The sequence below is a fragment of the Benincasa hispida genome, chromosome 9, assembly GCF_027475165.1.
Source record: "Benincasa hispida cultivar pf3 chromosome 9, pf3_genome.v1.1, whole genome shotgun sequence".
NCBI classification, from domain to species: Eukaryota; Viridiplantae; Streptophyta; class Magnoliopsida; order Cucurbitales; family Cucurbitaceae; genus Benincasa; species Benincasa hispida.
In genome coordinates, this window is record NC_143486.1 from 80,117,636 (window position 1) to 80,189,724 (window position 72,089).

The window sequence follows — 72,089 nt, forward strand, 5'->3', positions numbered from 1 at the left end:
AAGCCTAAGAAGGGATCAAAGAATGCCAAGCAAGCCATTCAATCGTTCAGACTGGAAATTGTGAAGGTTTCTTCAACTTTTTTAGTTCACAACCTTTTGTCAGGCTGAGGTGCTACAAAATCAAATGGAGCAAGATTCTGACGGTTGGGTGAGTTACACAATCCACATGTTTGCCTTCACCTAGCACACTAAATTCTTTCATCCTAATGCCTATGGCAAGATACGATTCAAGCAAGTATGAACCATTGAAGAAGAGTTGTCAATTATGAGGAGTTTTGTCGTCTTCTTCACGTACAACTAATAGAACAGCGCCGTCCATGAAATGGAATATAATTGGCCATAAGATACCATGGATCAAAATGCAAAAGTTTTATGACTTGACTGGTCACTCGTCGTCGTATCAGAAGATCATCTTACTCCGTGATTGACTATGTTGACCATCTATATTTTTGGAAGGATATGAAGAGTTGGACGTCTTTTGATATCAGGCAAGATTATCTTGCATGCTTGTGTTATCTCATGGTTTACAGGGGAGGCTATTCAGTGACGATAGCAAAGACAATGCTGATGAAAATGTAGGAAATATCGGGGGGGGGGGGGGGGGGGGGGGGGGGGGGGGGGGGGGGAAGTTACTATAATTTAGTTTTTGTTTGAATATGATGATTCAATGGTACCAAGGTTCAAATGCTAGATGGAAACGTCATGATTTCAATTTTGACAGAAATGTTGGTGTAAATATCGACAAAAGGTCAATATCCTGGGAAAAATTATACCAAAAAAATTTTGAAAACTATATTTAAATTAGCAAATAAATATTTCATTTTGTTTAAATGTTTAGTATTTACTAAAATTTGTCGCTTCTTGTTTATGTTTCATAGATTTTTTTTTATAATAAAAATGTTGATTCAGTACATTTGTTGATGATAAATTCATGGACTTAGATTACTGAATTGAAATGGTTTCTAACAGTCGCCAAGTAAATTGTACAGTTTTTTTCTTCATCTGTGTAAAATTCTAGCCACATTGTAACAACAATCTCCAATTTGTTAGTTATGACTTAAAAAATCTGCATTCTTTTGCGAAATACAGTATACTTTTGATTGGATGAATTTCCATTATTTTTATTGCAATAATCAAATCTAAACTATTCGCTTGGAACTGGTTCTAAAATTGGGAAATTTTGTAATAATAAATAACCAGAGGTTTTTATATAAAGAAGTCGTATTTGGGTCATACATTTTACAAAATATATTTTCTATTTACGAAGTTTATTTAATGTTGGAGAGATTGTGCATTTAATATTAAGAGGGAAATTGCATTTAATAGGATTTTTTTTTTTTTTAATTTTCAATTGGAGAGGAAATACATTCAAAATATTTTTTTCTCCATTTTCAATTGGAGAGAGAATGCATTAAATATGATTTTATTTTTCATTTCGCGTATTGGTGTCTTCTTCGTTTTTCATGTTTGATTTTTTATATTATGTGATATCTTCCATAGTTTATTTTGAGTATTATTTGTTTTTATATAATATATTTCATTGTTTATTTGGTATATATATCTCAGGTATTCTGATATGTATGCAGTTCTAATATATTCTCATGATGTCTGATATTTATGTCATTATAATGTAATTTTTATATGATGGTATAACTTATTTGAGTTTATCTATTATAGTTCATTTTTTCTGTTGCATTTGTTTATATTTTGTGTTATTATCTCATATATACTACAGTTTAGATTCATGGTTATTTTTAAATATACGTTATGTTAGAAGAATGCAATAGATGTTTGTATTGAGTTATATATTCTGCATACTTTTTCATATATATCCATGTTGTTAGGGTTTGTGCCCTAAAGTCTCGTGTCCTGTAGTTTGTAAACAACTTTGTAAGAACGCTTGTGATGCATAATATATATGACATTTACTTCACTTCTTGACTTTGCACATTTAGATGTTTTTATTTTACCACAAACCAATAAACTTAATATCACTGGTTGTCTTTATGTAACTTAAGCATGTATGTAGTGACGTACAAGTGGATCATGTCTTAAGTGACAACCAAAATAGTCTGTAGTATATGGATACATGAGGGAAACCTTATCCTTGTAACATTAGGGACGCGACCCACTTTATGGAATTGTTACGAGGTCTGATCCTGATCATTCGTGTAGCGGACATGCGAGCAAGGGCATCCTATACAAAGAGTTTGTATAAGACCTGACCTCGAAGTGTTAACATCTCGTCATATAACTCCGTTCATGACTGAGACTTCACTTCACTAGGATGACCATAGGTATCATGATCTCAATCCTGAGTGAGTTGGAAAATCTTGCCATTGAGAGCGGTCCTTTGATTTGCATGGGTGTGAGTGGCCAGAGAGTTGACTCAAAACTACCACTTTGGGGACTCGTCTGATTTGGGAGCTGGGAACTCAGCTTCACAAGATGAAGTTCACTCCATCCCCGAAGCAAGGGTAAATAGATAGATTGCTCTCTTAAGGGTTGATCCCGGGGCTTGAACGATATGGCGCCACACACCTTCTCATGGTCCGAGAGGTGTTCACACATAATAGGACTATATTGTATTGTTCATTAGAGGGATCAATGATACTTAAGGAGTAAGATGTAACTACAGGGGCAAAACAGTAAATTAGCCTGCTGTAATTACGAGCATCTATGAAGGGTCATCGTACTAATGATTGGTTTATATCCAATGGACATAGAAATATATCTATGGCAATAAGAGTTCAACTGTCGATCTTTAGTAGAATGTCTGGCAGTTAATGAATGGTGGATATCATAACTAAAGAGTTTAGTCAGCTATTCACGTACCGTTGGAGCTTCGAGCTACAGGTCCATAAGGTCCCCTTGGTAGCTTGGATACAAGTTGAGAAACAGTTTTTGGGTCAGTTTGAAATGTTCAAATTGACGAGAGGGAGTCCGATTATATATGATATAATTGAACGAGTTAATCATATATGATATAATTAATTTTATGTATGAGATAAATTAATTTGGAGGAAATTGGATATAAATATGATTTATATCTAGTGGAGGAAAAATACTATGATTAATATATGATATTAATTCATAAATTATGAATATGATGTGATCATATTCATTGTTTATTAATTGGACGATTAAAAGGGTAATGGGACGACGTCTCTTCTATTTTAATAATGGATGCGTAAGTTAAAAGATCACTTTGAGACGCATAAATAGCTCACGATTTGTTAAGCATGATATGTGCGGACATTGTGTTGAAGTGTGTCATCGCTTGGAAAATCTGTCTATAGATAGTGTTTGAACGATCGCTTACCTATGCGATAGTGCTAAGCAATCGCTTAACAATTATACCCGTGAGCGCTATTTACTAAACGATCATTTACTTTTTTCCTAAGCGATCGTTTAGCGTCCGATATTTACTAAACGAACATATAGACGATCGTTAGTTTTTTCTACACGATCGTTTAGACAAATCGCTTACCTTTTCCTACATGATCGTTTAGATGATTGCTTACCTTTTTCCTACATGATGGTATACTTCACCTAAACGATCAAGCGTCTTGTCTATACGATAGACGAGCCTATCTCCCACTTGCTTGATCGTTGTATACGATCTCTCTTTTCCCTTCCCTCTACCAAATCCGAACAAAATCCACCCTTTGGATTCTCACTCCAAGAATACGGAGGGCTTTGAGTGGTGGTATCATCTCCATTTCCTTCTGTTCATATGGGGACTGTTCGAGGTAGACGATTGGGTTTTGTTGAGCAATAGCTTATCGTCTCAGCAAAAGCAAGATTTGTTGTGAAGAAGAAGTCTTCAACTGGTATGATCTCTCGATCTCTTATTTACTGTTCTTTTGAGCATGTCAATAATTTACCATTATGAATGCATTTTAGTATGTTTGAATGTATATGTGGAAATTATGTCACAATGAATTGGAAAAATCCGTTTCCACTTGTAGGTACTCTTGAATAAGAGTTCCTTCACATGTATATTCAGTTATTTTACAAATATATACCTCATATTATATACTATAATTTAGATTAAATTATTAAAAAAAATAAACAAAATTCACAAAGTTCAATTTCTTAAGTCGCAGCTCTGAAATATTTTAGTAATCTTTTTCTCCTATAATATATATACATATATTCGAGTGTATTTGATATATATTGTAAGGGAGGATTGTATGAATTTACAATATGCAGTCAAATATCGCATACTAACTGTATTTAAACAGCAGTATATATTAAAACAACTATGGTAGACGATATTGTGGCCGTATCTATATATATTTGTAATTGAAATTGAAAACAAAATATACGAATACACTCAGATCCTTCGTCCATCCATTTTCAACCTCAAACTAGATCGACCATTTATATATATGAATTATTTGAAACGAACTCGTATATATATAAATTATTTGAAATAAACCCTGATATATATATATATGGATTATTTGGAATAATCTCGTACTGCCCAACCTTTACTTCAATTTCGCACACACCTCTGCCAAACGTCTCACTGGCACTAGATCCGCACCTAGCTACTACGCCGTCAACCTACTAGATATGCTTGCGTAGGCCTATTAGAACCCTACACCACTTATATCCACTACGTTGTTGTCCAGATTCGCCCATCACTGCACCGTCAATAACCTCCATCAATAATGTTGACCACCACAACACGGCTGGCAACTCATGCCGCCAGACAGAAGAAAAAGAGAGAGGAAGAAAGGAGAAAGAAGGAGAAAGAAATGGAGGTCCAAAAAAAAAAAATCACAGGTTAAGTATGAAGGAGAGATACACAAAGACCTAAGTTTATTTTATTATCATTCTTTTTTAAATTTTCGAAACCCTCGTAAATAAGGCAAGCGTCTATATGACATTTGGGCCTGTCTATTTTGAAAAATCTTAGCCGGTTAGATTATTTAAAGGAAAAAAATAGTGGGTTTATACCATTAGTGTAATTAGGCCTATTAGTGTTGGAACCCCATAACCATAATGAAAGCTGGCCGAATTAGTAATGACTGGGCCACAGGCCCATTTTAGAGCCCAGATTAGTTATGACTGGGCTACAGGCCCATGCGTTTGTGGCCCCAAATTAGGTCAATGGGCCACGACACACGTTGGAGTTGGAGATCTTGAAAGGCAAGCCGGAGAAATAGGCGAACTATCGAAGTGGTAGCCGGACGACAAATCGTGGAATTTGCAGCGGCGGCGGCGACGACGACGACGACGACGACGACGGAGGAGAATGGACGGAGAAGAAGGAGGAGGGATAAGGCTAAGCAAAAGGTTCTCTGATAAAGCTGGATCCGGCGAGGTCGATTACAAGACCAAGGCTGGCACCGCCTGGAGCCATTCCTATCTCAACCAGAAGCCATGGCATCCTCTCTCGTACCCTAATCAGCGTCGCAAATGGATCGCCGAGCAGACTCACTCACAGCGAGAGAAGCGCGCCGAGGAAGTTGCTCGCGAGGTCAATTATATGCTTCATTTATGTTGTATCGAACTCACAAGATTTTTCTTCTTCGTTTTCTCATCAATCGGTGCATTTTTTCTGTTTGCAGTATGCTCAAGAGCAGGAATTCTTTCGCCAGACTGCTCTCGTCTCCAAGAAAGAGAAGGAAAAGGTTTTTACCTAGTTCCCCCCGCTTTCTTACGTTTACACTTTGAATTGAAGCAGTTTTCATTTCGTATTTTTTGAAGTTGTATAGGTAAGTGACATGTAGTAATTATGAACTTTCAGTGATCGGTTGATATTTCCTTCATAGCTTGTCATCATCTTTTCATTCATTCTTCCACTTTCTGGTTTCTTATGAAGCAAATTGGAGAACGTTTTTTCTATGGTTCATGGTTAGGTTTTTGTGGGAGTGGCTCTCATTTTTTTAAGTTTTATATCTATATATTTTCTGGAACAAAAAAGAAAACTCCGCTGACAGTTGCTATGCCAAGCTCGATCTTAATGATGATGATGGCATACCTCAAATGTTTCTCCCAACGTAGATCTGTCTTCTCTTCGATTCCGGCGGCAGCTTTTGTAGTTTATTTATGAGAATAGATAGTAGTCTATAATTTTCCTTCCATTTATTATCTGACGAACTCACTCTGCTTATTATTTATGGATAATTTTTGGCCATGCACTCTGAAACCTTTGTTTGATGATTAGTTGGAGATGATGAAAGCGGTTAGTTTTATGTACGTACGACCACCTGGTTACAATGCTGAAAGTGCAAAAGCTGCAGAGATCGCTGATGACAGGAAGAAACAAGAGAGTGATAACCCCTCTCAGGATCTGCCCAAGGATGGCTCTGCAAATGAAAGGTACTTCATCTTTATCATGCTTATACAGTTCTTGTCTTATGGAAGTGGAAAACGAAGATTCATTGAGCATGATTTGAAGTGCTGTTTCCACTTGAAGGAAGTAAGTTTTCGATACCTCTTGCAGGCCACCAGAGTCCTCAGGCACAGTTGGTAGGGAGAATGGTAAGAAACCGAGGCCAAAAGATGTTTTTGGGCGTGCATTGCCCACTGAAGAAGAATTTGAAGTATTAAAAAATGCTCCTCGGTAAGTTGATACTGTGTGAGAATACGTTCTTTTTTTCTCTTTTTCTTGTACCACCTTGTTTTGTATGTTGCAACTCATGTTTGGATGAAATTATTTATTTAGCACCTAAGAAGCACAAACACTTTGATTTGACTAGCATGTCTGTCCGACACGTTTTGGACACTTGGACACTCCGACACTTGTTGGAGACGTATCAAACACTTGTTAGATATGTTAGACACTAGTTGTACAAATCCAAAATAGGACCAACATTTGGTAAACATGCATCAAACTCTTCTTACATATACTAAGTCAACATATATATAACAAAAATAATAAAATTTGAGAGTGAAATACATCGAATTGATTTTTTAAGCATAGAAATAAATAAACTCATTCTTTAAGTTTTCTTCTTGTTTAAAAATAATATATATGTTAAAAAATATATGTTTTAATAAAGGAGTCCTTGGTATGTCCATGTCCAAAATTTTAAAAAAAAAAATGACGTGTCGCCGTGTTAGTGTTGTGCCGTATCCGTGTCTTGTATCCGTACCCGTGCTTCTTAGTTTAACACTTAGCATGAAAGCAATAATTGTATATGGCTCATTATTTTTGCTTGAAAAGGAAAAAATGCTATTGATTGTTTATATAGCTTTCAAGAACATCTGTAATTAGATTTTCAGTTGATTTTATGCAACATCAATTTCTTCACGTTATTATTATACAGTTTGGTTGTGCCTCAGAATGAATGTCTGCCTGTTCTTTTGTACACTTGTACTTAAAACACATTGGAGCGTTCTCATAGGTAAAGAATCAGATAATGTATGCTATATTCAAGGAGTTTAAAAAGTAGTCCACGAAATGAGCTGCCAAGCAGCCAATGAACAGTTCATGTTTGTAGGGTATAATTGATGTAGTCAAATTCACGGTTAATTTTGGGTTATGTAATCTAAATTTAATGATTTAAGTCCTGTATATAAGAATTCTTGTTTTTAGAGATTTATGGGTTTATTTTATTTTATTTTATTATCTGTTCTCAGGATGGACACAGGTGTTTTTGCGAGAGTAAAACCATTTGGGGTAGAAGTACGCAATGTAAAATGTGTAAGATGTGGGATTTATGGTCATCAAAGTGGTGACCGTGAATGTCCGTTGAAGGATGCTATAATGCCAAATGAAGAAAGCCGATTGAAAAGAGATGACCCCTTAACCACCATACTTGCCCATGCAGAGATTAGTGAGGCTAGTATTTTTTGATCTGTTCTTAATCTGAAACTTACCTTCCATTATTTCCTAGTTTAATATTTTTTATTTGTACGTAACCATATTGTATTATATAATATTTCAGTGTGTATACTTTTTGCAATATGCTGACATTGGTGTTGTCATTCTTTACTTTCATTAACTGTCTCAAAAAGATCACTACTTGTTGCCTTTGCCTTTTGCTCTACAATCAATTAGCAACCTGAATATAGCATTTTTTAACATTCGTTCTCACGTGCTTTCTTTTCTGCATTATTTACAGCCTCTAAAGTGGGAGTTGAAGCAGAAACCAGGAATTAGTCCTCCTCGTGGAGGGTTTAATCCGGATGATCCAAACCAGCAAATAGTTGCCGAGGATATATTTGACGAGTACGGAGGTAGATGCTTTTTCCACTGTGACAATCCTTTAATTCTGGTTTTTTTTTTTTCTTTTTCGTTTTTAGCTGGCAACTTATTATTCCCCATGTGATTTGTAGGCTTTCTCAGTGGTGGCGGTATTGTCCCTGAATTGCTGTCAAATCTTTCAAGCAAACCCAAGAAAAAGAAGTCTTCAAGGAAAAAGCTTCAATCATCAACTAGTAGAAAAGTAAAGGACCTAGAAGACGATGAGAGAATATCAAAGAAGAAACATAAATCTAAAAGAAAGAAACAAGTCAGCAGTAGTGAATCAAGTTCAGAAACTTCAGAGTTAGATAGGCTAGATAGAAGGAACAAGCACAAGACTTTGTATTTGTCTGATGATTCCGACTTTGATACGCATCATAAGACTAAAAAGGATAGAAGGAAGCGTTTAAATACTTCTGATGTTTCCGGCTTTGAGCGGCCTCTTATTGCTGATCGATATTGCCCGGAACCAAGCGCAACAGATATTTCAGACTCCGAGAGGCATAATAAAGGGAGGAAACGCAAGGATTTTGATTCATGTAAAAAGCTGGAATCTGAATTAGAACACAGATCAGGCAGAAAAAACCGATCATACTCATCTGAAGATTCCGAATTTGAGAGACATAAAAGCAGATCCAAACATTCTTCATCCAAAGGTCTGCACTTAGGTAGACATCATTCAAGTAGCAAAATGAGACCCAGGAAGTCTTATTCGTCGGATGATTCTGAATTGAACAGGCATCATAGAAGCAAAGGCCGAAAGAATTATTACTCACCAGATGATTCTGATCGAGAGAAACATGATAGAGTTAAGAAGACAAGACATTAGTGTATCTTACCTTGTGTATATATTCAGAACCTTGGGGGACTCTGACTTCAAAATAATAATGAATATCAGTTTTTGGTTCTTCATGACTGGATTTGGTTGGTTCCATGGACGTGTAATGTACATTACAAAATGAGCAAAGAGCAAAGATGTGAAGAAGCCTTCCGAATTTCGTTGGAGCTTAGCATTTCAAAGTAAGATGACTGACTGGCGCTGGTTTCTAGCAGGTAATGTCTCAAAAATTTGAATTAATTGATATCTATTACTGGTAATATATGATGAAATTACACATGGGAATATGGTCAAACAAGCTACTGTGTGAAAATTGCACACAGGAAATTAATTTATTGAGATTTGATGAAGGAGAGTTAGTTTAAAGTAAAGTTGGTTCGTTGATTGTTATAACGTGGTAAAATATGTGACCTGAGATTCAACTTTACCCTTATTAAGTGATTTTCATTGATCATCCAATCTCAAGTATTTGATCACTATTAACCTAGAAATAGTTATGTGGGAACTTTGCTTTCTGGTTGGGAAGTGTCTCTGTCCACTTCCTATTACTCTTTTCATTCACTTTTTCTAACCTTTGTAGTACCAACTAATTTAATTCATTTGGGCGAAACATCTAGATTATGGGTGTCATGATGCGCCCATTCCTATAGCCATTCCTTCAATATTTCTGGCTCTCGGGAGTCTCTTTGTAGGATACTTGGCCAAAGTGTGACTCGTTAGCCCATAAGTCAGTACTATGACGAAGTGGCTGTTGCTTGCCCGACACGATCATACGAGGTCCCAATTCACCCAACATGATCATCAGAGGTGAACAAGAATTGGGGATCGGATGCCACCGGCGAAATTCCCGCCAATGGCTGAGATGTTCAGTCGACTCTCTTCCACTTTGTGGGGGTCCAGACCATACGAGTGAGCAGAAAAGTTAATTTAATTTTTTTTTAAATAAAAATTAAATACAATCTCAAGGAAAAACCTCCGAAGTGAGGGGTGAGTTTCTTCTGGGTCAGGAAGTCACTCGTCGTCACATTATCCGTCTTGAGAGAGAACAGTTTATGATGGTCTCTTTACTTTGGACTGTTAATAATTAAAATGTTAGGTTATGTAAATTTAATTAGTATTCAGTATTCGTTTATGAACGTAACCTGTGACATAATAGTAGAGGTTCCCCACTCTCTTTAAATTTGGAGGATTTTTCCATTCCTTATTTTGGCCATAAATTTGACATGATAACAAATCCATTGCATGAATTCCCTCATATTTATACTCTCCCTGTAGTCTCCTAAAAAAATTTGAAAATTAGTCATCAAATATGCTCATTTCTAAACATCCATTTTCATCATACTTCTATCGATTACTAGCTAGATTACTAATTTAATGTTTGGTCCATCAACTTTAAATATTTGTGGAGCTGGTTATTTTTACCAACTCATCCCAATTCATTCCAATTCAACACAACTCTCCATTCAATGCTCTAATTGGTTCCATCTATCGAGCATCGTTGGCGACTACTTTTACAACACTTTGGTGATATACTCTAACGAAGACCTTTGGATGGCTAACTTTGGTTATCACCTCACATGACATGACCAACTTTAGTGACGACTACTTATGACGACCAACATTGATATTCACCTTAGGAGGCCAACTATGGCGAAGATAAGAATGGTAAAAAAACCTGCAAGGGTGGGTCCGAGGTGAGAAATTCCCAATTTAACTAGAGATAGGGGTTAAATTGAGGATTAAAGTAGGATCTTCGATCGAGAACAGGGTGGGATGGGGAGAGTATCTATGCCCTGTCTCCAAACATGTCCCGTTTAGTTTTTTAAGATATACTTTATTTATATGAACATATAAAATGTTTAGAAAATTTGCATTTTTTAATTGTGTTTCTATTTCTTTTTTTAAGTTTTACTTACTGTATTGATACTGTTTTTGTTATTTCATTTTTTATTTTTATTATTTTTTTAATCCAAACTTTAATTTGGTGAAATAAACCTATTAATTTTTTAAAAGTAAGTTTTGTTTTTATATTCGACACACTGTAACAATTTTTTTAATAATTTTTTTTTTTTCAATTGGAGTTTCTAATATTTCGAGTAGAGATGTCCACGGGATGAGGTCGGGGATGTCATTTTCCATCCTTGTCCCGCTCCCCATTTCATTTCCCATCCTCGTGAAATTCTTCGGGGATCGGGGCGGGGATTCCCCGCAGAGAACTCACGGGGATCGGGTTCCCTGCGGGGAATTTTTTCCAGTTACCTTTTTTTTTTTTTTGTAAAAATTCAATTAATTTAAATTACTAATGTGAGTAAATTTTAATTAAATAATTAACTTTATCACTAAATTGTTTATTATAGTTAATTTTATATGACAATTTGAATTTAAAGGTAAATTACTCCAATTTTAGTTTAAAAAAACTAATTAATTTTTTTAGTAGAAAGAAATAAATATAAATAGAATTATTCACATATATAATCTAAATTTAAACATTCAATTTAAACATATTCATTATTTTTCCCAATAAATAATCAAATTTGAAATTTAAATGTAATATTTATATAATAATAATAATAATATAACATTAAATAACTATATTAAATAAATATGTAAAAGTTAATTGGGGCGGGGACGGAAAACGGGGTGGGCCGGAGGAGGGGGCGGGGACGGGGACGGGGAATGACCAAAATCACCTCGAGTGACCAACTCCAAAACAACCAACTCGTCTGATAATATATTAAAATAAAAAACAAAAATAGAAAGACTTGGTTGGCGGAAGTGTTTAAATATAAATTTGAAATTGTTCGTTTATTGTGTTTAGTAATCATCTTTTAGAGTAATTTGATATTGAGGGGTTTGTTTAAGGATGATTGGGTCATCCTTATAGACTGTTTCATAACCGTCCATTCATAGTCTAAGAATAGGTATCGTTTGCATCAACTTGGTAGGACTGAGACATATCGTTTGCATCAACTTGGTAGGACTGAGATGGACTAACTTGACTATCTCAATAAACACAATATTTTTTTTTTGCACGAAATTAGCACATAGTTGGCCATGTTTATGTAAATTTTGTGATAAAATTTAAACTGTGATTTAATCATTCTTTATCATGATATTTTGATTCAATATACATTGAGTATAATTAATAAATATTTGACATCGAAGGAAGTAATTTATAGTATCTTAAACTATGTTTTAAGTTAATTTACCATGAATATGAGATATTTTGAATGTCATTTAAAAAAATTTTAGAAATTTTTAAAAAGGAAATAAAATTTTTAAATAATACTCATATAATTGAATTTAAATTTTAAATAGTTGACATGAAATTTAAAAGTATAAAAAGAGAAAAAAATATATGAATAGAATTAAAATATAGATGATATAATTGGAATAAAAGTGATACGACCTAATAATAGGTAAGTGAATGAATAGACTTGAGAAAAAATGAAAGAAAAGAAATAAAAGCCAATTTTATTTTAAAAATGAACGTTGTAGTTTTTCAGGAAAAAAAAGGTTGTTTGTTATGTTTCTTTTATAAAACCTCTCATCAAGTTTTTTTTCATGTTTTTTATTTGAAAAGTCAATTATAATTATTTAATATATGTGCATGAAATCTCAAATAATACAATACCTATAAAAATCATAATGCTATTCAATTTTATTAATTCAATAAAAGTTAAAAAGAATTACATGTTTCTGTAAATTTATTGCGGAGAATAATTACCTGAAACAAGTAATGTGTTTTAAAAAATAAATAATTAAATAATGGCTAGCTAGTAGTTACTGCTTCAAATTAGTTTTTTAAAAAATATTTCTTTCCCTAAATTAGATTGTCCTTTCTTTTATATTTTTTATATATAAGGCAATAAATAAACAATTCTAAAAAAAATATTTAAAAAATATACAATATAAATATTTTGATATCCAATCCAATTGTTTCATTTAAGTAACAAAATCAAACTTGAAGTTTGAACATCCTTTTAAAATTTCAGTTGACGTCACCACGTGTCGTATTCACAAGAGATTTAATTATTCTTTTTTTCCCCTAAAATCCCTTGAAGAAAAAACAAAAAAAACTACAAACATGGGACAAAATATCTTAATTTTTTAATTTTGCAGATCAACCTGTATTGAATTCATTTTGAATTTATGTCTATTTTATTTCGTTCTTACTCTATATTTTAGAAAAATATTGTTAATCAAATGTATCTCCATCTAGTTAAGATTTAACAAACAAAATTTCGCATTGATGTGTTTAATTTCAATGACTATCATTGTAAACATTTTAACTTTAAAAAAAAAAAAAAAAAAGTTGGCATAAATGAAATATTCGGCAAAAAAAATCAATTTTCTTGATAAAAATCTAAAAATTAAAAAAAATTGAATCAAGAAAAACTAAAAACTTACTGCTCAATCAAGAAGGAATAGTGAGATGATTCTATAATAAATTTGTGTGAGTAATTGATACAAATGAAAGATTCAACAAAAAAAAAAAAATCAATTTTCTCTCCCTAAATCCATGCAAACCATATTTAAGTGTTTGACTCAATAAAAATTTAAACAATTAAACAAAATTGAACTAAAAGAAACTAAAAACTTACTGCTCAATCAAGATGTAATAGTGGGATGATTCCACAATTGATTTGTATGAGTAAGAAAGCAATTGAATTTTTTTTAAAAAAAAAAATAATAATAATACAAATGAAAGATTCAACAGAAAAAAGAAAAAAAAAATCTTTCCCTAAATCTATGCATGGATTTAAGTACTTTTTTTTCATACAAATCTAAACAATTAAACAAATTGAATAAAAAAAAAAAACTAAAAACTCCGCTAGATCAAGAATAATAGTGGGATGATTCCATGATTGATTTATGTGATTAAGGAAGCGATTAGGTTTCTAAAACAAAAAACAAAACAAAACAAAAACAAAAACAAAAGTTCGATTTTATTTTCCTAAATCCATGCCAATCCAAAATTTAAGTGTTTCTCTTAATAAAAATCTAAAAAATTGAACAAAATTTAATCCAGAAAAACTAACAACGGCTGAAGAAGTACTAGTGAGATGATTCTACACTTGATTTGTACGAGTAAGGAAGCAATTGAGTTTCTTCAAAAAAAAAAAAAAACACAAATGAAAGATTCAACAAACAAAACCATTTTTATCTCCATAAATCCATGCAAACCAGATTTAAGTGTTTTACTAAAAAAAAATAATAATAATAAAAACTTATCGCTAAATCAAGAAGTAATAATAGAATGATTATTACAAATACAAATACAAATACAAATTGAAAATTTTAACAACAAAAAAATAAATTTTCTTTCCCTAAGTCCATGCCAATCCAAGATTTAAGTTTTTCTCAGGATAAAAATCTAGCTAATTAACAAAAGTGAATCAATAAAAACTAAAAACTTCAAGAAGTAAGTAATAGTGGGACAATTCAATAATTGATTTATGTGAGTAAGAATGCGATTGAGTTTCTGCAACAATAAAAAATAATAATAATAATAATAATAACTAAATTTTCTTTCACTAAATCTATGTCAATCCAAGATTTTTAAATGTTTCTCTTAATAAAAATAAAAAAAATTAAATAAATTTGAATCAAGAAAAACTATAAACTTCAAGAAGTAATAGTGGGGCGATTGCACAATTGATTTGTGTAAGGAAGCGAATGGATTTTTGAAAAAAAAAACAATTTTCTTTCACTAAATCCATGTCAATTCAAGATTCAAGTGTTTCTCTTGATAAAAATCTCAAAAATTAAATAAAATTGAATTAAAAAAAAACTAAAAATTTATTACTCGATCAAGAAGTAATTGAGATGCTTCCACGATTGATTTGTATAAATAAGGAAACAGAGAGAATCTGAGAGCGAATCCTCATTTTCGTCTTCCTCCCTTCTTTGTTTATAAAACTAAGTTTCTACTTCTACAATTCTACTCTTTCAATGCCTCGCCCATGACCGATGCATTGTTTAAAAAACTAATGACAACTTAGAAAAATACATTGCAAAATGGAAAAAGTAAAAATAAAATATTCTCATTGTAGAGAATTAGAGGGTGAGAATTAAATGAGAAATTTGTAAGCATACTTCATAACAATCACAAAAGGATGACAATTAAATCAAATTGTTAACCCTTAAATATAGAATTATGAAAGGGTGAAAATTTTACGAAGGATGAGTTGAATCACAACTGATCATTAAATCTAATTCCATTTAGGAAAAAATCATAAAATTCAAGGGTATAATAAGTATATGCTGAAGAATGAAGAGCAAACACAAAGATTCTCCCATTTTAGCCCTTTTAATATAGTAGATATATATATATACATACATATATACATACATACATACATTATAACATGTAAATAAACCCTTGATAAAAACCCTATTTCCTGGGCAAATTCTACCCATACATTCTACCATTGCTAAGGTATGTTGTAAGATTATTAATTATATAAAAAAAATAGTGTTTCACCTAAGTAAGTAATAGTAAGTATAATAGTTACATTGAAAATTGTAAAATATGTTTTTATTTATTGAGTTCACATCTCATTTGAGTGTTAAGAATTTGAGAATGTATGTATATAGTTAAATAATGGAACAAGAAATTCAGCAAAAATATAAAGAAAAAACAATAACAAAAAAAAAATCATAAAAATGCATGCTTTTATTCATAATTTAACTCAACTCAACTATAACTCTACCCTCCAAATATAGAAACGCCAAACCCACCCTAACATATAACTCAATCAAGAAAAATATGGGCAAAGACCTCTTTGCTCATCAATTTTTCAATATGACATTTACTTCGTCCTTAAATTCCTAAATATTTATTTGATCCTTAAATTCCTAAAATATTACACACTTATCCTAAGTTAATTGATTTTGCACAGACTTTACTAATGCTCACTTATAAATCAATTAACTGAAAATTGACATCAATGATCATATGAAACTAAACTAAAAAACTTGAAGAAATCTAAGACCAAATAGACACTCAAAAATTCAAAAACCGAAAAATAAAAATTTAAATTTTTTTAAACCGAAAGACCAAAATAAAACCCAAATTCAAAATATATGGGTAACTTAAAAGAACCACATGGTGAATATTTTTCCAATATATACATATATAATTTATATGCTTACTTGAGAGAGAGAGAGAGAGAGGGCATACCAACCGTAGGATGTAAGAAATTTGTTAGAATTAAATATATATGAAATATATATATTTATATATTACCTAATTAACAAACTTCTACAGGAAATGAAACTGAGTAATATAAGCCACACAGACAGGCAGTCAATTGGATCTCACGCTCAAAGGAGTGTTGAATCAAACATTGGCTCTGCACCTACCAAAGTCGTTGCAGTTCCAAATCAACAGAACCTCAAAGTAGCTTCTAGTTCTGCCTCGTCAACACAATTGTACCCCAACAAGTAAGCCCGAGCTGCCATACATATTAACATGCATTCTTCAAAACAGAACTATAAACAAACAAACAAACTGAAAAAAGAAATATCAGATTTTATACCAAAACGCCCTGAACCCATGAATGGTTCGGCCTCGTCGGTTACACCGCCTTGTTGCTGTTCCTACAAGTTTGATATTAACATTACCATCACGTGAGTTTAACAGAAATCAGTCAAGGCATAAACATGTACAAAGGGATCAGATAGTAAGCAGGCATTGTGGAATAAAGAACTGGATTGGAGAGAGAGATAAAAACCCTTTGTACAATAAATAGTATCATTACATGATTTCATTTTATGAACCATTTCTTCATTACATGACTTTCTCTATCAATGGATGGTAGATATAGGATTATCACAACCGATCTTAACTTGGATAGCAAATTTCAAGTTTGGCTATATTAGTGTCTATAATTGATGACTTTTGCCCAATATTAAGCAATAAGGCCCCAATGGGTGTGTGTGTATTCAATGTTCCTAAATCAAGACGAGAATCTCTTTAATCACCTCGTGCTGAGACACAATAAATAAATAAATATGTAAATAGTATATATAGAATGTATACACACCCAAATGTCTTTAATTTATATAAAATCAAATGTATGACAAAAACTTAACATAGGGATTAAAGAGATTAACGTGAAAAAAATATTGACCAATTTCAAATGAATAAAGTATTAAAAATGACTAACTTTAAAGTTGCTAAATAAGTATTAAAAATACGAAAAATTTCTTTTCCGATTTAGTTTTGATTCATTAAACTTGGAAATAAAACCGTAGTTTTCAACTCATTATTGATTCCACACCTTCATCCAATCAGGCAAGCGCCTGATTGAAGGTGTTCACCTTGACTTACAAAGAAACGAGAGGTTTGGCTATCTAACAGGACAGTAACATCAGGTTTAATCTAATAATTTAAACATTAGTGGTGAAACAAGGTATTACAAGAGGTCTTAAGTTCCAAACTTTTGCAATGTTATTTTCGGCATCTTTTCATATATCTCGATACCGGACCTTGTGAATCATGCTAACACCGAACAGTTTAAGCTTTGGGTATCAAAACATGAAGAAGAGGTCAATAGAAGCTCAATGTAGAGGTCAGTAGAAGAAGAGGTCATAAATGAGAGGCCTTCAACTAACACTAACTAAGAAAGCAGCTACAAAATCCCTGCTATGTACCTATTTAATCTGAACAAGGAATAAAAGAGACCATTTATAGTCTCGCTCTATTTTCAGTAATCAGTAGTAAGCTCTCTAATAGGAAGTTAGAATATTGTTAGGCAGTAGAAGGAAGATCAGACAATTCAAAGTTGGTAACAATAAAAGGAGGGTTGTACTCACAGTATCTGGTTCCATAGAATCTGGCAAAAGTAGAGTATCAAAGCAGTGTCCAGATATTCTGCAGACAAGTTGTTCATCATTGGGATCCATAATGACTTCTCTGCAAGTGTCGTCACAAACTAAGAAAAAAAACATGTGACTCATCCATTACACAGGTACTAAAGTTACTGGGCAATTTCTAACAAAATTTGTTATAAAAGAGAGAATAATACCAAATAAAAATATCTTACCATGAACAAGTCCGGTCTTTTCACATACAAATGCATCCCCAATTTGGTAATATGTACATGTTTCTCCAGAACAAGTGTGATCAATGACTATCTTGTCAGTCAAGCCCCTGCTGCTTTTCCATGTAGAAACTTGATCAGCCACGGTCCTATCAAGAATTATTTGGTCATCTTGAACCTGCAAATGCTCAATGGTTTTTTTAGTCACCAGAAAAATGGAATTAGTAAAGACTCAGGAGGGAGATATCCTACAAAACCATAAAACAAGTCTATAAAAGACCATTTGTTCAACCCTATTTTATACAAGAGGATAGGGAAACAGAAACTATATTAGCGAATATTTACCAGCATTCAAAGCATGTGAGAAAATCACATACCTGAGAAGGAAGAGGAGCTTGACTTCTTTTTGCTGCTTGCATTTGGATGTAGTACTCTTTAAATTCAGAAGAGCAATCTCGAACCAGTTGAGTCATATCTTCCTCGTCACGCTGGGATGATGGCAAAAATGGGCGATGAGTAGTTCATCTCTAAGATAGGAATAAAATCAACTAACCAAATGAATATGGTGGCACAGGGAACCCCCATAGTACTACCAGATCCAAAGAATGACGTGAGATTTAAGAGAATCTGATCAAGCTCTTTCTTTCCCAGAGTGATATTAAATATTAACGGATTTTAATGTGTTAGATTTCATATAATTTTGCCGAAATCACACTTACTTAAACATATCATATATATATATATATATATATATATATATATTCGTGAACCTATTATTTTCTTTTCCTTTCTAACAAAAGAATGTAATTGCTCTCACTTCAAATCTTTTCTGTTTCAAACAGGACAAAGAATTTAAAAACATTTCTCATGTTTCAAATAACAGGAGGGTGAAAGAAGAACCTGAATGTAAAGTTTTTTCCAAGGACATTGGCGCAACTTCTTGGTCGTGGGCAACAGACCCCAACGCAGACAGTATCTGCACATGAATCGCAGGCATAAGTGTCAAATTCTAGTACTGCAGTAGTGCAGAATTTCATATCACTTCTATTCATTGCTTGGATAGTAGTAGCATTGAAGAATAGCGTACAGCTCAAACATGGATGTATATGGATATATAAGATGCCATTACTTACAATCTGTGCCATAATGATTCATCAGACGCCACAGAATTTAAAAACCGACAAACCAGTGAACAAGAAACCAGATCCTGCTTCAAAAGACAGTTAAGTGAAAGACAGAAACAGAGAGGGAGCATACAAAGTAGGGGGAAAAACCCTGTCCGCAATACCTCTGATGAGAGAAACTTGAGGATGTGACGGAAGAGCTCCGGAGGAATTTTACTGAAAATTCCAGTCTCAATCCTCCCGGGAACGACGCCCTTGGATTGAGAGGACGAATTTGTAACGGAAACTACCTCTCTTTGTTCGTTAGGGCTAATCTGTTCGATTCGAGCTCTCTTAGCTTTTGGTTCCTCCTGCGCGTTCCCCTCTTCCTACAAATACCCGCACTCAAATTCATCCGTAGTTCACCCTAAATCGGCATGAACATGATAAAATTTGAAGAAACAAACGAACATGTTTGAACGATACGCCTATAATTTTCCTAAACCCCAACCAATCCAACTCTACAAATAACATGGGAGAAATAGCGAGTGAAGAGGTAGAAACCTTGTCGGAGACCTCCGAGAGAACCTCTGATTCGAGAAATTGAGCCAAGAACTCGTCTTCTTCATCTGGAATGGCCATTTCGCATCAAGCGATGGGATTTTCGAACTCCTGCAACGATCGATTGTGATTAAGCCGATAAATGATCTCCGTCGGCCGGTAACCGGAGCTGGCAGCCGGCAGTTCCGGCCTTTAGAATGACGACCAACCCCCAATAACCCACCCGAAATCACAGGAACCATGCCAGGTGAGGATTCTCCACAACTGCACAACGCGAGCATCCTGCGGCCAGATTCTTCGAATTGGGCTGACGGCCCGGACTTTGATTTGGGCCAAATGGCCATTAACTTGATGGGCCCAGCCCGCTATAAAACATTATCAAGTTTCATAAAAGGCTGAATGGGCCTTAACTAAGAATCCAACTGATGAACTTCGAGATTGCAACGGATGTTTTATCTACTAAGCTATATTCAAATTTAATCTTCACTAACATTTGAAAGTATGGTAAATCTAAAAAAACCTTAGTTAGTTGCAATATATACCTTTGAGACTTCGACTCAAGGTTAGAATTAGAAGTTCAAAATTCCTCCGATTCACATGTTATTTAGCTAAAAATTAACCTTTAACCATATAATGGTGTGATTGAAATTAAGCTCATACCATAAAAAAAAATATTTAGATTTAACTGAAGCATATTTATTTTATTTTACTAACTAAGGACGTGTTTAGATTGACTTTCTATTTTCTAATTGTTTAAATTAGTATTTTCAAGTGTAAAAAAAATGTCACTTAAAAAGCCAATTCAAAGAAGTCTTAAAAAATATTTGGTGTTTAAAAATAATTTACTTTTTAATTTAAAAACATTTTAAAATAACTTAAATTTACCTGGAAAAAAATCATTTCACAACAATAGTTTAAAAGATGTCGGAAATTTTAACTTTATTATTGTATCTCTCTCCTCATTTAATACATACTTATTAGTTTAACTATTTCCTTTATTACAGGTTTTTCTAGGCAGCCTTTATCAAGGTTAGGTTTTCCAAATAATATAAATAATGAATTAAAAAATTCCAAAAAGATACATTATACACATATGTTTTAGTTTCATATTTTAGTTAAAATTCCCCATGTGGTTATGTATGACGTACGAATAAAATTCATGATAGCTAATTATTTGATTGTTTCCAAATTTTGTCGTCTTCAGAGGAATTCTTGCTCTCAAGTTTATCTTCTTAATTTTAAAATAATTAAAATCACTTTTATCATATTTAAAATTAATTTTAAATACGTATTTAATCATTAAAAAATAATTTAATATTTAATTTTACACTTTTAAATAAAATTTTCATATCATCAAATTTGATTATAAACGATTGAACGTGTGATTCAAAATGATCTTGAAAATGTCAAAAATAATTTTAACCATTTTAAAACAACATTTAAATATGTGATAAATAGTTTTTCTTTCCTATAATGGGAACATGCATGTTCGTTACTTTGATAATATTTTTAGTAAGCTTGGATGATTATTTTATTCTCAATACATCATGACATTTTCAATGAGGTACGTTGTCTATTAATGATTAGATACAATAATAACCATTAACGTTAAAAAATACATTAATCTTTATGCATCTATTCTTATCATTTACATTAAAAAATAAAATAAAATTTGACAATTACAAATTATGGTTAGACAGTTTAATAGATGACAAAGATAGGTGCGACTTAAAATGTACATAAATATTATTCTAACTACTATATACAAATTGAAGGCATAGAATTTTTACTCAATGTTCCACTTTTGGCCAATTTTCTCACTAATTTCAATAGAAAACAATATACAAACTTCTATAAATTCATCAATTTCAACGAAACAAAGCGTCGCACAAAAAAAAAGCCCGATGAATACTCAAATTAACTAGTGAATAATTTTATCATAACTCATATATTTTGACAAAGAAAACTCTACTACTCCCTATTTTATTAAACTCACATCTTACAAATGTTTTTTTTTAAAAAAAATCATGGACTTATCAAAGATATCATCTTAATGATAATTAGAACAAAATTTTGTTAGATAATTATAATATTTTAATGGTTAAATTACAACATCTATTTAAGTTTAAGATGTAATTTGATACAATCCATCATCAAAATTGATACAATTTTTTTAACATATTTAAAGTGAAGTGATCGAACCTCTAGCCTTAGAATAGATTAGTACCCACAATTGAATCATATTTATTTTTAGCAAAACTGATACAACTAACAAGTTTGGTGGCCAAAATTATTATTTTTTGAGTAAATTACAAAAAAACACTATTGATAGTTAAAAAATGGAGTTCTAAAAATTTTGTTGATTATAGAAATTGTAACGAAGTGTATAAGATTAAAAGTTAAATTTTTATCGTCAAATTTATTTCGATCATTGCAAGGGTTCAACGAACTTTAACTTTTGATTTTTGCAATTAGCCCCCATTTGTTTTCAAATAAATGTAAGATTGAGTATAAAAATAGTGGCGAAGGAAGACGAGATTTGGTCAATGGTGGCTATGAGTGGGAGAATAATTCATCAATTTCCGAACGAACTACGTAAAATATTTCTCTTCATTCTCTTTCTTTCTCATGGATCGTAATTCGTAAAGCCATATAGATCTGCTGTCTACTACTACCAACCTGTCCCTTGAATAAAGAAAGTTTTTGTCAATGGCAGCCTCTGTGAAGCACAAACAACAGAGAGAGTTGACTTTCCCTAGATTAAACCCACAAATGGCTCACTGATTCGACGAATACACAAACCGCACTAAATCCCCCAAAACTCCCATTTCTTTGTTCTCTCTTCTGAGAGCTGCAGCTTTTGGAGCAGGAATTGAGAGCGATGGCGACGGTTTAGGTGAAATTGGTGACTAATTTCTTGTTGGGTATTCAAGAGTTGCAGCAATTGGAAGATTGAAGGCTCTGGAGAAATGGGGTTGGGTAATGGGTGTCAAGATGGAGTCAATACAAGGCCTCTGTTCTTGGTGATCTATGCGACGGTCATTGCCGGCATAGTGTTCTCATCGTTATATGTATTTTCGGCTGTTTACTCGTCTTCAAATTCTGTCTCTGATTCCAGCTCCTCCTGGTTTTCGTCCCCTTCTTATGAATTTACCAGTACGTGTTCTGTTTCTCTCTATTTCTTGTAGTGTAATTACACTTGATTATGTTCCTGTTATGTTGTTGGGATGAATGGTAGATTGTGATTGATGATGGATAGAAATTTAACTGATTTACTTGCTCTATTTGACGGCATTTAAATGGATTGGTTGACTTTATGTACTGTAAGCTAAATCGGGTTTGAGCTGATGATCTTGTTCAATTTTATCTATAAACAACGGTGGGATTGAAATTTCCTCTCTCTGTGACATTTTTGATAAAACCTTTCTCACCATAAATCTTCAGATTTTAGTTATTGGAGCTGTTATCCAACATTGTCGCTGTTCCAACCAACTTGTAAGATAAACGTTTGGTTTTTGTTCATTCTTAAACTGACCCTTCAGTGCTTCATTTTTTCCTCTCATTGAATTGTGGCATTGGCTAATTAGTTGTTTCCCATAGAATAATGAGCTGAAGTTTCAACAGTCTCTTTTACCAAAAAAAAAGAAAAAAGGATATGAGCTGAAGTTTGATTTCCGTACCCCAAGTCTGGTTCTCTAATGAATTTTCCCTGTTTCATGTCCAAGCAGCAAACATATTATTGGTCTTGATGCAACTTTTTTTTCCTCTGTGCACCTCCCCTTTTCTTAATTTTATCATTGATTGGCATTGTCTGTGTTCATTTACGACTTAACCCTCTCTTTCTAGATTCCGATTCAACTCTTATCAAGGACCAAAGATCAAATGTATCACAACCAAGTACAGTGCCCAGTCCAGATTTCCGCAGCACAAATGTTCACATCAAGGGGGAAAGACCGATATGGGAAGCTCCAGACACCAAAGGTATGCCACTGCCGGAGACTTTTCATCTAAGCAAGGAGCTAGTTCAGGGAAGGGCAAAAGATAACATAATAATAGTGACATTTGGTAACTATGCATTTATGGACTTCATCCTCAGTTGGGTTAAGCACTTGACAGATCTTGGTCTTTCGAATCTTCTTGTCGGTAAGCTACTGAATCTTTTTTAATATCATTTTTAGTGGTAACCTGCTGTTGAAAATATGTTTAGGAAGCTTGGGTGATTATTTCAGGTGCAATGGACACCAAACTGTTGGAAGCTTTGTATTGGAAAGGTATTCCAGTTTTTGACATGGGAAGCCATATGAGCACAGTAGATGTTGGCTGGGGATCGCCTACATTTCATAAGATGGGAAGAGAAAAAGTGATTCTCATCGATTCAATTCTCCCTTATGGTGTTGAGTTGTTAATGTGTGATACAGACATGGTGTGGTTAAAGGTAACTCTTGGGATTGTTATTTGGTTGTTCCTTCACCATCAAGCTACATCTAATTTCTGGTCATACGTTTGCACTAACAATATTGGCAATCTATTGACTCATTATATTATCGCAAACTTGTTTTACTCAGTATAATCTCTCCTGCCCTTACTGATAAAAACTGCCAGATCTCAATAGTATAACAAGTATTCGACGTGTTTGGTTACTAAAGCTTCTATTATTATTAATATATGTGGTAGAAAATAATCTTGTTTTATTCTTATTCAAAGGTGGGTGGGGAGATCTTGGGATAGGAGGGAGGTTTTTTTTCCCTCCTTCAGATTTTTAAGAGTTCAAAGTTGGGTTTGTGTATTCAAATTCATTGGTCCATTCGGGTTTCTCTTAGTGCTATTATTTGAGAAAATAATCACCTCATTAGTTTTTTAATGTAACAGAATCCGCTCCCATATCTTGCTCATTATCCTGAAGCAGATATCTTAACTTCAAGTGATCAGGTTGTACCAACAGTGGTTGATGACAGGTTGGATAAATGGAACGAAGGTGAAGAATTAAATTTTCTCTGTTCTTCCATGGCATTGATTCAAAATTACTTAACTTTTCCCAGCCTAAACTAAAAACTATGTACAAGCACGTGTTTTTAATACTTTTAGGGCATGCCTCTTTGACCCATGCTTGATTATATCACGAGTTCTTAATTTCATACATTTTGACCCATGAAGACTTGCTGGTCATTGATGTTTAAATCACCGTTCATGAATGGTTGTTCAACAGAAAATTTTTGACAACTACAGAAGGAGTCTACGGCAATAGCTCCTTCTTGGAGCTGGAATAGCTGTTTCAAATTGTTTTCTTCATATGTGTTTCATGCAAGGATTATAATACTCGCCTCGCCAATATGTTGTTATATCTATAAATCGGAGGGTTTGACAAAGATATCTTTGATATCTTTTATAATCACCCATAAAATATGAAAATACCATCCATTACTCTCAATATGAATATAAATCCTTAAACTAGTTTGAAATTAAACACAAGTTAATTATTAACTAACTTTTAGTTTCATTCACAGCAATATTGTATATCCATGAAATTGAAATGGCAATATCGATACTGATTTCAATATTTTAATCCTTGGTTTCATGAATCTTCATGAAATCAAGAAAACATAAGGGACATTTCTTAGTTGAAAATGTTGAAGTTCATTTGGATACAGCTAATGCCTATAAATTTGTAAGTTTTGCCATAATTGAACTGGTTCCATCTTCATGTCTTTAAAGACGTTCAAACGCTATCAGGATATTGCCTTGTGCAACTGAAGTTTCAATCTCTATCTGAAGCACCCTATTCTTTGGAATTTTGCTCTTCGAAATATTCTTTAGTTATCTTTACTTGAATAATTAGTTTATTCTGCACTCTACGTGTCTACATTAAGTATCCTACACTTTCTGGCATATCAATATTAAAGATGCAAATGCTTTTGAAACAGTTACTGGTGCCTTGAATATTGGAATTTTCCACTGGCGGCCCACAGAAGCATCAAAAAAATTGGCAAAGGAGTGGAGGGAAATGCTCCTAGCCGATGACAAGATTTGGGATCAAACTGGTTTTAACGAACTTGTTCATAAGAAATACGGACCATCTGTAGATGAAGACAGTGGACTCGTCTATGCTTATGATGGCAATCTCAAACTAGGAGTTTTACCAGCAAGTATTTTCTGTAGTGGACACACCTACTTTGTCCAGGTAGGACTTCCACTTTTTGCCTCAACATTTTGTTTTTTAGAGTATCCATTAGTGTTTGGGTCTCAACATCCTATTAATCATAACACAAGCCATGTTAATGTATTCTCATTGATCTAATCAAATTGCAATGGCAGGCAATGTATCAACAATTTAGATTGGAGCCATATGCTGTTCATACAACATTTCAGTACGCGGGTACTGAAGGAAAGCGCCACAGACTGCGTGAGGCCATGGTTTTCTATGATCCTCCAGAGTACTTCGATGCACCAGGTAAATTTTGTATGAGATTCATGGATCATTCTTTTTTGCTGCATGATATGCATTATGCACATCATTTTCCAAATTGTCTTATTTTCTGTCCCTCGCCTTTGAGTACTTTTATGTGGTTTTGTGATTGTTCTTGTGTTCCCTTTGTATGGGTCATAACAGAATCTGCTTGGAGTTGGAGTTTCTAGGGAAGATTTACAAATTTATTTGTGGCCTCATGATCAACTGAATAGCCTTCCTCACCATTGAAGATATTGTGTGACTGATGTTTTTATGTTTAATAACGCTTCATTTCTTGGGAAATTCTACAGGAGGTTACCTATCATTTAAGCCATCAATTCCTAAGAACCTAATATTAGAAGGAGAGCATAACCTTGATACTCACTTTACTCTTATTAACTACCAGGTTGTGTGTTCTAACAATAAACCTATGTTTTCCTCATACGATGTCCTAAAATGTCCCATTTCTGAGTTTCTATTTGTTTTTTATGTTCAGTTGAAACAAATAAGGACTGCGCTTGCTATTGCTTCATTATTGAATCGTACACTGGTAAGAACACTTACTGTGGACACATTCATTCTTCAGAGCAAATACGATATTATGTAGAAAAGAGGGGAAAAACATTTTGGTGAGAACTTATAGGAGAGAAGGAAGGAGATTGTGAATATCTCTTTTTCTTTTATAAATAACCAGGCTCTCTAGAGACACTTTTACGTTATTTTCATGATCTAACCTACTAATTTCTAAGGAAATTTTGCCCACCTTGATGCTAGTTGAGCCTTTCTAGAGAGAAATTGGTTGAGAATTCTGGCGACAATGAAGTCAAAGATAAAAGGGGATGATATGTAATTTAAACATGCTCATAAACAGTGAGAAGTTCCTTTTACATGCATAAAAAATATAGGAGAAATGAGTATTTATTTTATGTGTGTATAATAGACTGAAACCACATTTCTTGATGCTCGTCTTTGCAGCTACTTATGAAATTTTGTCTCTAATTTTTTTCATTTTGTCTCACTCGTGAACTCCAGATCATGCCTCCACTGTGGTGCCGGTTAGATAGGCTTTGGTTTGGACATCCTGGAGTGCTGCAGGGTTCTGTGACTCGACAACCTTTTATTTGCCCGTTGGACCATGTTTTCGAGGTACCTCCAAAATTTTGAACTGATTGAAACAGTTAATATTGTCTTGATGAGCTTTTCACCATCATATTAGTCTAATTCCAATCCTAATTGGATAAGATTATAAGTATAGTGAGGATTTTTACTTTTGTGGGATTGGCAGACATAGTAAAATTTAGATGAGAAATATGTTCATATTCAGCTAATCTATTACTGAACCAGGCAATCAACATATGAATTAAATTGAAATTATACCACAAAGTCCAGGCTTTAACCTTTCGGGTTGACTTCAAATGTGATGCTGAAGCTTTCTTTGTTTCTGGGATTGGTTGGAAACTAGAGACTACTGATTGACCCTCTGGAACCAATAAGTTAAAAGTGATAGTATATTTATTGTAAACCATCATGGATTGACCTAGTGGTAAATAAAAGGCTTAAGAGGCAATGAGTTCAATCCATGGTGTCCACCTACTTGGGATTTAATATCCTATAGGTTTCCTTGACACCCAAATGTTATAAAGTTAGGTGGGTTGTCCCCAGAGATTAGTCGAGGTACACATAAGTTGGTCCGGACATTCGCGGATGTTAAGATTTAAAAAAAAATTATTGCATATTGGACTCTAACATTCCTATCACTAAGAACTACTAAACTTGGTATCTAGCGATTTAAGCTTAATTTCTACAGATATAGCAGAGTATATACATTTATAAGTTATTTTTTTCCCTTTTTCAATACATTCAAGGCTCTTTCTCCCATCCCTTTTGACCAATGCAAAATCAACTATACCTAGTGGTGTCCAACTTTGCACTCAGTATCATATCAATTCACGCAATTATCATAGGAATGATCAGTGTGTTATCTGTATGGTGCTCAACATAATCTTTTTCTTTTAATTTTTCGGGGCCATAATAACTTTAAGAAGCCCGATTATCTTTTATTCATTTCGACCCATAGATCCCAAATGAGGTGGAGAGGTATTCATTTATACAGTCCGCTGTACATTTTCTGTAACATATGGATTAAAGACGTGAGATTTGTTAAACAAAGAATGCACTTATATTTATATTTATTTATTTATTTCCTTCATTTTTATGCCAAGCAGGTCAATGTGATGTTAAAAGAATTACCAGAGGAAGAGTTTGGCCCAGGAATCAGCTTTAGAGAGTATTCTTTCTTGGAAAATCCATTACTCCCAAAACAGGTCAGTGTCACTTGTTAGAAACGGTCAGTTCTGCCAAAGATAGCATAGCTCAACTAGCATTTGTATGTGATAGCGACAAAGAAGTATCTTGTTCGAATCCCCCAACCCTTATTGTACGAAAAAAAGAAAAAAAAGTTTGTTTTGCTTAATTAATAGCATTTTCTGAGGAACTGTTAATATGTCTTTAGGTGAAAGAATCATGGCTTGATGTTCGACTCTGTAAACAAGAAAATGAAGATTGTCGTCCATCAAATGATACAGTACTACCAGGTGTCCTCAAATTTCCTAAAGGCAGCAATGAAGACACGGTAATTAGCTTTTTTTACATTACATTTGACCACTTTTACTGCTCAGAGTTCACCCTAATCAAGTTCACCCTAATCAAAAAGATTATTGTCATCTAGTAATACGAAGCTGTATTACACAAATTGGATAACAGGAATCTTGTACTTCCAACCATTTTCCTGGTGTTGTGAATCAATTGTACAACACTGAGACTGGAAGTTAGATTGCTGTAATTTTTAACTACTTTTGCAATTCCAGAGCAACATAACAGGAACATGTAGACTGCAGATTATAGATTTCACATTTTACTGCAGCCTTAGAATAGGTTGTTTGTGTTTGGTATATCTTTTGGGAAATTTTTGGAGCCAACAATCCCCTGGGAAAAAAAAAACAAAAAAACAAAACTAAAACTTATCTTTCTCCAAAGGTTCAGATTTGTTAATATTAATTGAAAAGGCATGAAATAGGATGCTCGCAATAGAATGTTTATCTGTTAAAATCGCTGTTTCAGTTTGTTTCATAGATGTTGATGCATTCTAGGGATCTCCTATTGCTTGTTGTAAGTTAGCTATATAAACCTTATAATAAGAAGTCCATCTCTTCATTGAACTTACTGTATTAGATTCTATGTTTTTCTTGTATAGTTCAAAGCAATATTTTCCACATTCAAGGATGTTAAAGTCATCCAGTTCTCCACAATGCAAGATGCGTTCCCTGGTTTCTCTGATAAGGTAACCAAAACCCTTTTGATTCATTTGACTAATTAGGGCATATCATGTTCACTTTTGTCATTTTCAAACTCACTCCAAAACATGTTCTTAATCATTCAAATCAATTTGATGATATAAAAATTGTATCTAAAAATATAAAATTAAACATCAAATTGATTTCGTGTGATTAAATGTATTTTGAACTGATTTTGAATATTAAAAAAATGATTTTAATGATTTCAAAATCACTCACAAACATGCACTAACAGATTTTATGTAAAGTCTCATACACATGAACTACAATTTGATTAACAGAAAAGGGAAGAGAGGTTCAGGAACCGAGTCAAGCGTTATGTCGGCATATGGTGTTGTGTGGAGAATGCAACCCCTGGCCACATATATTATGACATGTACTGGGATGAGAAACCTGATTGGAAACCACACCCGCCTCAAACACCCGAGGAGGATCGACCACCTTTATAAGGTCATTGATGCGAGCATTTATCTAAATCTAGAAGAAATGAAGACAATTTCTCGAGGATGTTTTATTTATTACTCTGTGAAGAATCCAAAGCATAGGCTTAGTCGGGATTAATGGAGGTCGAAATCGAGTATTGGTATGATTGGAGGTCGAAGTCGAGGCTACCTTTTTAATTTGTGTTCTCATGGATCACAGATTCACAGTAGAGTTAAAAGAATACAGATAGATTTAATTTAGTTCCCACTTGTTCTGATAGGTGAGCAGACTTGTTATTTATGTTAGATGGAAAAAGTTGCATCTGTAAGCTCACAAAGAAATATGATATATGCTCTCTGAATGAAGGGAAGTTTTGACTTTATACACTCCAATAAAGAGAGAGGAAGTAAAATGCACAATGTTTCACAAAGGATGAATGCTTTATTTTATTTGATAGATTTCAAGGACGTACTAATCTAACAATTGATCAGTTATGATGCTTTCAATCAATTGAAATATGGCAAAAAAAAAAATATATCAATCTTCACACATTTTTAAGTATTTGAGCAAATTAGAAAGACCACCTTTGAAATATGGTGGTGGTTACAATCATACCTTCAAATTTTCAATTGTAAAAATTGAATCCTCAAACTTATACAAGTGTTAGAATTGGACTCTCAAACTTATACAATTGTAGAAATTATAATAATGGTAAAATTTGTTGACTCAACTTTTTTCATTGAACAATTTATACAAGTGTTGGAACCGAATTCACAAACTTACATGATTATTGATTCAATCTTTATCATTTGAGAGTTCAATTCTACCAGTTTAAGAGTCCAATTTTAACATTTGTATAAATTTGAGAGTTCAAGTTTTACACTTCAAATTTTTAAGGATATAATTGTAAGTACAAGCAGTTTTTGCAACTTACCCAAAAAAAATTTAGTGAACAACAATTTATTGTGTAAAATTTTTTTCTTTTTCTTTTTCTTTTTGTAGCGGATCTAGTAATTTAGTAGTAATCATATTTAACCATATTCCTTTTCTTTTTAATATATATATTTCTATTGCAAGTATTCGTTCTCTCAAAGTTTTGAATCTCATAAACAGAAGGCCGATTCGAAATTTCCAAATATGATAAATCAAGAATGCATCTAATAGATCTTCATGCAGACGCAATACGTTTTGTTGCCTAATTCTGAATCACATCTCAAACTCCACTACATAAAATCAACAAAAACATTACAAAAAGCCATCACAACTCAATCTTTCAGAGAAAAAAATGTTAAAAAAATATCATCTGAAAAAGAGGATTGAGATGAAATAAGGAAATCAATCCAAGTCTTCTAATATAATAAAATCTATTCATTCCTCTAAAACTTGAGCGAAAGAAATTGCCGCATTACATAATCTAAAATGTGCACAATTACTATTTGTTCCTCAAAATGTCTGCAAATCTAATAATCAAATACAATTTTAGGAGCAGGACAAAAAAGTGAACGACATTCAGATGAACTTGCCTTAAGATGGCCGAGAAAACTGTCGAATTTGCAAGAGCAGGTCATAAGAGAAATATACTACATGGCAGAATCAAGAACGTGCATGCCCTGCCTGCTTTAAATTAAAGCAATAAGCCAAAAACACAGATTCCACAAAATGAAAACATCCTCCCCTTTTGCACCTCTTTCGAAGAAGCAAAGTCGATGATTCGGCTTCGAAAGTGCTCTTCATAGGTTAAAAAACCAGCATCTGCACCTGTATTTGCAAGCAAACATAAGAAAACTACCTTTTATTATGGAAAAATGGAGGGTAAGACGAGAGAATTTGTAGAGGAATGAAGAATTACACCTACAAAATTCTTAATCATCCAAGTAATAGTATGAGCCAGCTGACTTTTGCTCCCGATCCTTTGCTGAATCGACCTTGTTAATTCTTGGCCTGTAATTTGTTGGATCTCTTCTAAACGTAATATCAAGATGCTGCGATCGATCAAAAGAAGACTTGTAAAAAGACTCGTCAATGACTATCGTTAAATCTACAGCATTGCTCCAATCAGTTTTACGATTGTCAAAACCATGGTTTGGCCTCTTTAAGATATAGAATAATCCAAAAGAAAAGGATGTGAGAACCGGGGATAGAAGAAACGTGACTTACAGATAAGAAGAGATTCATTCCAGTCAACAGCGACTGAGGACAATTAGCAGTACAATCAACTGAAGGCTGACCCTCATAAACAATAACCCGATCTGCGAGATAAGTTGCCATAATAAAATCGTGTTCAACCACAAAGGCAGTCTTTTTTGCATGAAGAATAAATCTCTTGATGACTTTCGAAGCAACAATACGCTGCTCAGAGTCAAGGTAAGCACTTGGTTCATCTATCAGATAAATATCTGCAGGCTGCAAGCATTAGAATAAAACAAATATACTAATCATTTCACTGTAAATATTTTGTAACTTTCTTATAAAAAAAGGGTTAAGAACTAAAAAAATAATTGACACAGAAAAATCTATATTCTGAAGTCTCATGGATATACATACTACCAATAAGGTTCCATGAATACAGATTACTTTCTGACCCTAACCATAAATGCATAGTACCTAAACTGCTAATACAGCTTGCTGATGATATTGGATGAAAAGGTTATTATTTGACAGGACTAAAGAAACAATGTAATTGTACCTTTCCAAGGCAGAGGCACAATGCAACTCTCTGCAACTCTCCCCCAGAAAGATTCACGACTTCCTGGTCCATTAATTGTTCAATAAGCAAGGGTTTCATTACGTCTGAAACAAATTGCGGATGCATATAGGACTCCCTTATTTTCTGATGTAGCAAGTGCCTGACAGTGGATTGAAACTTAGGACTGATCTTCTGGGGCTTGTAGGAAACGTTAAACTCAGGAATCTCAATATCAGAGCCTTCGACAGAATCAGGTTTCAACAAACCAGCCTGCAAATGTCGTCAATCAGGGAATAAATGCTTAGGAAGAGAAAGATACGTACTAATTGGACATTTTCTATTTACTACTATTAAAAAGAAAAAAAAAAAGAGAAAAGAACTAGAAAATAAGTAATGGAAAGACCAAATACCAGCATACGAATAAATGTTGTCTTCCCGGTTCCATTTTCACCAAGCATCACAATAATCTGTGAATCAGTAAATTCACCTTCTATCACACGGAGCTTGAAATTTCCTTGAGTTTTGCTCATGGTTGGGTACTTATATCGCGCATATGTTTCAATTTCCTCTGCACTTTCCTGAGGAGTCTCGGCAACCTAGAAGAATAAAAGAAAAATAAGGATAAATTGTGATGGTATAAACATTCCATTCTGGTGTTGAAAGTCCGCAGAATTCTCACCTTGAATGTAAGAGATTCATCTCTAAATCGTAGATTTTCTGTGGGAACAAATCCAGCCAAGAAGATGTTGATCCCTTCTCTAACCGAGAAGGGAAGGGTCACAACTCCATAAGCACCCGGTTTCCCATAAAGACAGCAAATGAAGTCAGATAAGTAATCCAACACACTAAGATCGTGCTCCACAACAATTACATAGCTGCAAAAGGATGCATGAACTGTGTCAAACTAAGATAAGAGAAACAAAATACTAGGAATATAATAAAAAGAATGCAAAAGTACCTATTGGGCCTGAGCAAAGATCGAATAACTTGGGCAGCTTTAAGCCTCTGTTTCACATCAAGGTAACTCGAGGGTTCATCAAACATATATATCTCTGCATTCTGTATGGCAACAACAGCAATGGCAAATCTTTGAAGTTCTCCACCAGATAGATCACCAACATTGCGGTCTATAACCTGGTTAAGTTCAAGATCATGACAGAGTTCTTGCTTCATATCCCTCTCATCTTTTTGCTCTAGCACCTGGCCAACATTTCCTTGAACTGCTTTCGGAATGTGATCAACATATTGGGGCTTTATGATGGCCTGACATAAAAGTTAAAAAAAGGGTCATTATTAGTGATAAGTAAAAGTTGTGCACCTCCTGATCCTCTATATTTTTATTCTATTTTGTAATATCTTTTCCTTATATCAAATGAAAAGTTTAGTTTCTGTTTCAAAAAAAAAAAAAAAAAAAAAGTTGACAAGTAAAAGTTATCAATACATCCACCATAGAAGATTCAAGAATAAACCAAACTAGATCACCCATTCCAGGCATAGGCTAATACATGCAGCAAAGATAGGAGAAGGTTTTGGCAACCACTTTTGCTTCAGTCACCCTTGCCTAGTACATTTTCATCAATTCAGAAAAACTTTATCTGTACGAAAATAAATCTTAAAAAACCCGACAAACGCACACCCATGACAAGGCACTAACCTCACCCACCCCCAACCTCATCCAAAGACTGCTCCACCCCTCTAAAAAATTATATCGTTTCTTTTCATCCACACTCCACACAAAACAGTAAAACAACAAACCTGCCACAAGATCCTCAATTATCACAAAACGAAGAGTTCATCACGATGTACTCGAACAAAGATCAACAATCCCTAATACAAAATACAACAGCCCCAAACCAACTAAAGCACTGGCTCCAGAGAGACTAAGTAAACAGGAAAACCCCCAAGAGATTATTAAGATCCTCCTGCTATCTACAAATAACACACCACTAGGGCACATAACCAAGGTAGTGTGCCACTAGGTACGATCCTAGTAGTTTACTCTGCCATGTAAGACCTTTGCAACATGAGACTTCACTTTCTTGAGAAATTTAATCTTCCACAAAGAGGAGAAACTTGAGACCCCTGAATGGGAGTAAAGGAACAAAGGATTGAAAATAAAAATAAATAAATAAATAAACCCCCCCGGGAAGGATGAGGATACGAAACTCCCAAATCTCTTCTCCCTGGAAAAATCCATAGACAGACAACAGAACCCACCACCTAGAAAGACTCTCGTCCCATTAGAAAACAACAAAAACCCAAAGAGTGTGTGTGGGACAACTTAAGAGACAAAATAGAGGCAATATGAAGAATTCTTCAAAAACCAAGCAATTAAGACAATAGATCTAAGTTTCATTAGGGCTTGTCAGGACAAATAGTTATGCAAAGAACACAGATATTAAGTTCGACCATATTCCAACTACGTGTTGCAGATTGTCTTATTTTCACATAATGAAATAAGCGCAATATGAACGAATGATAATTTTATGTATTAGTTTAGATTATGAAGTAAAGCATTTCTAAGTTACCTTTAGATTATCTTCAAGGATACGTGTAAAATAATTCTGCAACTCAGATCCTCGAAAGTAAGTCAATATCTCCTGCCAATCTGGAGGGTTCTGCAAATATTCATGAAAAGGGTGAGCTTTATTACACAACAAAGTGAATCATAAAAGGCAATAAAGAATGTTACATTGAAACGACCAAGATTTGGTTTCAGCTTCCCAGCCAAAACTTTCAGTGCTGTGGACTTCCCGATACCATTGGTTCCAACCAAACCAAGAACTTGCCCAGGCCGAGGAACTGGCAGCCTACAACCACATTGTCCTTCAATTTTGAACCAGATGAAACAAATTTATGTATTTACAAGCTTAGTAAAGAAATAACCTGTGTAATTTGAAGGTGTTGGGGCCATATCGATGTGTTGTATCTTTATCCAAATCCTTTGGCAGATTGATGATTTGAATTGCTTCAAATGGGCATTTCTGTATCATTGTATTATTTGGTCAGAATAATTTGGCATAATAGTCCAGTATAATGACTCATTAACATATTACAAGAATACTAAAATAATTTATCCATAGACACACATAAGCCACAACTTGCACAAACCTTGACACATATACCACATCCAATACAGAGTTCTTCTGAGATAAAGGCGATCTTAGAGGCTGGGGTAACCTCAATACACAGTTTACCTGCAGAGAGATCAAAATTAATGAAGTAGCAAATAAAGAAACCCTAATCAAGAAATTTGTTGCATGAGTCGATGATGACGGTTAATATTACGTCTGTTTCTTACAATAACAAAAAGGAATGGTTCATAATTCATGTAAAATAAACATTCAAATGGATAAACTTGTTTATCATATATAAATGAAATTAAAAAATTGAACTCTCAAGAAAAGACCGAAAAATTATGCCAATAAACATAATAATTTGCCCAGGAGAGAAAAAAAATAAGTGAGCAATTATGTAATAACGGCAGAGCCACCATACCACTGACTGCTTATAAAAATAGAGACCCAATTCGAGCCAATTAAAAGTTAATTACTGGCGCAAACAAATATCAAAACATGCATGAAGATAGGTGAGCAATCAAGTAATAACGGCTGGGTGGTTGGCAACTGTCTTGCAAGGTTATTCTACATTTTTCGGCAAACGCAAATTAGGCTTCAGAATAAAGTTATATAATCGGATTACTCCAGAGAACAAACTAGTTGATTCGAACTCTCTAGCTCGGTGTTAACGGTCATCAAAGACAAACAGTAATACAGGAATCTACAACCCCACTAAGAACAACAAAGTTAGCATCCGTCTAGCGGAAAATACTACTTCCTATTTCCGTCCGACAATAGATCAGATCAACGACATCAAAAAATTTACAATCCATCACAATTAGATTCTCATTTCCAACAGAATAAGAAGAAAAAGAACATAGAATACCAGTCTTAACAACGGGACAGCTCTTCTTGCATTCCTGACGGCACTTTTTAGGCTTGCACCTATCCGAACTCACTATAGCTATACGCGTCAATCGATCCGCCATCTAACCACTGCGCAGAATTACAGAAGCAATTAGATGCATAGAATCCAGCAACAATATTCCAAAAACAGGAGAAGCAGAGAAGCAAATCAAAATCAAAGAATCGAAAAATCCTGGATTCAGCAAACATAAACAAAAAAGAACGGAAAAAAATCACCAGAATAAGGAAATCACGGTAAGGATGATTATCGGATAGGAAAACAAGGAGGAAATCAAAGAACAACGTGCACAGAGAAGCCAAGAAGAGATACGAGCAAGCGTATGGCACACGCACAGCTCCAAGTAAGCTTGCTAGGGTTTTTTCATCGGCATAAAGACCCGAATGGCGGTTATTTCGGGTCTTTTTCCTTTTTTCTTTTTTCTTTTTTCTTTTTTTTTTCCTTCCTTCCTTTTACCATCGTCGCGACCAGGTGGATGAGATGCCAAAACCCAACAAGTATTGAAAATATAAAATAATAATAGTAATAAATAAATAAAAAGTCGAATATAATATAAATATGTTAAATTAGGGGAAATGTAGATGCCTATTATAAATGTTCATTAGATATGTGTCACTTATCCATTACCCATGTGTTGTCTATGTCTATCGAAATTATACAGTGTTAGTGTCCATGTAATCCACCTCCCACATATCGGTGATCAACCAAAAAAAATTTAGAAAAAGTGGAAAAATCCATTATTTGTTGTTTTATTTATTTTATATATTATTATATTATATTTTTTTCATATTCATGTTCTCGTTGTGCGTTGTTGTGCTTCTCAAATTCACAACACGTTATCTCCTCCTATCGTTTTCCTCGCTAAAGACAAGTCCTAGAGGTATGTCAATTTTTTCCTCTTCGGTATAATTAATAATTTAACATTATTTTTCATATTTAATATCTATTAAATTTCTAATATAAATACAATATTTTATGATAGTACTACCATGACTAATCTCACAAAATTAGAATTTTCCGCCCTTGATATTAACGGTAGTAATTATTTGTCATGGATACTTGATACTAAAATCCACATTAAGGTTATGAATCTTTAAGAGACTATTAAAGAGTAAAATATGATATCCAATCATGACAAAACAAAAGCTAATGATTTTCTTTCGTCATCATCTCCACGAGGGATTGAAAATGGAGTATCTTACAATAAAAGATCCCTGTATCTTGTGGAAAAATTTGAAAGAGATGTATGATCATAAAAAAACAATTCTTCTTCCTAAAACTCGTTATGAGTCAATGCACTTGAGACTACAAAATTTCAAATCAGTAAGTGATTACAACTCCACATTATTTAAGATCCACCTCACACATATTGGTGATCAACTAAAAAAATTTGAAAAAAGTGGAAAAATCCATTCTTTATTGTTTTATTTATTTTTTGTTATTTATTTATTTTATATATTTATATATTATATTATATTTATTTTGTTATATATTATCATTATTATATTATATTTTATCCATATTCATGTTCTCGTTGTGCGCCGTTGTGCTTCTCAAATTCATAATATGTTACCAGCATGCGTTCCTCCTATTGCTTTCCTTACTAAAGGTAAGTCCTAGAGGTATGTCAATTTTTTCCTCTTCGGTATAATTAATAATTTAACGTTATTTTTCATATTCAATATCTATTAAATTTCTAATATAAATACAATATTTTATGATAGTGCTACCATGACAAATCTCACAAAATTAGAATTTTCCGCCCTTGATATTAAATTATTTGTCATGTATACTTGATACTGAAATCCACATTAATGTTATGAATCTTGGAGAGACTATTAAAAAAATAAAATATGACATCCAATCATGACAAAACAAAAGCTAATAATTTTCTTTCGTCGTCATCTCCACGAGGGATTGAAAATGAAGTATCTTACAATAAAAGATCCCCGTATCTTGTGGAAAAATTTAAAAGAGATGTACGATCATCAAAAAATAGTTATTCTTCCTAGAACTCGTTATGAGTCAATGCACTTGAGGCTACAATATTTCAAAGTAGTAAGCGATTACAACTCCGCATTATTTAAAATCAATTCGAAACTATTGTTATGCGGAGAGAAAATTATTGATGCTGATATATTAGATAGGACATTTTTTACATTTCATGTCTTGAATATGCTCCTGCAACAATATCGAGAGAAAGGTTTTAAACAATATTCTAAACTAATTTAATGTCTTCTCGTGGCCGAACAAAATAACGAGTTATTAATGAAAAAATCATGAATCTCGACCAACCGGGACAACATCATTCCCTGAAGTGAATGTTGTGAATTTTAATAATAATCGTGATCATGGTCAAGGTCGTGACCGTGGCAGATGAAGAAATAATAATTATTTTTGTGGTAGTTGTTCTAATCATTCAAATTTCAAAAGAACTACACAAAATAATGATCACAAAGGAAAAACTCCACAAGATAAAAGTTTAAAAAGTGTTGAAAATAAATGTTTCTGATGCAGAATGACTGGCATTGTTCACGTATCTGTAGTATGTCAAAACACTTAGTTGATCTTTATCAAGCATCCTTGGAAGAAAAAGAGAAAAATATGAAAGCAAATTTTGCATTCTAGGATAATGACATATTTGACCTATTCCATATGATAAATTTGGATGTGGTAGGTTTCTTTGAATCTCTTGAAGAGAAAATTGACAGAATTGATGGAGCATCAAGTGTTTCTTTTGACTTTGAAAATATCTAGACTTAATGTTGTTTTTTTATTCATCTCCATGCTTTTTTTTCTCTTCGTAGATGTTAACCTTTGTATATTCCAAATGTTGTTTTTCTTATTGTAACTATTTTCTTTTAATGAAGTAACCTGGATCATTTTCATATGTTGGGTGATTAAAAAAATGAGTAAAGAAGATCTATGTTAGGCGGACAGTGCAACTACACATACAATACTTACAAGTAGAAAATATTTTTCCAAATTGACAATTTTGAAAGCAAAAATTAATACAATATCAGATTATGCAAACCTAATTGAAGGGTTTGGAAAAACAAATATTATTTTGTCTAGAGGAACGAAATTGACAATTGACAATGCATTGTTCTCTAGCCAATTAAAGAGAAATTTACTTAGTTTTAAAGATATACATTGCAATGGTTGACTGATAAAGAATAATATGGAGTATCTTTATATTGTATCAACTGTCTCATATGAAAAATGTATACGGAAGAGTTGTCTGTTTTATCTTATGGATTATATTATACTCAACATTATAACAAATATCACATACAATAGCATTAAAAAATACGCTATCGCAGACTTTTATAGTATTTTTGAAATGTTGTCGTAGCCCATGTTATTGAAAGTCTATGACTTTCCATAGCGTTTTATCAATGCTCTAAAATGTATGTTTTGATAATACATAGATGATGTTATTAAAACTTTTCATAGCGTTAAAAAAATACTATTGAAACATTTTGATAGTGTTTTATAAATGTTTTTGTAGCTAATGTTATTAAAAGTCCTCGACTTTCCTTAGCGTTTCTATACAGAGCTATAGAAAGTTGACATATGATAGCTTTAATTCGATGTTATGAAAATGTTTCAAATTGGAAAAAGTACCAATAAAGTTTTCATAACAATAAAAAAGTTATAAAAGACATTCTATAGCGATTTTAGACAGACTATTGAAAGTCCCTTATTTTTATTAGCATTTTTTCATCGTAATGGAAAAAAGCTATAAAAACCCCATCTTCAAGCATGAATTTTAATGTTAATGAACTTTCTATAGCACTTTTTGTAGTAGTAAAAACAATGTTAATTGATATTTAATAGCACTTTTTAATAACATTTTTTAGATTTTACAATCTATTTAGCAAATATTATTTTAGAATAAATTATAAATATATAATTATAGACACATTATTTACAATCTAAATAGTAAAAACAATACTAATTGATCTTTATAGAAGTCGCGCCCATATTATTGTCTAGACAAAGAAAGATGTAATTCACATTTTATTCAAATTTATAATCATAATTATAACCAAAATCTTCAATTTTATAGCGTACAAAAGAAATAAAACACTATATTCATCCAAAAGGTTAGATATAGTCATCAAAACTATGTTCCAACAAAATTCTTGCCTAATAGAACAAGTTGTAAATTCTTAATCTAAATAAAACGACTACATATATAATCCCAAAAAGTTGATACAATCAAAAGAGATGTTAGATTATAGCAATACCAAAATTCTCTCACAAAAAATATGTAGCTCTGATGTTTGTTGTTATATCAATCACCTTATAAAAAATAAAACAAAATAGCTTTCGTAAATCATCATGGTTTAACTCTAAGAATAAATTAGCTAATGAACTAAATAAATACTTCATTCACAAAGTAGTAAATAAATTTTCTTAATTAGCTTGACTTTATTCATTGGTCATGTAATAGTAGTGCCCACAACATCGTCAATAACAATAATATCGGATCGGATGTAGCTTCATAAGAAGGAATTAGGTAATTTTACCGTATCAACCCACACACGAACTACATTCGAGCCAAGAGGTATGTGATGGACAAGGATTGATGGATCATTGGAAGACCATCTACCTTCAGCAACGACTTCTCTAAACCGACCCAATCTAGCAGCAAACACTTTTGGGGAGTGTTGGTAGTTACACTTTTTTTCACCAATAATATGGATAGAAATTTTTCAAACAATAATAATCTTGATTACTAAATGGATAGAAAATTTATAAATGAATTTACCGGTGGAGAATTCAGGATTGAAGCTGGAATATCTGATGATGTTGACACTCTAACAGAATTATTAAAATTTTGTTTGCCCATTTTTTTTTATATAAACAACATATTCAAAATGTTATATAAAACACAATCTAAATAGATAAAGAGAGTTAGGGCAAATTTATCTTGTCCTTTATATCAAATAAGCTACCACGCTTTTCAGTTCATCTACATCCGACGTTAGATTGTTGCATTTTCTTTCAAGAGATGTAATAATCTTATCTTTCTGAGTTGATGTAATCACCTTCGATATAGTCACACCGAATCTTAATCCTCGTACATGGCCATGATCGGGACTGGAAACTCTACTAATTGCATCGTCAATTATACTACTCAAATGAGACGTTCCCACATAATTTTGTTCAATACGCTCCTAACAAAAAAATAATAGTAAAACCATCCAAGAAATATGTTCACTCAACTGAGGCCATGTTGAAACACTTAATACTTTGTAGAACAAACAAACATGTAAAAGAGTTTTCAAAGGATCGTCTCCTCCAAATAAATCTTCTCCAAACAAACAAACATGTAAAAGAGTTTTAATACGTGGTATTTAATATAAATCAAATTTATATTAAATTTAATTATATGAATCCAATTCACATAATTAATATTTGAATCATATTCAAATATTTAATTCCTATCAAAATAAACTTTATATTATAATATATCAAACACATTACATTAATTATATAATATATAATTAATTTAAATTAATTATATCATATATAATTAATTCCCTTTATTAATTTGAACAATTCAAATTAATCCAAAATTAATTATCAATAACCTTGTTGGGCTACAAAGGGGACCTTATGGACCTGTAGATTGAAGCTCCAATGGTACTTAGAAAATTAATTAAACTCCTTTAATTAAATTTTCCAACATCCATTAATTGTCAGTCACTCCACTAAAGACCAACAACTACACTATACGCACTACAGATATATTTCTATGTCCATTGGATATAACCAGTCAACGGTGCATGATCCTTCACAAATTGTTCGTAAGTACAACTAAGCCAAAATTACTGTTTTGCCCCTATAATTACTTTTAACTCCTTAAGTACTATCGATCTCTCTAATGAACAATAAGTCATAGTCCAACTATGACTAAAACCCCTCTCGGGCCAAGAGAAAGTATGACGCCACATTGTTCAAGCCCCAGAATAAGCCCTTAAGGGAGCAATCTATCTACTTACCCCAACATTAGGGAAGAAGCAAATTCCATCTTATGTAGCTATGTTCCAATTCTCCAATCAGGTGAATCCCCAAAATAGTAGGCTTATTGAGTCAACGATCTGGCCACTTTCACCCATACAAATCAAATGATCGCCTTCAAAAGTAGATTCACAACTACTCAGGATTCAGGTCATGTGATCTATGGTCATCCTAGTGAAATGTAAGTCTCTATTATTAACTGTATTATATAATGAGACTATTCATTTCGTGGTCCGATCTTATACAAACTCCTTTATATAGAACACCTCCGCTCACATTTCTCTACATGAATGATCAAGATTAGATCATTTGTAGCACTTTACAACAATTGTAACATTTATAAAGCGAGTCGTATTCGTAGTGTCACCAAGATAAGGTACCCAACCTTATCTATCTACTACAGACTATTTAGGTTATCACTTAAACATGATCCACCTGTATGCCTCTACATACATATTTAAACTACAAAAGATAACTTTGGATATTAGTTTATTGGTTTTGTGGGTTAATGCTACTAAATATCAAATAAAATACCTCAAATTTTATTAAATAAATAAATTGTTTGTAGATTACAATTACAAACTACAGAACCCACTAGATTTAGGGTATCAACCCCAACAATCTCCACTTGTTCTAAAGCTAGTGGGGTGTACATCATAAAAGTCACCCTAATACAAAAGTACACAAAACAATAAACTATGCCATAAAACGAACCCAATATAAAATCTCCCACTTGCCCTAGACCAGATGTGGTATGTCCCGTAGACCTTGTTAGGAACGTCCTAAAATTCGCAGTTTGTAATCATGGAAACATATTCTAATTATCAATAAAAGTATTATTGAAGGATTTATTCAATTAAGGTGTTATTGAAATTGAAATTACATTATGTTATAAAATCCAATAAACGAATCCATGACTATAATATGAATACTGTGACTTTATGTAGAGACATAAAAGAGGATCAAGTTATAGTATATAGCCAAAAAGGTCTATAAGTATATGGATGAGATTGAGTACCTCATTCTAGGGACATTATGGATGCGGCCTACTTTGTATATTGATACAAACGATGTGATCCCGAAATCGTTTATGTGTAGACATGCGAGCTGGGGCATCCCATGCAAAAGAGTTTTACATAAGATCGAATCACGAAATAGTCACTTTTTCTTTATAACAACCGTTTACTATTATAACTAACTATTTAAATTTGATGACCTAGGGTAACTCGATCTTAATCCTGAGCTAAATATGAACTCCTATTTGTTTGGGATTATCCTTTGATCTGCATAGGTGAGAGTATTTCAATAGCACTGCTCAACAAGCCTTCCATTTTGGGGATAAGATCGAATAAATAGCTGGAGATGTAGTCCTGCAAGATGAAAATCACTCCTACCTGTTTTAAGGTCAGTAGATAAGTTGTTCCTTTAAGTACTGATTCATGGTCTTGAACAAAGGGCCACGTCCTCTCGTGGCCGAGAGGGACATGGTTTATTAGTTGGACTATAAACCAATTGTTCAATAGATGATCAAATGGGAGCTTAAAGAGCAAGATGTATTTACAAGGATAAAATGATAATTTTGACCTAATTGTAAATACGAACGACCTGTGAAGGATCGACTTACTGATTATGTTAAATCAAGTAGATAGGAATATATCTACAGTGAGGATAGTGCAACCATCGAGCTATAGTGGTAACGAATATTGGTTAGTTCGATTTAAAGAGTTTAACCAATTAATCTCATATTGTTGGAGTTCATGATCTATAGGTCCATCTAGCTCGTAAAACATTACACCTTAGATTAGAAAATTGAGCAAATTTGAAGTGTATAAATGAATTAGAATTTGCATTTAAAATGTTCAAACTCAAATTAGAGTTTGGATAATTATATTCAATATAATTAAATGTTTAAATTTATTGAAATTAAACGTAATTGGAGAGTTTAAAATATTTAAATATTTTATTTAAATATTGATTACATGAATAGGGATTCATCTTTAAATTAGGTATTTTATTAATTTAATATTTGATATTAAATTATTAATTAATTAACTAATTAAATTTGTTTAATTAATTAATTTAAATTAAATCATTTTTCATTTTTTAAATTCAATTTATGGAAATTGAATTAAGTTTTAAATTATTCTTAAACTGAATCAATTTAAAATGGAAAATGAAATTGCTAGTGGATTTATCTCAGTTTTGGGATTTTTAGTGAAATTTTCCACAAATCAACACCATGCTCACTCACTTAGTGTTGATTGAAGTGTCAATTAGCTAAAAATCTAAGTGCTTGCATGTTTAAACTTGTTAAATACTTCAATTTTAGATATTGGAGCAGATGGCATGCTGAATCATTGAAAAATCATGAGAATTTTTTTAATTCTCTCAAACCCCCTTCAAACCAACTTCTATACCTCTCAATTTAGAGTTTCCACCACTCAATCCAAGACTGAGAATAGTAGAGTGAAGAAAAACCATCGAATGTTTCACAGCGAAAGCAGGGATCGTTCCCATTAATTTTCGCAGAATTCATAAAAATTACATAACATAAAAATATGCATTAAGGAACATAAAATTACAGCATGCTTTTATATATGAATTAAGGAAGAAATTGACACGTAGCCTTGAAGAATACCTTCTTCGCGCAATTCCCTCGATCCAGATCACGAACCCTTCGTTCTGGATCTCGATCTCCAAAATACGGAATCCCAATTGGGCACCACCACTTGAGAACCCCTCTGTATTCTTTTAGGAATGAAAATGTGCATGAATGGTGGGTTCTACACAAACTTTTGGAAGAGGGAAAGAGGATGAGAGGAAGAAAAAAAAGGAGAGTTTTTCCAGAGAGAGTCCTCTTCTCTGTGAAACTTGTAGGAAGAATTAGAGATGCCCACTCATATTCTAAAGTATAGGTTGAGAAAGATCAGGGAACTCCCTCCCATTAATTAAATTAAAAATTTTAATAAAATTTATGTAACAACCCGAGTTCAGGAGGGGTACATGAATGAATTGGTATCACATCCGAACGAGAGGGATCCTGAGGATATGAAAGTATGGTTAAGAAATGCTTAAAAGAATTGAAAGTTACTACCTATACCAACAAGGTGCACTTTCCTTTTCGATGGCTCAATCATAAGAACTCTAAAATTAAGGATGCTTAGCTTGGAGCAAATCCTATGTTGGGCGACCTCTTGAGAATTTTCCTAGGATGCATGTGAGTGATGACAAAGCAAGGGAGGATGAACATAGCTTTTAATCAGGGGACCTTATAGACCTTTAGATTAAAGCTCTAGACACTCACTATTCAAGAAGCTGCATAACATAATGTCATGCTTGGAAGATTGAATCCAAAGTCAAGTGGGATTAGTGTGAGCTACTTTAATTCCAAAATTTAAACGTGTAATGATGTCTCATATAATTACTAATCCCCCTAATTAATCCAATATTTTTCATAGTAAGTTAACCCTTCATAGGTTGTTCCTTAAGTCCCACTGATCCTCTAATGAACAATTGGTTTGTGATGTGATCAACAAACCGAGTCCCTCTCGGGCCAATAAGAGGGTGGGGCCCCTGTTCGAGATCTGAAGTCAGCACTTAAGGGAACAACCTCTCTACTATCCTTGAGGCGGGTAGAGTGAATTCTATCTTGCGTCCTATGTCCCCAGCTATCTACCCGGTCTTACCCATGAAATAGAGGTTTATTGAGCCAACGCTGTTGAGACAACCTTCACCTATGCAAATCTAAGGATAATCCTGAATAAACAGGAGTTCATATTTAGCTCAGGATTAATGTCAAGTTACCTAGGTCATCGCTTTGAAATAGTCAGTCTTAAACAGTAAACAATGTTATAAAGTAAGAGTGACTGATTTCGTGGTCCGATCTTGTACAAACCCACTGCATCGAACACCTACACTCCTCATGTCATAAAATGTACAAATTAGAATCACATCGTCTGTAGCACTTTACAACTAATTGTAACAACTACATAGCGGGTCGCATCCAATAGTGTTACCAGGATAAGGCACCAAACCTCATTCATATACTATAGATCATTTTGACCATTTACTTGAACCTGATCCACTTTTCTGTCTCCACATAAAGTTGTACTCATGTAATAGTCATGGATCTTTTAGTTTATTGGATTTCTAAAACGAAATAAACAATTCATATATTCAATAACAACTTATTGAATTTTCAGAATAAGTTTTATTATTTACAAACTAAGAGTTTTAGGACATAAAACCCAACACTTCTTGCTGAGTGTTTCTGTGAAACCCGAACCCTATTTTTCCTACTTAAGTAAGTAATTAATATGTTAAACAAGTTTAGGTTTAAGTTAAGGTTATGTTGTAGGGAAAAATTTGAGAAAATGGAAGAAGAAAGTTCAAAGTGTTAAAATAGGGCTCCCGGATAGTATGTTAGGAAGCACTTGGTGGAGAAAAATTGGCTAAGTGTGGAAGCCAAAGTGGCCATGTGTTGAGATCTTGATGCGTTGGTGCATAGGGCCTTGTGGACAGAAGCAATTCTCAATAGAGGTTAGTAAATCGCATGGTAGGCATGGAAGAAGAGGTTGATTTTTATGATAAGTGTTGGTCGAGTAGGGTACCATGTGTTAGCATGGATGATGCGTTAGTAATAGGTGTGCACGAGTTAGCTAGGGTCGAGAGGGATGGCCTGCGATAGCATTGGCCTATGCGTTAATAGGACATGGAAGTGTGCATGGACAAGGATGCAAAAGGATATGTGGCTGTGTGCGATAGCTTGAATGGCCAGACAAGGCACTGGTGGATGCACGCACACAGGCAAGTTAACGCAAGGCGATGCGTGGGATGAACGCTCAGTTACACGCAAGGATGGGCGCAAGGCGCTGAGCGCGAGGGTGCTGAGCGTGTGTGAGGCGTGCGACTAGAAGCTATGTGATGCCAAGGCTGGTGAGCCATGCGACGCCAAGGCTGTTAGGCTAGGTGATGAGATAGCTATGTGTTAATAAGGTGAGCTATTAGAGCGTTGGGCGCAATGGACGCAAGGGCATGCATTGGTTGAAGAAAGTATGTGCCAACCATGAGGCTAAACGTTGGAATGAGAGTGCAGCCATTGGACTATGCATTGGTCTTGAAAGGTTAGTTGGACGCAAGATGGGTCATGGCAAAGGCTATGAGTCCAAGTGAGGCCAAGTGAGGTTAGGCGTTTAAGGAAGCCATGCGTTGACAAGGGGGATTCGTTCAAGAGATGCTATGCGATAAAAAAGAAGAATATGCGATGAGTTAGGGAAACTTGGAGATTAAGGCTAACATGGGGACAAGTGACTGAACCAAGTAAAGTTTGAGCTTAAGCAAGGAATAGGTAGACACATATTAGGACATGCAAGAATGACCTATGCGTTGGACAAAATATGGGGAAGACAACGCAAATCCATGCAAGTATGAAGTGGGAAGTGTTAAGTGTTGGACATTGCAAGGACTTGACACTTAGGATTTTCATGCAATACAAGTGTCATACGTTGGAGCTTTAAGGGATGATGAAGATAGTTTTTTGAAGGCTATAAATACCTTAGAGATCTTCATTCAGAATGCAGATCAGAAACCTTCTAAAAAAGGACTAAGGAGAGAAGAGGGAGACCAAGTTAGGCGTTGAAGGAAATTGAACAGGCGTTGAAGAAGGTCCTCTAGGCGTCCAAGATGTTGATTGGGCGTTAAGATTACACCCAGGTGTTGGGAAAGTTTCTCACAGCATAAGGATTTCTACACCAACGTCAAACGAGGAGTTCTTTCAAACTACTTGTGCGAATTACGTGATTCTTGAACCAAAGTCTAAAAAACTGAGTGTAGTTTTTGTGTGAGGGTTGTTGTGAGGAAATTCTAAGAGAAGGGCTGTTAAAATTGAAGGAAATCGAGAAGAGTTCACAGAATCTATGACAACCAAGCAAGGTAGAGTAATCTTGAGCTCCTGAACTCTTGAGTTGGAATTTGAAGCTCAAAATTTAAGTAAGTAAATTAAGACATTTCTAAACAAGTTTGTAAAAGGAAGTGTCTCAAAATAATGTCTGAAAGATAAGTAATCTGAGCTTGAAGTTAAATTTGGAGATTAGGGTTCAAAGGGGAAGACGATTGAAGTCTTCTAAGGACAAGCACATGTAGAGGAGGCGTGCAATCCCTAAAGAATTAGTCCAAAGGATTGTGAGTGGTTTTCATTTACTTATTATGCTTGTGATATATGATTTGAATATATATATATATATATATATATATATATATATATATATATATATATATATATATATTTATGTGTAATATATATACAAGGCTGGTTGTAGGTTTTGATTTTAAAACTTATGGCATGATCGAAAAATACGTTTTACTACTTGATTGTGTGTGGGAATGGACGCATGTATGCTGTTAATGTGGTAGGAATTGGAACACCACTCGAGGATAATTATTAGCATACCTCGTGGTCATTTTGCTGGAATTGTCAGTATAACTGACTGGGATTGTCAGCGTACCCGGGTATGACTAACGGGATATTGTCAACATGTGCACATTCGGCGGGATAATTTAGGTGATTAGGAAGGATTTCCTGGGTTCATGGAAAAAAGTGTTATTTAATACATGCGATCATGCCAGGATATGCTTAGTGACCAGACTGAGGACATGCATACTTTGCTGTGGTTATATGATTGGATGCGTAGCATATGTTTTTCTCAAAATGTTTTTTTCTTCAAAATCACTAATTTTTGCCACTCACTAGGCTTCTAGCTCATGTTTTCCAAATGTTTTGTCCCCCCCCCCCCCCCCCAAGTAACGGGAGAGAGGAGTTCTAGGGTGCTACTAAGGTCAAAGTTTGTCATACTAGAGGCACTTTTCCGAAATTTAAGTTGTTGCTATAAACCTCTGTAACTAAGAGTCTAGAGTTGTTGAGCTAAGTTTGGGCATTATATAAACGTTATACTTTTTGTAATAAAATAAGTTAAGCCAAACAACTATCGTTTATTTACTTGGCTTTTAGTTAGTGAGCAAAATAGGTTCAGATGGGCTGTAGGTATCACAAAGGGTAGTGTCTATAGTCATCACGCCTCCTTCTGGGTTCGAGAGGTGAGCTCGGGAGGGGGTGTGACAGTATCCTTTAGTAACTAACTAGCTTTGTAACGATCAATTGTGCCATCAGAATGATGCTTAACTTTGTATATCCATTTGCATCCAATGGAGTGCTAATCGGAGGGAAGAGGAACAACTGACCATGTACGATTGTTCTCCATAACAATTAACTCACATTCTATAGCTTTTTGCCAATAAGGGAATGGGACAACCTCATGGAAAAACTGAGGTTCATATGATGCAAAAATTTGTAGTAAAAATTTTGTTAGTCATTAGATAAATGAGTATAAGATAAACAACTGTGTAAAGGATACTTTATAGGAGTGGAAGCGACATCACTTGAGAGCGAGACATCTTGGGATAATAACATGTTACAATGATAATCCCTCAAGTAAGAGGGATGTTTTGTAGTCCGAGAGGACTTCCTGACATCCACATGGTCTAGAGCTCGAGAAGATTCAAAGATAGGTAGCCCAATATCATTCAGTATAATATCATCACTATTAGGTCTCACTGCATCATGATAATGAACAATATCATCTGAAATAACGTTAGTGAGAGTAGCAAGGACTCTGACAAAATTAAAAGACGACTTAGGTAGAAAACATCATCAAAAGACATCTTCAAGTGAGCTTGATCAACAATTGAAGTAAAGGGAAAAACATGCTCATGGAACATAACATCTCGAGATATAAAAAATTGTATATGTTCAATATCATATAAATTATAGCTCTTCATAATAGCAGGATACCCAACAAACATAACAGGAATAGCTTCAAGATCAAATTTAGACCTATGAAAAGATAAAGTGGATGCAAAACACACATCCAAAAGACCTTAATATAGAATAATTGGCAGGTTTACCATATAATCGAGTATAAGGGCTATGCCGTTGCAATAAAGATGAAAGGGCACGATTGATTAAAAAGGAAACATTAAGAACACGTTCATCCATAAATTAAATAGGGACTCGAGACTAAAAATATAAAGATCGAGCAACGTTCAATAAATGTTGATGTTTCTGCACAACAACATAATTATGTTCAGGTCGAGAAACACATGAAAACTTATGGAGAACACCTTTAGAATGAAATAAATCTGTAAAGACCAACTTTGGGGAATTATCTGATCGAAATTTTTTAACGGGCACACTGATTAAGTGTCAACCATAATAAAAAAAAATGAGGTATAATGACTAAAGTCTCGCCTTTTGTTTTCATCATAAAGGTCCAGGCAAACCGAGAATGATCATCCACAATGGTTAAAAAGTATCGATAACTGTCATGAGAATGATGTGGATAAGGTCCCCATATATTACAATGTATTAGTTCAAAAATATGAGTAGCAACATGATTGTGTGATACAAAAGAAAGTTTCTTCTATTTGGCTAAGGGGTCTACAAAACAAGGGGAATTAAAAGTCTTAGGATCAATATGAATCACATCCTTAAAAGCAGTCATATGTTTAATATAAGGATGACCAAGACGACAATGCCAAGTATCAAAAGTAACAACAGGACAAGTAACATACGAAACAGATCAACATCCACTGACTGAGGATGAATGTCCAAGAAATACAATCCATGAGCAACGCTAGCCCTACCATTCGTTGTCAAAGAAGACTTGTTCTGAACAACAACAAAATCACCAACAAACTTATTGACAAGAGGCAATTAATGAGTTAAAGCACTTATGGGTATAAGATTAAAGGCGAAAGTGGGAATGTATAAGACATTAGTCAATGTAATGTGTTTATTGAGATGTATGTCACCCATAAAATCAACATTAGCTCTAGAGGAATTAGGCAATGAAACGGACATCCCTGAAACAACCCTTAGATCATGGCAATTTTTGCAAGATCGACAAATGTGGCTTGAGGCACCCGAGTCTAAAATCCAAATTTCAGCCATAGATTCAAAAAGAGAAACTAATGGGCATATACCTGCAACATGAGGAGTGCTTTGACTAGTTTCTGAGGATGTTGTTTTGGTTAAGTGAACCTGCAACATAACCAAGAGGTTTCGACACTGTTCAGTGTTGAGAGTAAAGGAACCATGAAGTTTGCATCAGAAGTGGGATCGTTCTCAATTTTTTTTTGTTGCACAGAATTAAATGCAGTAAATATACAACTATGCATATACGGATAATTTACAACATGCTAATAGATAAAGAAGAGGAATAAGGGTTAGGAATTTAACTTACCCTTGAAGAACAACTTCTTCGCATAATTCCTCCTCTCCGGTCACGAGCAACCACGATCATGAACCCTTTGAATATCATGAACAAAAAACCAAAGATCCAACACCTTGGACACTACCAAAAGGTAAACCTTTGTATTCTCTGTAGAAGATGAGAGTTATAGGATGTGTGGGCTCTGTGTATTTTGGGAAGAGGGAGAGAGAGAGGTAAATTTTTACAGAGAGATCTTCAACATCCAGAGAAGAACACACCCTCTGTCAATCTCCTGTGAAGAAGATGAAGGTGTAAATAAACCAACCACTCTCTATAGTATTGCCAACAGAGAGAAAAGAGGGGAAGGGAGTTACAACTCCCTCCTAAATTAATTTCATAAAATTAATTTTATAAAATAAAAAATTTAATAAATAACAAATTATTTAACACACACACACACACACACACATGATAACCACCTTATCATATAGTATATAATAAACTATATGTTATATCAAATATAACATATAACCTATAGTTTTAGTATTGTATCAAATACAATATAACTTATAGTTTGCATTTCTCTCAATAATGCATGGAATTTAATATAAATCACATTTATACTAAATTTAATTATATGAATCTCATCCATATAATTAGTATTTGAATCATATTTAAATATTTAATTCCTCTCAAAATAAACTTTATATCATAATGTATTAAATACATTATATTAATTATACCATATATAATTAATTTCCTCAATTAATTTGAACAATTCAAATTAATCCAAAATTAATTCTCAACAATCTCTGTTGAGCTACAAAGGGGACCTCACAATGGTACTTGAATAATTAATTATACTTCTTAAATTAAATTATTCAACATCCATTAACTGCCAGTCATTCCACTAATGACCAACAACTGTACTTTTCACACTACAGATATATTTCTGTGTCCATTGGATATAACCAGTTAATAGTGCGATAACCCTTCATAAATTGCTCATAAGTACAGCTGGATCAAAATTACCGTTTTGCCTCTATAGTTACATCTAACTCCTTAAGTACCATTGATCCATCTAATGAACAATAAGTCATAGTCAAACTATGACTAAACCCCTCTCACGCCAAGAAAGGGTGTGATGCCACATTGTTTAAGCCCTAAAATTAGCCTTTAAAGGAGCAATTTATCTACTTACCTCGACATTGGGGAATGAGTGAATTCTGTCTTGTGTAGCTGTGTTCCCAGCTCCTCTATCATATGAATCCTCAAAATGGTAGGCTTATTGAGTCGGTGATCTAGCCACTCTCACACATACAAATCAAAGGACCACCATCATAGGTAGGAGTATACAACTCACTCAGGATTCAAGTTATGTTACCTATGATCATCCTAGTGAAATGCAAGTCTCTATTATTAACGGTGTTATATAAAGAGACCATTCATTTCGTGGTCCGGTTTTATACAAACCCTTTTGTATAGAACACCATTGCTCACATGTCTCTACATTAATGATCAAGATTAGATCATTTGTAGCACTTTACAATAATTGTAAAATCTACAAAGCGAGTCGTATTCGTAGTGTCACCAAGATAAGGTGTCCAACCTTATTCATTACTACAGACCGTTTAGGTTATCACTTAAACATGATCCACCCGTATGTCTCTACATACATGTATATTATAGTTTATTGGTTTTGTGAGTTAATGCTATTAAATGTTAAATAAAATATCTTAGATTTTATTAAATAAATAAACTGTTTGTACATTACAATTACAAACTATAGAACCCACGAGATTTAGAGCATCAACCTCAATAGAGAGAAGCCATAGGATCACCTAAAATAGAAGAACAAGTCCTGGTAATTGTTGAAATGGAGGATTCTACCGATTTAGAAGATGATGAAAGAGTAGAACATTGATTACTACGTTCATGATAACCAGGCATATATCCATGAAGTTTATAACACTTGTCTGCTATATGCCCTAGAATGTTACAATATGTGCATATCGAATGATCTCGACATTTATTCTATGCAATAGAGTGTTCTGGCTTCGAAGAATGGGTGTTTCAGGAAGATAAAGTATCTCTAACAGCAAAGGCTACAAGAATTTGAGAAATAGGGGAGAAGGTAGGAATAGAGCATTGCTCAAGTTCTCAAGTAACAAGGGTGAATGCTTTGTTAATTGATGGTTTAGGCTCCATCAATAAGAGTTGAGTATGAACCTAAGCAAAAGAGTCATTCAATCCCATAAGGAAGCACATCACATATTCAGTCTGATAAAAACCAGTTAAGTTTTTTACTCCTCCACAAGTGCACTTGTCATCGGTGTACGAGGGATGATAAGAGACTAATTCATACCATAAGGTATTCAACTGAGTGAAATAAGTAGTCACGGACTGTTGATCTTGTTTTAAGTTGGAGAGATCTTGATATTCATCAGATACGAATGCCTCACTAACGTTCGTTTTTCATGTGGAATCATAAGACATACTGCAAAAGAATGCTCCTCAATCCCCTCTAATATTGATCAAGAAAATGAAAATAATTTTCAATATGGGTCATGGTTGAAATTCTCAAGTGTTAGTGGTCAAATAAAGAAAAACTCACCTATTCCAAACACAATAAAAATACTAATCAGGATCCAAATCGAGACTTTCCAAATCAAAATGAAATGCAACATCACAAGGAAAGCAAGTTAAAGGCTCATCAAAATGATACCAATTCGAAAGATTAACACAACATTTAAAATGAACAAAATACTTCTGTTCTTCTTTAGATCTCAATAAAAATCTAGAAGAGACTACTACAACTCCTTCCTTGGATATCTTACTTCATAAAGAATCAAGTCAAGGCAATATCTTTTAGAAGGAAAACAAAGATATTTCTTCTTATAGAGTAAATATGCATAAAACGGAAGTTAACAGAATCATTAAGTACTACAATTACACTTAATTCGAGTCAAAAGCATGTTAAAACATAAGTTATTCACAAAGAGGGCTTCAACATGTATACCTTTGAAGATTTTCACTTGCTCCTTGATAAATCCATGAAATTGACCTTCAATTTCTTCAGTAGACCATCAAGAGTATCTTCTCTACTATTCTCAACCTTGGAATTGAGTAGTGGAACTTTGAATTGAGAGGGATTGAGGTGGATTTTTGGAGAGTTTGAGGGATTTTGCAGAAATTTTTCAAATTTCAGAATGCATGAACTTCAATCCTCTGAAAACTGAAGTATTTATAAAGTTATTTCATGCAAGCACTTACTAATTCAACTAATTGACACTTCAATTAGCACTTAGATAGTGGGCAAGGTGTTAAAATGTGGAAAAATCCACTCAAATCCCATTTTGGGATAAATCCACTCAAAATGCCAAAATTCCAATTTTCTAATTTTAAATATATTTAGTTCAAAATAAATTAAACATAATTTAAATTCAATTTCCAAAAATTGAATTTCTTAAAAAATTAAATAATTAAATAAATTTAATTAATTAAATAATAATAATTTAATATCAAATATTAAATTAATAAAACACCTAATTCAAACATGAATCTCATTCATGTAATCAATATTTAAATCATTATTTAAACATTTTGAACTCTCCAATTATGTTTAATTTTTAACAAAATTAAATGTTAATTATATCAAATATAATTATCCAAACCTTAAATTGAAATTTGAACATTTCAAATTCCAAACCCTAATTTCGAATTAGAACATTTCAAATTCGCTCAATATTTTAATCCAAGGTTTAATATTTTACGAGCTAATAGAAGGACCTTATGGACCTACAAATCATGAGCTCCAACGATTTAAGATTATTCGGTTAAACTCTTTAATCCAAATTAATCAATACTCGTTAACCATCGAGACACACCACTATAGCTTGATGGTTGCACTCTCTTCCCTATTGATATATTTTTGTCCACTTGATTTAACCATAATCAGTAAATCGATCCTTTACAGGTCGTTCGTATTTACAGTTAGGTCAAAATTATCGTTTTACCCTTATAAATACATCTTGCTCCTTAAGTCACTACTGATCCTCTATTGAGCAATTAGTTTATAAACCAACTAATAAACCATGTCTCTCTCGGCCATGAGAGAGTGTGCCCCCCTTTGTTCAAGATCAGGAATCAGTACTTAAGGGAACAACCTATCTATTAATCCTAAAATAGGTAGGAGCAAATTCCATCTTGTAGAACTATGTCCCCAACTATCTATTCGGTTTTATCCTCCAAAATGGGAGCTTATTGAGCAGTGTTGTTGGACTACTCCTACCTATGCAAATCAAAGGTTAATCCCAAATAAACAAGAGTTCATAGTTAGCCCAGGATTAAGATTGAGTTACCCTAGGTCATTGAATTGAAATAGTTAGTTTTAACATTAAACGGACGTTATAAAGAAAAGTGACTATTTCGTGGTTCGATCTTATGCAAACGTCTTTTGCGTAGGATGCCCCCACTCGTATGTTTCTACATGTACGATTTCGGGATCACATCGATTTTATCATTATACAAAGTGGACTGCATCCATAGTGTCCCCAAAACGAGGTACCCAATCTCATCCATATACTTATAGACCTTTTAGACTATATACTATAACTTGATCCTCTTTTATGTCTCTACATGTATTCATACTATAGCCCTGGATTCGGTTATGGGATTTTATAACAGAATAAAATTTCAATACTTTTATTGATAAATAGAATATGTTTCCAAAATTGTGAACTGCAAGTTTTAGGACATTCCCAACAATCTTCCACTTGGACTAAAACTCCAGTGGGTTACAAATACACAATGTTGAGAAAAGAGAAAATATAATAAACTAGGACATCTATATACCCTCGAAATTTTTCCACTTGCCCTAGATTTATGAAGCTCATAGTCCCAGTCTGACCAGGTGACTCTCAAACACTTTAGCCGTGAGAGCCTTCGTAAATAGATCAGCAAGATTATCTTCAGAGGCTATTTTTGTGATTGTCACATCTTCTCTGTGTAGAATCTCTTTGGTGAAATGGTACTTTCGCTCGATATGTTTTTCGTGTTTGGCCCTTAGGTTCCTTTGAGTTAGCAACTGCTCCACTGTTATCAAAATACAGGGTGATCGGTAGATGTATATTGGAACCACTTCCAAATCTGTTAGGGATTTTCTGAGCCATACTGCTTCTTTAACTACTTCACATGCAGCTACATATTCAGCTTTCATCGTGGAATCAGCAATACAACTCGGTTTAATGCTTTTTCACACTATAGCTCTTCCATTTAGAGTGAATACTGATCTTGAAGTAGATTTCCTAGAATCTACATTAGTCTGAAAATCAGAATCAATGTATCCCGTAAGGATTAAATCCTTAAAACCATACACGAGCATATAGTCTCTCATTCTCTGAAGATACTTGAGGATGTTCTTAGCAGCAATCCAATGGCTATGTCCAGGGTTGGACTAAAACCTACTAACGATTCCACCCGCAAAGCATATATCAGGACGTGTACATAATATAGCGTACATCAACCTCTCGACTGCTGATGCATAAAGAATTCTTTTTATTTTCTCAACTTCTTGAGGTGTCTTAGGATACTGTTCCTTAGACAAATGATTTTTTTGTGTAAAAGGTAACATACCTTTTTTGGAATTTTGCATGTTATATCTCGACAATATTTTTTCAATATAAGATGTTTGAGATAGCGCTAGCATTTTATTCTTACGATTTCGAACAATTTGGATTCTAAGAACATATTGGCCGTCTCCCAAATCTTTCATTTAGAATTGCGATGCTAGCCATCTTTTTATGTCAGCAAGGAATCATGTCTCATTCCCAATGAGCAGGATATCATAACCATAAAGGACCAAGAAAACTACAGTCTTGTTGACTATATTCTTGTAAACACAAGGTTTGTCAATGTTCTGTTCACAGCCAAAAAATTTGATCGCAGTGTCGAACCTTATATTCTAGGATTAAGATGCTTGTTTTAATCCATAAATGAATCTATTAAGCTTGCAAACGTTTTGCTGCTAACCCTATTCAATAAACCCTTTTGGTTGAGACATAGAAATACTTTCGTCAAGATGGCCATTCAAAAAGGTTGTCTTGACATCCATTTGTCAGATTTCATAATCATAGAAAGTAGGAATGGATAAAAGTATTCTAATAGATTTAATCATGGCAACAGGAGAAAAGGTTTCTTCATAGTCTACCTCATCTCTTTGGGTAAAACCTTTTGGCATGAGTCTGGCTTTATAAGTTTGCACTTTACCAGTTTGGTCTCGTTTTATCTTGTAGATTCACTTGGAACCAATAGGTTTTACCTCATCTGGTTGATCTACAAGTTTCTAGATAGAATTGAAGTACATTGAATCTATTTCCAGGTATATGGCTTTTATCCATTGATCTCTATCTACATCTTTCATTTCCTGTTTAAAGGTTAGTGGATCTTTTAAACCATCATCAGGTATGATGACTTGAGTTTTTTATTAAACCCATATAGTGATCAGGCTATTGTATAACCCTCACACTACATTGAGCCATTATCAACTCATGAAAAGGATGTGATAGAGGAACAACTTTTGTTGAAGGACCAGCTCGATCAACAAATTTTGTTGATTTATCTGTAGATTCTTTGGACATTTCATCTAATACTAGTTTACTGCAACGTTGATGATTTCTTATGTGATTTTCTTCTAAGAATGTAGCATTTTTCAATACAAATACTTTATCTTCTTGAGGATCATAAAACATACCACATTTTGTTTCTTTAGGGTGTCCTACAAATAGACATATTTTTTAACGTCGTTCCAACTTTTTATGGTTTTTCACCAACACATGTGTCGAGCATCCCCAAATTATGAAGTGATGTAAACTACCTTTACGTTCTCTCTATAACTCATATGGTGTTTCTGAAACACTTTTTGAGAGAACCATGTTCAGTATATGTACAGTAGCTTGTAACGCATAACCCCAAAAGAACTGAGGTAACTGGGCATAACTCATCATTGAACGAGTCATGTTTAACAAGGTTCGATTTCTCCTTTCTGCTACACCATCTTGTTGTGGTGTACCAGGTATAGTGAGTTGGGATTGAATTTCACGTTCTACTAAATAGTTCTGGAATTGTAAATCTATATACCCACCACCCTGATCTAATCGAAGGGTTTTTATCCTTTTACCTAATAGGTTCTCAACCTCACTCTTATATTCTTTAAACTTTACAAAAGTCTCAGACTCTCAGAGTTATGATTCATTAAGTAAACATAGCCATATATGGAATAATCATCAATAAAACTAACGTAATATTCAAATCCTCTCCGAGCTTTAACATTCATCAGACTACAAATGTCTGAATGTATAAGTTCTAGAGGTTCTTTGGCTCTAAGACCTTTTTCTGAAAAAGATTTTTTAGTCATTTTTCTCTCAAGACATGATTCACATGGAGGTAAATACTTGTCTTCTAACTGATTTAGATGACCATTTTTTACCAATCTCTCAATTCTATTGAGATTTATATGACCAAGTCTTAAGTGCCAAATATAGGTGTTAGGACAAACCTTTCTTTTCTTATTTTGAGTTTCTACTGTTTTAAACATATCTATATTTAAAATGGCTTTTGCCTCAGTTGGTTTTAACACAAGTTATTTTCAAATTTAGTTGTACACATTTGAACACCTTTTGAACTAATTAACACTTCATTTACATCAAAAGTGACTTTATACATAAGTTCCAGTAAACAAAATATAGAGATTAAGTTCTTATTCATTTTATGTATATAATATACATTTTCTAGTAAAATGTAGGAATCTCCAAAATATAACTTGATGTCTCCCACTACTTTTGTTGAAATGATTTCACATGTTCTCACCTTCAAAGACATTTCATTTTCTGATAGCTGCTTCCAGGAATTAGTTTCTTAGAAGAAAGTGTAAATATGATTAGTGGCACCTGAATCCGGTATCCAGGTTGAGTGAGAACTTTCCATTAAACATGTTTCTATTACAAGTAAATCAAATTTACCTTGATTTATCTTATCAGCTTTCTTCTCCGCAGGATACTTAGGGCAATTACATTTCCAATGCCTGTCAATGTTATAATGGAAACATTTTCCTTTTGCAGATTTTTTCTTGCTCTTAGTAGCAGGTGTCTGTTTCTTCTCTTTTCCCTTTTTCTTCATTTTGATACTCTTATCCTTTGAAGATCAATACTTCTTTTTAGAGGGTTTTGAACTAGATGAAGCACCCTTATGAAATTTCCTCTGGGAAAAACCATTTGCTTCCCCTTCTTTATTTTTCATTAAAGATCGATAAGTCTGGAGTTATTCAGGAGAGTCATCAAGTTGTAGCCAATCCTATTCATTATAGCATTTGTATGGAAGATTAGAAAACTCTTCGAAAAATATTCGATTATCATACTAACTTGACTCTTCTCATCTATGACAACCCATTTACTTCCACTATATTGAAGTGGACCATACGCGAATTTTAAACGTATTTGATAGCATCATGTCGTGTTGATGAGGACAACTATCCAAACATCCCTTGCAATGACTCCATGATCTCTCTAGCAGTGACCATGGTTTCATGCTTTTTGGTAAGCACATTAAATATGCTTGCCAAAATATAGGTTTTGGCTTTTTCATTAACCCGAACCCATTTGTCATAGATATCCCGAACATTTTGGATTGCATTAGGATTGGAAAAAAGAGGATGTTCCTCCGTTAAAATGAATCTCAAATCATTAACTACTAGTATTGTGTTTATGTTTGACTTCCAATTTGAATAACTCTCTCCATTGAACTTATCGAAGGCTAAGAGTTGTATAATCGAGTTTGACATGTTGAAACATAAACAAAATTCTATGAGTAAATTCTATCTAAATCAAATTTTAGCAAAAGTAATAGAGTACTCATATTTCTTTATTTATTTTCAACGATATTTTAATGAGTTAGAATAGATGCTTCTGAGGGGCAGTCAAATACTCTTTCACTAAAGTAAGACACTCTTGACCAAATAATATATCCAGAATAACTCTTATTCCTATAGTCATTTAGTTACCGTTTTTGGTCAATAAGTGTGACCCTCCATTTTCAGATTTCATAAAACGTTATAATTATTCACTTGAATTGGAAGACAATGTTCAGAAACTAAGAAACCTTATTCATTTATGAAATTTGGGTTGTTCCGAATCCTACGTTACAACCCTCTAAGGGGATTGCCGTTAAAATAACTAGCTATTGTCGCCTAAAAACGACAGCAAGCTCAACATAAGAATCTCACAATTCAAACTAATGGAAGAGACCGTAGGATATGTTGACATATTTCCTTCACTCACTTACTATGAATTACTTCCCCTATTCATCTTGCAAAACTATGTCTCCAGCTATCTATTCGATTTTATCCCCAAAATGGGAGGATTATTAAGCAATGTTGTTGAACTACTCTCATCTATACAGATCAAAGGATAATCCCGAATAAACAGGAATTTGTAATTAACTAAAGATTAAGATCGAGTTACCCTATGTAATCGAATTGAAATAGTTAGTTTTAATAGTAAACAGTCTTTATAAAGAAAAGTGACTATTTCGTGGTCCAGTCTTATGCATAGGATGCCCCCAGTCGCATGTCTTCACATGAACAATTTTGTGATCACATCGTTTGTATCAGTATACAAAGTGGGCCGCATCCATAGTGTCCCCAGGACAATGTACCCAATCTCATCCATATACTTATAGACTTTTTAGGCTATATACTATAACTTGATCATCTTTTATGTCTCTACATAAAGTTAAAGTATTCATACTATAGCCTTGTATTTGTTTATTGGATTTTATAATGGAATGCAATTTCAATAATACTTTTATTGATTAATATAATATGTTTTCAAAATTACGAACTGCGAGTTTTAGGACATTCCCAACATCTTCCCCAAAAAATGGGAAAATAAGAGAAAAATCATACATCTCTTCAAACTCAATGCCTAGTTCTCCAAGAAATCTTAAAAGAAAAGAGGTTTCTACTATATTTGACAGCTCGAAAAAATCTCGACGGGAAGGAAATAATAACGGTAACTTCTCTAATACTTTATTATACTTGGCAAAGGCTAGTTTCCCGTAGCCATGAAAATATTATGTTGGAATGTTCGAGGTTTAAGGAATCCTCGAGCATTTCGATCATTATATTCCCTGGTGAGACAAGAAGATCCTATAATTTTTTTTCTTTTCAAAAACAAAATGTGGTAAATAAATTACCATGAAAATTAAGAATGCTTGCAATTTTGAGGGTTACTTAACGGTTAAAAGCTTAGGAGCTAAAGGAGGGCTTAGCTTACTCTAGAAAATAAATGTTATTGTCAATATTCTTCCCATTCACATAATTACATTGATTCTACCATTGACTGGAACGAACTTAGTTGGAGTTTTATTGGTGTGTATGGATACTATGAAACTCATAAAAAACACTTAACTTGGGATTTATTAATGAACCTTTATAACTCAAATAATTTTTTATGGCTATTAGGAGGCGATTTCAATGAAATTCTATGGGACCACGAAAAATTTAGGGGTCCTTTGACAGAAAGATCATTAATGGAAAGTTTTTATAGTGCTCTTGATGATTGTAAACTCAAAGACCTTAGTTATAAATGTGACAACTTTACATGGCATGGAATAAGAAGGGGTATCCAAATATGAGAGAGACTTTGATAGATGTTTATGTAATACAATGTTTAAAGATGTTTTTTCTTATGATAATGTTTAAACTAACATATAATTTGTATAATTTGTATTTAAACCAATGTTTAAACAACGTATAATTTATATAATTTGTATTTAAACGAACGTATAATTTCTTCATAGGCCAATTCTATGACTACTAGGATGGCATGTGGATACTCTAAGAATATTGATTTGGATAAACATGTCCAAGCATTTGGGAGAATTCCTATCGAGATCGACCGTATATGGAAGAAACCAATTTGTGATAATGCAACAAAGTTTAGCAATGTCATTGGTACCAACGTTTAAGAATCATTTTCTGTTCGTTATGGAACATAGAGAGAGGTACCAATATAATCTAGAGAGCTTGTGAAAAGTCGATTCATGGTTAGATGGTTATTTAATATTTTATAGATTTTATATATGTGTGTGTATGAATACTAATTAGTTTTTTTTTTAAAAAAGAAAAAAAATTTAGAACCATTTTTAGTTTGACTTGTCCAACCAACTGGTCAATGATTTCATCAATGAACAGATGAAATTTTGTTTAAAGAGTATAGGTCGGAACTACACAAACACTATAAAAAATATTCAGGTCCTGAAGAGGCACGAACACATCCATCTGATCGACTTAAAAATGTCATTGAGGATTGGCACTTTTTATGCACTAAGTTTGAACCATTGAATGAAAAGTAAGAACATTTGTGTTTATTCGGTTTACTTACATTTCAATTACTCATTTTCTCTTAATTTCTCATTTTATTAGAAAGTGGCAGAGACTAATCAAAAGAATCGGGTAGCTCTAAAGCTCACTCATTCAGCTGGTTCTAAGACTTTCATACGCATACGAGAATCTATAGTAGAAATAAAATATTTGTATATTTGATTTGTAAGAAAGTATTATTAATAATCTTCTATGTGACAACTAGTTTGTTAAGCAGACTTACCTAAGCAATGGACCTAGCAGACTTACTTAAGCGTACGTACTCTAAGAGTGACAACTAGTTTGTTAATCAGACCGCTGATGATGAATACGCAAGTTTTTATTTCTCAATGTAACTTTATTTATATACAATTGTCATACAATTATTTGTTTAAATTATGGATGTAGAATCAAATGGTCGAGCTGAGAGAAGCTTCCACCCAGGAAGGGTATGAACCAATATCAGAAGAAGAAATATACGAGCAGGTGTTGGTCACAGGAATGGGCCTTGGTAGGGCACCGAAGTCTAAAAAATTAAGAAAAAATAAATTATTGTCGAGTGCATCCTCCTCACAAGCTATAGAGGAGCAACAACAAGAGATATAATCCTTAAAGGCTAGATTGGCTAGATTGGACGAACTGAAAGAAAGAAGACAAACTAAGAGGATGATGTGAAAGCTATGATCTTACAACTCATGAAATCACAAGAGATAAACCGAACTACGTATGAGCTCTTCAACTTTCGTAGTAAACTAATTAAAAGACTGTGTATGTTGTTATCCTATAATTATGGTAACAACATAAATAGTTATGTAAAGTATAGTTAGTGTATGGTATATTGAGTTTATTAATGTTCTAAAGTTGAGTTTTAAGTTTTATATTGAGTTCGAGATGAGAATATGCTATATTAAGTTTGAGGCTAAAATGAATGTTGGGATTGTGGAGACAAAACTCCATGGAGAAGCACACGCGTATATATATATATATATATATATATACATCTATATACATTTATATAATTTTGACCAAATGTCAAAATTGAAAGGAGAAATTCATACTTGTCATGGATGACTTCTTGGGCTTGGCCCATTATACACATTTTATTAGGTTTTTATTATATGTGTGTGAAGCCCATGGGAAAAAAAAGGAAGGGGTGGTGGCCAAAATTATAAAGAAGCAAACGGTGCTGCAAAAAAAAAAAAAAAAGAAAAAAAAAGGAGAAATTGGCAGCAACTTTTTTCTAGGCAGGGTGGGACTTTTTTTATTCACTTTTTCTGTGAGGGGCAATTGCGAGAAATACAAGTTGTATTTTCTCAAGTTTTTTTTGGGGTTTCTCTTTAACTTTAAGTCAAAGATACCGAGTTGTGGTATAGGGAATTAAATAATTTGTGGGTTATTTGAGAGAGATTTGTAGCGTGAGTTTTGGAACTTTGCAATCTTCATTATAGTAGAATCTGCAGTTGCAGAATACTGGGCATAGTCTCGAGTTTGGAGCGAACCAGTATCATTTTTTGTGTCGTTCTCTTTTCCCTTCTCTTAATTATTTTGGTAATTTTATGGTTGTTAATTTTTGGCTTTAACCTGTGGAAGTCGGAATTTTAGATATAATTTAGTTTCCGCAGTTTATTTATATCTAATTATAAATTCCAAAAAAGTAGTATCAGAGCCTTGATCAAAACCTAGCTACGTGGGTGATATCCTCAGATAATGAACAAAGAAATTTAGTGAGCTTTGTCTGTGCTCTATCTTGGTTGACAAGAGCAAGTGTGATCCGTGCTCTTGCTTGTGTGCTCTATTTGGAGTTTCCCTGAGATGAATGGGATGTGCCTTGGGATAGAAGAGCAAGTTGACTCGAGATGAAGTATCGTGTCTGAGATGAAGAGCAAGTGACCCAAGATGAACGAGAGGTGCCTTGGGATTTAGAGCAAACTCTCATGGTTGGGAGTGAAATGGAATTGTTTGAGGGGAGGCTCAATATGGTACTTTGTTCGATGGGAGGATTGTTAGAAGTGCAAACAAAATCTCGTATTGGTTAGAGAAGGAAGTGATCATGGGTATATAAGTGAGAACAACTATCTCCATTGGTATAAGGCCTTTTGGGGTGGTTCCAAAAGCAAAGCCAAGTAAGATCGTTCCAAATTCATTATGACAGAAATACCGCATTCACAAACATATATACAAGTTATGCATCACAGAATAGACTCACCTTTGAAGAACCTTTCTTCTGTCTTTCTCTCGATCTCATCAAGTAGAAGAGATTTTGTGTTTATCGTATAGACGGATGCTTGATCGTTTAGCTATCATATAGGCTCTCGTTAACTATATGATGGACAGTGTACCAATCTGAAGCGGTTGTTCGATCTCTTTACAAAATGAAAACTATTTTCATTTTATCCTTCAGTTATGAAAAACTGAATGCAACCTCCCACTTTCACGCACGGTTATAGGGAAAACCACCAACAATTATCTCATAATTGTTTAATTATAAATAAATATAATAACTAACTTATCATATTATATTTATAACCTATAGTTTTAATATCACATCATATGCAACATTTAAACCATAGTTCTTTTCTCCTCCACTAGATATAAATCATATTTATATCCTTTTCATCCAATTAATGTATCTCATACATCATGTTAACTATATCATATATAATTGACCAGTTTAATCATATCATAAATAATCAAACTCCCTCTTGTCAATCTGAACACTTCAAACTGACCCAAAATCCGATTCTCAACTTGAATCCATTGAGCTACCAAGGGAACTTGATGGACTTGTGGCTTGAAGCTCCAATGGTATGTGAATAGCTGACTAAACTCTTTAGCCATGAGATCCACCATCCGTTAACTGCCAAACACTCCACTAAAGACCGACAATTGCACTTTTCTCACCATAGATATATTTCTGTGTCCATCGGATATAATCAATCAATAGTACGATAACCCTTCACAAATGCTCGTAAGTACAGCTAGGCCAATTTACCGTTTTGCCCCTATAGTTACATCTAACTTCTTAAGTACCACTGATCCCTATAATGAACAATACAACATAGTCCTACTTTGTGTAGACACCTCTCGGGCCATGAGAAGGTGTGTGGCGCCACATCGTTCAAGCCTCGGAATCAGCCCTTAAGGGAGTAATCTATCTACTTACCCCTGCTTTGGGGAAGGAGTGAATTTCATCTTGTGTAGCTGAGTTCCCAACTCCCTAATCAGATGAATCCTCAAAGTGGTAAGTTTGAGTTGGCAATCTGGCCACTCGCACCCATTCAAATAAAAGGACCGCCCTCAAATGCAGGAGTTCCTAACTCACTCTAGATTAATGTCATGTTACCTATGGTCATCCTAGTGAAATGAAATCTCTATCATGAACAACATTATATAATGAGACTATAGCACTTCGTGGTCCGATCTTATACAAACTCCTTTGTATAGGACGCCTCCACTCGCATGTCTCCACATGAATGATCAAGATCAGACCATTTGTAGCAAGTCACAACACTTGTAACTCTTCTACAAAGCGGACCACATCCGTAGTGTCACCAGGATAAGGTTTCCCTCTTATATCCATATACTAAAAACTATTTTGGTTATCACTTAAGGCACGATCCATCTGTATGTCTCTACATACATGTTTAAGTTACAACGACAACTAGGGATCTTAGTTTATTAGTTTGTGGTAAAGCAATTAAAACATCTCATGTTTCTTAAACAACAATGAAAAAAATATCATATATTATTACATTCCAAACGTTTGTTCAATGCATTGTTTACAAATTATAGGACCCAATGAGAGTTTAGGACATTAATCCCCAACAAGTTAGAGGGTCGTTATCCCTAACAAGTAGTATCAAAGCATTTTGGTTCATGAGTCATGGGATTCTCAGAGCCAAGAGGTTTTTATGGTTTTATGTTGGACTTAAAGTTGGTATAGGGGTAATGTTCTTATATTGGATTTAAAGTTGGTATAGGGGTAAATGTATGTATAATTATGTTTAAGTTTAAGTTGAGTTTTAAGTTCTACATTGAGTTTAAGAATGAAATATGTAAATATGAGTTGGTTTGTTTCAATTTGTTAATGTTCTTAGTTGAGTCTTAAGTTTTATATTCATTTTGAGATTGGTATATGGTATATTGAGCATTAAAATTATTTAAATTTGTATTTTATAGGTATCTCGAGATTTATGTTGAAGATGTATCTCCCGACGAGCTAAATTAGGTTGTAGAATTTTATTTTATAGATACTTTGTGAATATTATGTAATATTATTTCGAAGTTAAGAATTTGTGGATATTATGTTATGTTCAAGACAAATCTTATTAGTAATTGTTTATTTGACAAATTTGTAAGATTCAAACATGTTTTGTGGATATTATTTAATGTTGTAGACATCTAATTAATTTTATCCGTTTCTATTTTAGTTTATTTGATATTTGTAAGATTCAAACATGTATGACATTTATAAAAAAGAAATAGATATAGTATTTAGTAAATAAAGAAAGAAGATATTTTCGCGCCTAAATATGTAATCTTAACGGTATAGGGGTTGGGAAAAAGTGTAATTTCATGCTTTTTTTTACCTTTTTTCCAATGTTAAAATAGGTCACCGTTGGCAAAGGTAACTCTAAATAGGTCAAGATAATATTTGTCGATGGTTAAATCGTAGATTGAGTGTCGGGATAAGTAACCATCTCCCGGCACTAAAAGGAACCATTAGCAAAAGTTTACTTCTCCTGATGATAAAAATCATTTTCACCATCGGGAGAAATACTTTTTGCTAATGGTTTCATTTAGGGTTAGTAGAAAGCCTCCATCCTTGTTTCATCGAGAAATATTTTTTTCCCGACAATGAGGCTTTCTTGGGCCTGGGAAGGTTTTCTCGATGATAAAGTCGACGGTTGAGATTCCGTCAAAATAGGTTGTCCCGACGGTTTTTTTTTTTTTTTTTTTTTTTACTTTTTTTGACGATTTCATTGTTAGCAAAAGTCAAATCTCTTGTAGTACGTGCTCTTTATATCAAAATATACTTGTTTATAACTCTTACTATAATACTAAAAAAAGATATTCCTCTCAAAACAACCCTCACATTCGTGCTCTACAATAAAGAAAGAAAAAAACTCGTCCAAAAAAAAACTGATATACTAATTAATCTAAATTAACAACTTAACTAATATGGATACAGTTATATAATTATTTAATAATCTTTTTTTAATCAAAATATAGCAAGAAAGTTATATTAAATTTATGCTTTACTTATACATAAATATATAAAGTGTTGGGGTTGATGTCCTAAATCTCATAGGTTCCTATAGTTTGTAATTGTAATGTACAAACATTTTATTTATGTAATAAGATATTTGATGTTTTATTTCAAAATTAGTTGCATTAACCACAAACCAATAAACTAACATCCAGGGTTATCTTGTAGCTTAAACATGTATATAGAGACATACGGGTGGATCATGTTTAAGTGATAACCTAATTGGTCTGTAGTAGATGGATAAGTTGGATATCCTGGTGACACTATGAGTATAGCCCGCTTTGTAGGTGTTACAATTGTTGTAAAGTGCTACAAAATGATCCAATCCTAAACATTCATGTGGAGACATATGAGCGGGAATATTCTATACAAAGGACTTTGTATAAGATTGGACCACAAAATGTTTAGTCTTATTATATAACATTGTTCATAATAGAGACTTACATTTCACCAGGATGACCACAGGTAACATGACCTGAATTCTGAGTGAGTTATGAACTCTTGCCCATAAAGGCGGTCCTTTGATTTGTATGGGTGAGAGTGGCAAAATCGCCGACTCAACAAGCCAACCATTTTGAGGATTCGTCTAATTAGGGAGTTGGGAACACAACTACACAAGAAGAAATTCACTCATTCTCCAATGTAGAGGCAAATATATAAATTGCTCCCTTAAGAGATGATTTTGAGCCTTGAACAATGTGGCGCCACACCCTTTTCTGGTCCGAGAGGGGTTTAATCATAGTTGGACTATGATTTATTGTTCATTAGAGGGATCAGTGGTACTTATGAAGGAACTCGTTTTACAGGAGATCCTTGAGCGAAAGCGGATCGTTCAAATTTCATTTTTATTGAAAATTAATTTTATAGTAAACATACAAGATATACATTCAAAATAAATTACAGCATGCTTTTTATAAAGAAAAAGGGTTCAAGAGATATCATCTTTGAAGAAACTTTCTTCATGTATATCCTTCGAATGGTCACGAGCATCGAACTCAGCAAAAACATGAAGACCTTCTTCAAGAACTTCACGAACCAAACGGAGACACTATCACAGTGAAAACCCAGGAGTGGTGAGCTCTGACTATTTTGGTTTGGAGGGTTTGTTTGAGTTTAGAGGAGGAAGAAGATTGAAGAAACACAGAACGTTTCTATGAAACTCTATCGGATGGCAATCTCTTCTATCGTGTAGGTGTTATGTCATGTAGTAAGAAGAAGAAAACTTATTTTTCTTTTTATTTCTTTTTGCCACAAAACCCAATAACCACCCACTAAAGTAGTTGGAGAGAAAATATGAATTTATTATTAAAAATAATAAAATAATATAAATAAATATGATAACTAACTTATCATATTATATTTATATTAAACTATATGTTATATAAAATATAACATATAACCTATAATTTTAATATTGTATCACATGCAATATAAATTATAGTTTCTTTTCTTTATTTTTAATATAAATCATATTTTTGTTAAATTTAATAACTATGAATATCATTCATAGAAAATATATTTGAATTGTTGGATCTATACCAGCATGCAGCGGAAGGGAACATGATCCATAAGCATTCTAATTCATTAATTTTGGTTGAAAAAAAAAACATGCTAAAACAAAGTATAATGGGTTTCATGAACATACCTTGACCGAACTAACGAAATCTCCATTTTCAGCTACAAAATCCTTCAAATCCTTGTGTAGACCACCACAAGATCTTCCCTACTATCCTCTTGGTGCTCTAGATTGAGTTGTGGGACTCAAAATAAGTTGGAACCAAAGGGAATATGGAGAAAGTTCACTGAACCAACCCATTGAAGAACACTTTCTTCATCCGAATTTTTCAGCAAAAATTTAGTCGGCTCCTCCTACTTTTTTTTCATTCCAATCTCTTCAATATATTGAAAACTATCATGCAAAGAGAAGTGTTGCATGGGATGCAACTCATGCTTGGAGTAAATCAAAGAAGAGGTGGTGGGTTCCTTGTGAGCAAGTTGAAGATGAACATGAAAAACCCATTTTCAAGTTTTGTGTAATTTTTCAATTTTCAAAATCCTTTTTTATTTTAAAATCATGTTTTATTTCTAAAATCATAATTTATTAATTTTACAAATTAATTTCATAAATTAATTTTTTAATAAAATTAATAGATAATTATTTAAACAATTTAAATAATTCTAATTAATTTAATATCCAATATTAAATTAATTTTTACACAAATTCATCTTCATATATTTAAATCATATTTAAATATATTTTCTCCAATTTCGTTTGATTTTAATTTGAACGTTTCAAATTAACTTATCATGCTACTCTAGAGCTAATCCATTTTCGAGCTAGTAAGGGGACCTCATGGACCAACAGATCATGGGCTCCAACAATCCGAGATTAATTGGCTAAACTCATTAGACCGATCTAACCCCCATTTGTTAACTAATGGGTCACTCCACTAAAGACCACAGTTGAACTCCCCTCACTGTAGATATATTATGTCCACTCGATATAACCATGATTAGTAAGTTAACCCTTCACAAATTGTTCGTAATAACGGTTGGGTCAAATCTCTGTTTTACCCCCGAAATTACCTCTTGTTCCTTAAGTCCCCACTGATCCCTTAATGAACAATTGTTTTGTGATCCAATCACAAAACCGAGTCCCTTTCATACCAAATGAGAGGGCGGGATCCCTTGTTCAAGCCCCAGAATTAGCACTTAAGGAAACAACCTCTCTACTATTCCTAAAGCGGATAAGAGTGAATTCCCTCTTGCACCCTATGTCCCCAGCTATCTATCCAGTCTTACCCCTGAAATGGCAGTCATATTGAGCCAGCGCTGTTGAGCCAACCCTCATCTATGCAAATCTAAGGGCGATTCTAGATAAACAGGAGTTCATAGTTAGCTCAGGATTAAGGTCAAGTTACCTAGGTCATCACTTTGAAATAGTCAGTCTTAAACAGTAAACAGCGTTATAAAGTAAGAGTGACTCATTTCGTGGTCCAATCTTGTACAAACTCTTTTGCACAAGGACACCCCCACTCTTCATGTCCAACATGAATGAATTAGGATCACTTCGTTTGTAGCACTTTACAACTTCTTGTAACAACTGCAGAGTAGGCCGTATCCAATAGTGTTACCAGAATAAGGTACCCAACCTTATCCATGTACTATAGATCATTTTGACTATTTACTCGAATCTGATCCACTTTTATATCTCCACATAAAGTTCAAGTACTCATCCAATAGTCAAGGGATTTTTAGATTTATTGGATTTCTAATCAATCAATAGGTTTATTCAATAACACCTTTATTGAATTATCAGAATAAGCTCCATTTTTTACATACAACAAGTTTTAGGACATAAAACCCAACAAACTCCCACTTGGACTAAAACTCCAGTGGTAACTTATACATCTGATATATAAGACTGAGTTTCTGAGTTTTATAGAGAAATACAAT

The 72,089-nt window shown here is 33.6% G+C and overlaps 5 protein-coding genes across 7 annotated transcripts in view; 3 read left to right on the plus strand and 2 right to left on the minus strand.

Moving 5' to 3' along the window:
- Positions 1-186, plus strand: part of EMB1789 (CCCH-type zinc finger family protein) — a 7,859-nt gene extending 7,673 nt beyond the window's left edge. The window contains exon 9 of the mRNA XM_090317281.1: positions 1-186. This exon is cut by the window's left edge and continues 38 nt beyond it. The gene's annotated coding sequence lies outside the window, so the exon portion shown is untranslated.
- Positions 187-5,142: 4,956 nt separating this feature from the next.
- Positions 5,143-9,503, plus strand: LOC120087215 (zinc knuckle (CCHC-type) family protein). Its single transcript, XM_039044126.2, has 7 exons — positions 5,143-5,491; positions 5,583-5,645; positions 6,182-6,336; positions 6,461-6,580; positions 7,600-7,801; positions 8,085-8,199; positions 8,299-9,503. The coding sequence occupies exons 1-7, from the start codon at positions 5,267-5,269 to the stop codon at positions 9,033-9,035; spliced, it is 1,617 nt and encodes a 538-aa protein (XP_038900054.1). The 5' UTR covers positions 5,143-5,266; the 3' UTR covers positions 9,036-9,503.
- Positions 9,504-16,238: 6,735 nt separating this feature from the next.
- LOC120085121 (F-box family protein) lies at positions 16,239-20,057 on the minus strand. 2 transcript variants are annotated; one of them, XM_039040982.2, is made up of 9 exons: positions 19,762-20,057; positions 19,383-19,586; positions 19,228-19,301; positions 18,995-19,070; positions 18,472-18,582; positions 18,098-18,272; positions 17,868-17,986; positions 16,589-16,649; positions 16,239-16,504 (listed from the first exon to the last, which is right to left on the minus strand). In XM_039040982.2, the coding sequence occupies exons 1-9, from the start codon at positions 19,837-19,839 to the stop codon at positions 16,434-16,436; spliced, it is 969 nt and encodes a 322-aa protein (XP_038896910.1). In that variant the 5' UTR covers positions 19,840-20,057; the 3' UTR covers positions 16,239-16,433. The 2 variants fall into 2 exon arrangements, with proteins under 2 accessions (XP_038896910.1, XP_038896911.1); XM_039040983.2 differs by having other exon boundaries at positions 16,589-16,643; positions 19,762-20,038.
- A 2,147-nt stretch (positions 20,058-22,204) lies between these two features.
- On the plus strand, positions 22,205-30,409 carry XEG113 (xyloglucanase 113). Its single transcript, XM_039042772.2, has 13 exons — positions 22,205-22,914; positions 23,605-23,901; positions 23,988-24,193; positions 24,628-24,733; positions 25,680-25,936; positions 26,071-26,206; positions 26,515-26,609; positions 26,700-26,753; positions 27,236-27,349; positions 28,429-28,527; positions 28,716-28,835; positions 29,457-29,543; positions 29,838-30,409. Exons 1-13 carry the CDS (start codon positions 22,728-22,730, stop codon positions 30,003-30,005), a joined length of 1,926 nt encoding a protein of 641 aa, XP_038898700.1. The 5' UTR covers positions 22,205-22,727; the 3' UTR covers positions 30,006-30,409.
- Positions 30,410-31,326: 917 nt separating this feature from the next.
- On the minus strand, positions 31,327-37,159 carry ABCE2 (RNAse l inhibitor protein 2). Of its 2 annotated transcripts, none has more exons than XM_039043461.2 (13): positions 36,868-37,159; positions 36,611-36,720; positions 35,777-35,862; positions 35,552-35,649; positions 35,358-35,475; positions 35,194-35,283; positions 33,624-33,928; positions 33,345-33,540; positions 33,076-33,261; positions 32,666-32,935; positions 32,137-32,382; positions 31,835-31,961; positions 31,327-31,737 (listed from the first exon to the last, which is right to left on the minus strand). In XM_039043461.2, the coding sequence occupies exons 2-12, from the start codon at positions 36,711-36,713 to the stop codon at positions 31,842-31,844; spliced, it is 1,818 nt and encodes a 605-aa protein (XP_038899389.1). In that variant the 5' UTR covers positions 36,714-36,720; positions 36,868-37,159; the 3' UTR covers positions 31,327-31,737; positions 31,835-31,841. The 2 variants fall into 2 exon arrangements, with proteins under 2 accessions (XP_038899389.1, XP_038899388.1); XM_039043460.2 differs by having other exon boundaries at positions 31,831-31,961; positions 36,868-37,148.
- Positions 37,160-72,089: the final 34,930 nt, after the last annotated feature.

Bases quoted from the DNA above. Each gene is read 5' to 3' on its own strand.
- LOC120085121 (XM_039040982.2), bottom strand. From the start codon at position 19,839: ATGGCCATTCCAGATGAAGAAGACGAGTTCTTGGCTCAATTTCTCGAA. The intron at 18,583-18,994 runs GTTCTTCTTTCA...CCATCATCCCAG, and splicing joins GGAAAAAACTTTACATTCAG to CGTGACGAGGAAGATATGAC. The intron at 16,505-16,588 runs GTATAAAATCTG...TATGTATGGCAG, and splicing joins CATGGGTTCAGGGCGTTTTG to CTCGGGCTTACTTGTTGGGG.
- XEG113 (XM_039042772.2), top strand. From the start codon at position 22,728: ATGGGGTTGGGTAATGGGTGTCAAGATGGAGTCAATACAAGGCCTCTG. The intron at 22,915-23,604 runs GTACGTGTTCTG...CTCTCTTTCTAG, and splicing joins CCCTTCTTATGAATTTACCA to ATTCCGATTCAACTCTTATC. The intron at 25,937-26,070 runs GTAGGACTTCCA...TTGCAATGGCAG, and splicing joins GACACACCTACTTTGTCCAG to GCAATGTATCAACAATTTAG.
- ABCE2 (XM_039043461.2), bottom strand. From the start codon at position 36,713: ATGGCGGATCGATTGACGCGTATAGCTATAGTGAGTTCGGATAGGTGC. The intron at 32,383-32,665 runs GTACAATTACAT...TAATGCTTGCAG, and splicing joins TGTGCCTCTGCCTTGGAAAG to CCTGCAGATATTTATCTGAT. The intron at 31,962-32,136 runs GTAAGTCACGTT...GATCGATCGCAG, and splicing joins GAATGAATCTCTTCTTATCT to CATCTTGATATTACGTTTAG.
- LOC120087215 (XM_039044126.2), top strand. From the start codon at position 5,267: ATGGACGGAGAAGAAGGAGGAGGGATAAGGCTAAGCAAAAGGTTCTCT. The intron at 5,492-5,582 runs GTCAATTATATG...TTCTGTTTGCAG, and splicing joins CCGAGGAAGTTGCTCGCGAG to TATGCTCAAGAGCAGGAATT. The intron at 6,337-6,460 runs GTACTTCATCTT...TACCTCTTGCAG, and splicing joins GATGGCTCTGCAAATGAAAG to GCCACCAGAGTCCTCAGGCA.